The sequence below is a fragment of the Pseudorasbora parva genome, chromosome 23 (genome assembly GCF_024679245.1).
Source record: "Pseudorasbora parva isolate DD20220531a chromosome 23, ASM2467924v1, whole genome shotgun sequence".
NCBI lineage: Eukaryota > Metazoa > Chordata > Actinopteri > Cypriniformes > Gobionidae > Pseudorasbora > Pseudorasbora parva.
Window position 1 is genome coordinate 13,026,489 of NC_090194.1, and position 72,089 is coordinate 13,098,577.

At 38.1% G+C, this 72,089-nt stretch overlaps 1 protein-coding gene across 2 annotated transcripts; it reads right to left on the reverse strand.

Annotated features, from left to right (window-relative positions):
• Positions 1-5,770: 5,770 nt before the first annotated feature.
• Positions 5,771-42,920, reverse strand: phf24 (PHD finger protein 24). 2 transcript variants are annotated; one of them, XM_067433402.1, is made up of 9 exons: positions 42,533-42,920; positions 29,348-29,772; positions 23,474-23,659; positions 16,012-16,090; positions 15,619-15,821; positions 14,294-14,460; positions 12,772-12,807; positions 11,798-11,887; positions 5,771-7,291 (listed from the first exon to the last, which is right to left on the reverse strand). In XM_067433402.1, the coding sequence occupies exons 2-9, from the start codon at positions 29,768-29,770 to the stop codon at positions 7,195-7,197; spliced, it is 1,281 nt and encodes a 426-aa protein (XP_067289503.1). In that variant the 5' UTR covers positions 29,771-29,772; positions 42,533-42,920; the 3' UTR covers positions 5,771-7,194. The 2 variants fall into 2 exon arrangements, with proteins under 2 accessions (XP_067289503.1, XP_067289504.1); XM_067433403.1 differs by lacking the exon at positions 12,772-12,807 and having other exon boundaries at positions 42,533-42,918.
• Between the last annotated feature and the right edge of the window lie 29,169 nt (positions 42,921-72,089).

A 72,089-nucleotide genomic window follows, 5' to 3' on the forward strand; every position in this document is an offset into this window, starting at 1 on the left:
TTTGATCAGCCTGTGAAGGTGAGGAGTATTTTAAGGTTACTGTGTCAATATAAGCATAAGGAGGTCAGGAGAATGCTTTATGGCTGAAACCGCTGAAAGAATTGGTTGAATATTTAATGAAATGTTCTTTTAGAGACAAAGATATGAGGCGAGACCGCTAAGACCAGCTGCATCCCCTGCTCCGTCTGATTAGTGTGTCAATTTAAATGTAGAATTAAAAAGGAAGCTGGGTTTCAAATAGACCTATGCAGTTTTGTATTAAGAACATATCTCATATTTCACCCCAAAATCAAAGACAAAATAGAAATTATGTTTTACAAAAGTATTCTATTACACAATTTATGCAAACTATCAATAAGGCACACTATTTATGATTTTTTTTTTATTAAAATCTCTCTCTCTCTCTCTCTCTCTCTCTCTCTCTCTCTATATATATATATATATATATAGAGAGAGAGAGAGAGAGAGAGAGAGAGAGAGAGAGAGAGAGAGAGAGAAAGAAAGAAAGAAAGAAAGAAAGAAAGAAAGAAAGAAAGAAAGAAAGAAAGAAAGAAAGAAAGAAAGAAAGAAAGAAAGAAAGAAAGAAAGAATACTTTTATCCAGCAAGGATGTGTTAAAGATTTCTATTTTGAATAAACGCTGTTCTTTTTAAACTTTTTATTCATCAATGAATCCTGAAAAAGTATCACAGGATCCAAAATAATATTAAGCAGCACAACTGTTTCCAACATTGACAATAACTGAGCACAAGTCTTGTGACAATTCAGCTTTGCATCACAGAAATAAATTCTATTTTAAAGTACATTAAAATAGAAAACATTGATTTTAAATTGTAATCATTTCACAACATTTTTAATTTTAAAAAATGCAGCCTTGATGAGCAAAAGCGACATCTCTATAATGTGATGTATATATTACAGATATATAATATATATTACGGATGTATATTGTAAATATTACATCTTAATCCTAAATCAATCTTAACTTTATTAATTGTCATATACTGCATGCATGTACTTTGTATATTTATAAGACAGTCGTGTTTTGGTACAAATAATTAGCAAATAGCAGTACAAAAAAAAAACATTTAAACATTAAATAAGGGCAAAATAATGAGCTTAATAGAACAGAAGCCCTTAACCGCAAAGTTAAAAAAAATACCCATTAAACTTTCTATTAGCTAGTTAGAGCATATTCAATGTGCTGAGTGATTTATACAAACATCCAAAACATCATACCTTTTGCTGTTCCATAACTGTAATTGCTTCCTCAGAAATGCCTCGATTTCTCAGGAAATTGAAAACATCTGTATTGTCCTCCATTATGGGTCTAAAGGAGAGAACAAAAGAGCTGTTTTCAAATAGGATAGATTAAATGAAATTGATAAGGCTAGTGGGGAAAATATAGGTGTTCAAATTTTTTTATTTTATTTTTGACCTGTTGTCAAGAAAATGACATGTATTTATTCAAAGTTTGGTCTTAGTATGGCGTAATTCGTTTTTGTAATTACAGTAATTACTCTGTTTTCTCTATATCTGAACATAGTTTAGCATAATGTACAGGTTTCTGCCTTCCTCCCCATCCGGAGGGAGAAGATGAAGCTCCTCGTTTAACAGGCAACAAAGTTCAAATACTGTCTCATCACATGGATACGTCAACATCTGACACTCCTCCTAGCATTCTCAACATCCAAAGAATTGCAGTGGAAAATAGTCGTATGATCCATAAAGATGAGAAGCCATATGCATTATGGATGGATGCTCATGAGGTGCCGTAATGTTCTGTTGCACTCGGATTATGTGCTCGTTCCACATCTGCACAAATTTGTCACATCCATCCTTAAAAGCAACATAAAATCCTTCAATTAAAATAATAATAAAATAATATATATATATATATTATTTATGGACAGAAGGACGGACGGACGGACGGACGGACGGACGGACGGACGGACGGACGGACGGACGGACGGACAGACAGACAGATAGATAGATAGATAGATAGATAGATAGATAGATAGATAAAGTTTACATTTTTAAAAGTTTCGGAAATGCAAGATTAAAATCGAAATATTTCTAGATATAAATCAAAATATAAAATATTTTGAGAAAAGTCGAAATATTAAATACTTCGCGATTAGTCAAAATATTTTGAGATTAAAGTTGAAATATTTCTACATTTTCTCAAAATATTTCGACTTTAATCTTGAAATATTTAATATTTTGACTTTATTCTCAAAATATTTAATATTTTGATTTTATTCTCAAATTGTTTCGATTGTATTCTCAAAGGATTTAATATTTAGACTTTATTTCCAAAATATTTAATATTTTGACTTTATTCTCAAAATATTTCGACTTTATTCTCAAAATATTTAATATTTTGAATTTATGTTTTTTAATGTTTTTTATACATATTATTATAATTATTATTTACTTTGCAGTTCAGGGCTTCCATAGTACGTAATACAGCCATGAAATTGCTAAATATTTTAATGGACCTAAATTAAGTCTAATTTCCTTCTTTTTTTTAAAATACAAAATATAAACTTTTACTATTGTCTGCTGATTTTTAATCCAACAGTGTTTTTTTGACCAACCCTGTTGGTATTTTGTAGTTGATGCTGATGTCAGATCTGCTTCTGGGCCTTGGGCTCTATGGGACTTTTATACTGAAATGTATCTGTGCATCGCTTCTGTGTTCTTTTCTGTGTCCACTGTCCATGCTGTAGTTTTGTTGTCCATTTTCATTAGTCTGCTGCAGGTGTATCAGTTTCCCTTTGTTAATCTTGTTCTACCCCCTGGATCTACCCATCTGTACAAATAGGCCTTGTATTCTCTGGTTCTCTGTCTGTGGTTTTGTGACGTCATGCAGGTGTCTCCTGTTCCCTGTGTGTTCTCAATATTGTTATTCAGTTCCTGATTTGTTATAATTGTTTATTTTCATTAAAATCTCTCTGCATTTGTATCACTCATTTATGTCTGCCGTCTGTGATTTCCCTCGTGTTCCGTGACAGTTTAAAGTTCATGTTTTATTTATTTCTTCACCTTATTCCGTCGGAAATATAAGCATGACAACTGTACTGCTGCTTTAGGCCTACTTATTCTTCTTTGGATTTAGGCTACACTAACAAATTGACTTCTGCCCTTGAATCTAATTCACCTGCTGACATTCCAAGCTACTATGAGAGCGTTGAGTGCTGAGGAGACCGTGATGTCCAACCGTAAAGAGTGATGAGGCTTGACATTCTGCCAGACTGTCTTCCTTCTCATGGTCTGAGGAGCTGATGAGTGATGCCATCCATAGACAGTAAAGATGCCATCTACCGCGCTGTGAAATGTCTTCAATGGATCACTGCTCACGACGCAACTTCCTTTAGAGTCAGAGGAAAGTGCTGTCAGGAACTGCAAGATGAGCGCAAGGTTCCAGACGGAGATAATCATGAGTATGAGTTTATTTAAAGTGATATACTCCATCCAGACTATCTCAAAATTATCATCTCTGCTCATATAGAATAATGCACAAAAAACACTCAAATCATTTATTTATAGTTCTTCAATATACCTTTCCAAATGGCAGTCTGATATTTTCTAATGAATGTCAGATGCAGGACAGACCCCATGGGACAGCTGTGCATTCACAGATGTGTAAAAAGCTCCCTGCCAGGGGCCATGTCTGTCACATCTGCTACTGCAGCTTCCTTCAGTGCTCTTAGTTGTACTTTTATTAGCTTTATTAGGGCCATCACCACTTCCAGCTGTTCCGTTCCAACAAATATTCTGTACACCATGAGGGCCGATATAACACTTCACAGTTTTTAATGAATTTGAATTCCCTGTAGTAAAGAGCATATAGATGGAAGTGAAATTTGCAGAGCAATTTGTGTACAAATTTTTCTACCTAGGGTGCTCTGCTGTTAAGGGCTCGGTGAGTGCAAACAGACTCACAGGCAGACAAACAGAGAGAGAGACTGATAGGCAGACAGATAGAAAGACGGATGGATGGATGGATGGATGGATGGATGGATGGATGGATGGATGGATGGATGGATGGATGGATGGATGGATGGATGGATGGATGGATGTTGGCTATTGAAAATACAGACTCTCTCTGTCCATGTCTCACTTCCTTTTAGACATGCACTACTGGAGCGTCAGTGCTATTTACATTATTTATGTAAATATGGATGGATGGATGGATGGATGGATGGATGGATGGATGGATGGATGGATGGATGGATGGATGGATGGATGGAAGTCTCATTCAAATTCATTCCAAAGGTGGTCTACCGGGTTGAGGTCAGGACTCTGTGCAGGCTAGTCAAGTTCCTTCACACCAAACTCACTCATTCATGCATTTATGGACCTTGCTTTGTGTACTGGTGTGCAAGCGGCTATCCCCAAACTGTTCCCACAGAGTTGGGAGCATTAAGCATTAAGAGTTCCTTTCATTGGAACTAAGGGGTCAAGCCCAACCCATGAAAAACAACCGGGCACCATAACCCCCCCTCCATCAAACTTTACACCTGGCACAATTCAGTCCACCAAGTGCCGTTTTCTTGGAAACCGACAAACCCAGATTACCAGACAGAGAAGTGTGATTGGACACTCCAGAGAACATGTCTCCACTGCTCTAGAGTCCAGTGGTGACTTGTGTTACACCACTACATTTGACGCTTTGCATTGCATTTGGTGATGTAAGGCTTGGACGCAGCTGTGTGGAAGTGATTGGAACAACTGAATTCAAGATAGATAGATAGATAGATGAGCCACACAACTAAAGTGTAATTTTTGGAGTTAACATCATGCATTTATTTCCAGCACTACCAGCAAAACTCAGAGTATTGCACAGTCCCTTGGAATAACTGCACAATCCAATACAAACATTCTATAAGCAAATACAATGGATATGACCAAACAAGGGCGGTTATGTTTCATACCCTTCAAACAGTTCGATATAATGTGTTAACCCAGGTGCCATTTTACAGGAGTGTGCATGATTTACGCCTAAAGATAAAAAAAGGTTTTAGATATTAGAAAGTGTTTTCATCTGCATCAGAACAAATTCAACAACATTTTCAGAACAAATCCAAAGAACAAATTCAACATGATCATACTACAAACAGGAAGGAAGGAAGGAAGGAAGGAAGGAAGGAAGGAAGGAAGGAAGGAAGGAAGGAAGGAAGGAAGGAAGGAAGGAAGGAAGGAAGGAAGGAAGGAAGGAAGGAAGGAAGGAAGGAAGGAAGGAAGGAAGGAAGGATCTCTGAGTCAGTTTTGATTAGGCAGTACATTTTAAATCCTAAATATGAAGATTTTCAGGGCTCTGGACTTTAAATTAGCATTTAATGAGTCTTTTGGAAGATTGTACATTGGCATCATGCTATTTTAGTTACCTCAACAGGTGCTACTTTTTTTACAGATCAAGTAAAATATAATAATTATGAAACTAGTCAGTTAAGAAAACATCAAATGAAAAATAAAACAGCAGGTCATGACGCAAACAATGCAAGGAAGGATTATGGTCTCATGAGGCCCTGTGTTATTGCATTTTCCCCAGGGATTAAACAAATTATAAAATCTTATAATACCTTGTAATTGTGACTTTACATTCCACAATTGCTATTGTAAAATATTTTTCTTTATTTAGACTTTTTATCCACCTAGTGAGCTGCTTTGCTATATATTCGCTACATAAGTAGGGCAAAATCCTTTAATGAAACCTTAAAAGTGACAAATTTGAACTGCTTTTCAAAGCAACTGATAACTGACAGATAACTGATTTCAACAGAGTCTGGCATTAGCACACTCTAATGGGTATAAAAATGTATAACATAAATATTGGGTAAACTAGTTGAGTTTTTAATATACTTAATCTGTATTTTATAATTTAAATAATCATACCTATTAAAAAAAACAATTAAGTAGGAACCTTAGAAAGAAGCATAATTATGCAGATGCTTGACTGATTTCAATGGAGTTTGAAATTAGCATGTTGCTAAGCTAATAACATAATAATATTAAAAATATAAAAATTCACAGATATTTAGTAAAACAAATACATTTTTTAATTTGTGTTCTTTAGTTGGTGAATCATATGATTTGTTTTGTCAAAATGATGTATCTTAGAAAGTTTCTTAATAATGATAAGTTAAACTAACTAAGAAGTACTCTAATAACTATAAATACACACACACACACTCACAAGTACTGGGTAAAATAGTCCTTTTTTAAATTAGATTTAAAATATTTTTATAAACTTTTCAATATTGATTTACTATTTTATGCTGACTGTACACTTTGGAACAGATTTTGCTTCAGGAACATGCCTATGGTGCCTTAAAATACTGCCTAAGTTGGCAGCTCACTAGGTTTTAAAAATGAACCAGATAGACCTTATTTCACAATCCAATCAATTCGCCATAGATAGAAATCAATTTCTGCACTACTTTTTTCACTTGCAAATGCGACTTGTCAAGTGACTGATGTTGATTCTTACAGTAGTATCTTAATTACAAGCAGCGTTTGTCAGTCAATAACAATTTTATGTTTCCTTAGTTTTCACTTGACTCATCTTAAGGCCCCTGGCAGTCTGGAAGCTCCTTGGCCTGGTCCATGATCCATCCCTGAAAGCATGGGAATAAATACAAATACAATATTTCGTATAATGTATATACTGTATAATATCAATATTTAGCATCTCACTTTGATTCATGTGCCCACCACATTCACTGTATATTCATATTTTATGGTGACTGAAATGAATCGGACTACTGCTCACACATTGATCCCACAACTCATTCGGCTAGAGCCACAATTCCAAAATGGTACAACACGTCAACATCAAAAACACTATGCAAACACTGTGGTGCTGTAATTTTGATAATGTGCGACTGTTTTTTTTCACAGCAGGTCCTCTAATCGAAAAAGTTACTTGGTCACAAAAATCAAAACCATAAAAGCTTGAATTCTGAAGTGGTGACGTGCTGTTGTTCAAAAGCGTTGAATTTGTCAGTGTGTCACTAGATTGTGTCGTTACAGGAAAAAATCCATCGATGGCTTGAACAGTCTTTGAGTGTGGTGCCGTACTCATTTGCTTTTGACTCTCGTGTAGCTCTCGGTTTAGTCCTCTGTACCTCCTACTCATGAATCTGGACCCGGGAAGCCCCTCTGGAAGTCTCAGGCTATGTGTCCACGGTTAGAGTGGCAAACGGATGTGCATGGCTGAGCTGTTGGGTCTGGCGGCCAGGATGTAGATAGCGCTTTCCCTCAGGAAGTTGTCCCAGGTAACCGGTCTGGAAAACATTAAGGCACCATTAGTTAAAGGACAACTCTGGTGAAAAATTATCCTAGGGGTAATTAACACATGTTTACCGAGTAGATTGTAGTTTTATCTCTTAAAACAGATGAGCTTATAACGCGAGTGTATGGGGCATAGAATAAGTAAGGAATAATTGACGACAAGCTGTTGAATTATTAGAAAAATAATGCACACCCGAGGTGGTGATGCGGTCACAACGCGAAGCGGAGTGGCCGTTACACCTCGGAGTCAATTATTCCGGAGTCAATTATTCCACGGTCAAATATTCCACTTATAATTCTGGAGTCAATTATTCCACCTACGGTTACCACACCTCAAGACATGGATCCGATTATATATATAAAGCGATTCGTCCGGTTTTTGTACTTAAATCGCTATTGTGAGTAGGACTATTTCTTCCAACGTCTCATCCAACGGTTCTTTTGCTAGTTCCGAAATGTCATTTTAAAGCTGGTAACGGAGACTTGAGCCATCGATATCATTCTACTGAAGTTATTAGAGAGAGAGAGAGAGAGAGAGAGAGAGAGAGAGAGAGAGAGAGAGAGAGAGCTTGTGTGAATTAGGCTACCTCTGTGTGTCTCTAAATGGCGCTGTTATTAACTCGCTAGTGAACAAATATAATTTGTAGCCTGTAAGTTGATTTGTTTTTTTTGTTTTTTGTTTTTTGTCCTGTAAGTTTCAGTTATTACAATTAACTATGCAAAGTGATATGGAACTGCAATGCGGTCAAGAGAGCTGACTGGAACTACGTTCGCTGTGCGTTTCCCAGAAAATAATTGCACACCTCAGAACGTTTATCAGCCAATCAGATTCAAGCATTCAACGGCCCCGTAGTATATGTAAATATTTAATACCACTAACAAGGCTCAAAATAGCCTCACACTAACATGGTAGACTAATGAGGGTCCCTACATGCAAACCGAAGCATTGAGAACTTTGTAAGTGTACAAACAGTTTAATAAGAAGATACTTTATAAAGACAGTCCATAACACATTTACAGGCAGAAGCCATCTTGGAAAAAAGTCTTGATGAGTCGAGCCAAGAACGCTGTGCTAAGTAAGCTGATCGATAGGAATTAAGTTTGTGAAATCAAATAACATGGAAATGCATGAATTATATCTGTTTATTAAGATATATGGTTGACTAACTACAAGGGAAGAAGGTGTCCCCTATGAGATTCCAAGTCACAGTTCATCACTTAGCACAGCGTTCGTGGCTCGACTCTTCGAGACTGTTTTCCAAGATGGCTCCTATCTGTATACATGTAATGTACTGTCTTTATAAAGTATCTTCTTATTAAACTGTTTGTACACTTAGTTTTTTCTCAATGCTCGGTTTGCATGTAGGGACCCTCATTATGCTATCATGTTAGTGTGAGACTATTTTGAGCCTTGTTAGTGATATTAGCGATTTCATTTGACTTACACTAGTGTTATAAGCTCATCTGTTTTTCGAGAAAAAACTCTTTACATTTGATTTCATGAAAACGCATGAGAATGATCTACTCTGTAACCTTGTGTTCATTAACCCTAGGTTCATTTTTCACCGGAGTTGTCCTTTAACTATTAAACCACTTATTAAAGCCCAATATTGACACCTGTGATTCCTTTTTTGTCAAAAATTCTAGGAAACTATTCTCCTTCTGACAGAGACCTGAAGAATTCCAGTCTGAGTTATAGAATGCATTTGCGGCCTCCACCTTTTTCTATTCCATTCATTTTTCCCATAGGGATTTTAAAAGTGGAGTGTCTATTTACACTAAGTGCAAATAGCCCGCCTTGATGGCAGAGGCTATAGAGGGTATGCACGACGTCACCGCTGGCCGGAATGACTGCGGTTATGCCCACTGAGTGGCAAAAAGACGTGGCAGCATTGGTTTTCAGCGTGAATGCCACACACACAAAAAACATTTTAAAAAGGGAAAGAGCTTTGTGATTGACTGTACAAATAGATTTGACAAGAAACCTGAGGTATATTACAAACAGCTGAAAGCTACAGAAAAGAGAAGCAAACGGATTGCTGCAATTTACAGAAACAACTGGACTCCAGGCAGCGAAACATAGATTTGCAGTTATCATTTTGTGTGATTAGGTTGAATTTTGGAGTAAAATCATATCCTATATATTGTAGTGTTATACTGTATTGACAACTCATCATTTAAATATTTACCATCTTATATTATACATAATTTAATGTTTTTAAATAAACACTGATAAAAACCATACAAGTTTTAGGGCTGGACGATATAATTATATATAACATTGATATACAGTAATTCAGGATTTAGACCTACCTAATGTATTTATATGACGCGTTCACAGCCAAACGCTTTGTGTATTTCCCCGACTTCAAAATCAGACACATATAAATGTCAGAAAACATCATTTTTGGCTCCATGTCAATATCTATGGATCACTGGAAAGTCATTGGAAAGTTGTAAGGAAAACTATCAAGTCCAATCTTTAGTTTAAACTCATAATTGTTTGTTTTATTCTCAGTTTTTCCATAATTAAATCCAGTCATGCAGCAGCTCTTTTGCCACTGAGTCCGGCTGAGGGGCCATGTTCTGACGGGAAGGTGACGTCAATGAGTACCTTCTGTTTACATTAACTCTGCCAACTGATGCCTGGTTGGGCCAGACAAACTTACAGAAGATGCTGGGTTGTCAACAGTAGCAATAGTGTAGGGGTAAGGCACGTGGCAGAAAGTTTCGACGAAAATCGGCACGAGTTCCCTCTTGCCTTTTGGAATATATTCAAAAAGTGGAAATAAAGGTGTTTAATAATAAAGTGTTTATCGTTTAGGGACAGGTGTATGGCTTCATTATTCAATAATAGGTATTACCCAATTAGGCGGCCTCCATTTAATAATTGTAATAAATTTTATAACCGATGTTAATATTGCATACTGTTCAATGTACAACAACACTAAGCTGTAAATAGTATTTGCCACATTTTTAAGTACATAGCATCTAATTACTATTAACATTTAGCCTATCGCAGAAAGTTGCTATTTTACATAGTGTAAATAGAATCTATCGCTATTTTCACTTAGAGAAAATTGTGTGTAGAGCAGTAAAGTGTGAATAGAATCTAGTTGCTGTTTACACTGCAAATAGCCGCTGCCTTTTAAAAGTCTTTGTTAAAGCTTTATAATAAGCCATGAACCAAGCCAATCAGCTACGAGGTGAATCACAAAACTACCAACTTTGATTTGAAGCAAGAACAAAAAAAATTGTAATTGGCCAAAAAGACAAAGGTACACCATTATCTCTAATGGCTTAAGGGAGAGAAAGAATTATTAGTAGTTATTATTATTAGAAGATGAAAAACAGCATTATCGAGTTAAAAACGATGGAGGTATACAAAACAGGTAATTTACAAATGTTAATTATATATATAAAATATGTTTTAAGTTTATTTATGCAAACATTTCAGTATTTTGAGAGCATACGTCATTCGCAGTGATTCATGGGAGTGGGCGGGGCTAAAGAGCTTTTTTGGAGGTGTTGCTTTTTTACAACTCTAATTGCTGTATAGTATCTGTACAGCATCATGGGCAATGTAGTTTTTTCACCGGGAATTCTACTGTTAAAAACAATTGTTTTAAAAAATGTGCTGAAATAATGTCGGTTGACAGCTTCAACAGATGAAAAAAAACTGTGATTAATAACCTTGTAGCTCACAGTAGTAGATCTAGGTTTGTTCTAGGTTGTAACTAGAGAGTAATATTTGATTGACATAGCATTGTTAAGTGGTTGCTAGGGTGTTCTGTGTGGAGTCTATGTTGGTGCTAGGCAGTTTCTAAACATGTAGGGTTGCAAGAACATTATATGTGGTGCTGATGTTCTAGGTGGGTACTAGGGTGTTCTGAGTGGTCCTCTAGGTCTAGGTCATTGCTAGGTCTAGGTCATTACAAGCCATTTCTAAACAGTTGTTAGGGTGTTATTTGGTGGTTGCCAAGGAATTTATATAGTGCCTTGTGTATTCTAGGTGGTTTCAAGAACATTGATAGGGGGTTATTAATGAGTTCTGTTTGACTCACTTGGCATTTCCAGGTGGTTGCTAGGGTGTTCTGGCCGGTTTCTATGTTGTTGCTAGGTGGTTGCTAAGCAGTTGATAGGATGCTGCTCTGGATGGTTGGTAGGGCGTTATCAGGTGGGGCCTGAATGTTCTAGATAGTTGCTAGAGCGTTCTGGGTGGTTTCTGTGCAGTCAATAGGCAGTTGCTATGCTGTTGCTTGGAAGTTGATAGGCTGTTTCTAAGTGTTTGCTAGAGTGTTGCTAGGAGGTGCCTAGGATGTGCCTAGATGGCTCAGATTCCTTCTTTATTGTACGTCTATGCCTCTCTTTTTTTTCTTCAATAGATTTATTGCCACCTAGGGTTAACAAAATGGGATTTGATTATTATGGTAGCATAGTTTTGCATGTGTATTGGGTGTTAGACCATCTGCATTGTAAGTGAGCACACTCAGACCAACCTGTTATCATTCTCCATGGCTTTATCTCTGCTTCTCTCGCTGCTGGAACTGGCAGGGCTGCTCTCAGATATTGGACCAACATGGCTGATACTGCAGATGAAGAAAGCAAGTTGAAACACACGCTGTTTGATTCAGTCTCTCCCACACAGACACACACACACACACACACAATACTGGAAAGCTCACAGCAGGCAGCGTTTCTACCGTCTCTGGGTTTTCACACTCTAATTTGTTGTCTGCATGACACCTCAGAGCCCGGGGAGACGATATCCAACCACCCGCAAGACAAACTAGTTCACTCATGTGCAGAAACATGCATTCAGGACTTGAATTGGAATTCAAAATGCATTCTCAATTCAAACTTGAATGGCCCACAATCCTTATACACTCACAAACTGCAGACTTTGCATGCCATTCAGTGCACTAAAATGATCTGACAAACTTCATTGAGTGAAATAAATTCATTTGAAACAAGAACTTCCTGTAATTAAGTTCAATGATGTGTGAAGCAAAACTGAGTGCAACCATGACCAGAGCATTGAACAGCGACCCAAACATCTCCTCCAGAACTGGGACTGCTCAGAGTTGAGAATGTCTACTTTGATCTCAAGCCCTCAGTTGATTTTAATGAGCGTCATTCATGCCATGAACGAGCCAAACACCCACAGCCCCATGCTCCCGCACACTCAGGTGCTCATTTAACCTGCTGTTTCCCTTAAAACTGATGAAAAATATCCTTAAGGGTTTCTTTGAGGGAAACAAAAGCCCCTCTTTTGATCTTGATAATGGGAGGGCAAGATCTCATCTAATATAGCTAAAGCGAACGATCATTACAGATTGATTCCTTGGACTCCATTATGGAATATAGTAATTGAGGTGATAATATATTAGGTGATTATAATGAGAATAATGATGGTGATGGCAGTGAATATAAGATGTTTCCAGGAGAGGCCCATGCAGATCGGGTGACTTACCCCATACTGAACAAAGGGGAACACAATCCTAAGAGTCTGCAGGGCAAATGGACATTCAGCAGTGGTGAAAAGGATGGGATGATTGGTGGAAAACAAAATAAAGCATGGAGGATGATGTCAAAACAGAATGTCCAAATACTGAATTCACAGATATGTTGATAAGTCAATCAAAATTCATGTATAAAAAAATCAAAAGTGACTGTAAAGACATTTATACTGTTACAAAATATTTCTATTTCAAATAAATGCTGTTCTTTTGAACTTTCTTTTCATCAAAGAAACCTGTATAAAATCGTATCACTGTTTCCACAAACATATTAAGCATCACAACTGTTTTCAACATTGATAATATTAATAATGATAATAATAATTATAAAAAAATCCGCCCTGTCTTGAGCTGCAAATCAGCATATTAGAATGATTTCTGAAGGATCATGTCACCCTGAAGACTGGAGTTATGATACTGTAAATTCAGCTTTGCATCATATTGATAAATTACATATAAAAACTACATTAAAATATATATGTATAGAAATATATTATTATTGTTGTTTTGCTGTATTTTTGATCAAATGCAGCCAGGGTAGAATAAGAGACTTCTTTCAAAAACATCTTAATGACTCCAAATGACTGAATGGTTGTGTAGTGGTATATTTCTCAAAGGTTCCTCTTTTATAGCTCATGAACATTAATAAGTACCAACCTTCTTTCAGATACTTCTCCTAAAATTCATCATTCAACTAGACACAAAACTAAACCACAAAAAAATTAAATGAATTAAAAATGATAAATAAACAGAAATGAATGATTTCATTTAACCTCACTGCTGTCTAAGAGAAAGATTTGAGACATTAAAGACGTCACATTTGTGATATTTCTTTCTGGGTGATGGCTTGAGGAATGAAGGATTCAGAAGGACAAAATATCCATTTGAGGTACCTGGCTCGATTTCCCCCTACAAATCTCTGCAAAAATGCATCATTCTGACGTTTGGGCTCTTAGAGCGAGGTTTAAATTATGATATGACTAGCAAAGTGTGCTCTGTCAAAGTTAGACCTTGTCCTTGATATTAGCCTGTAATCGAGAAACTTTTTTCCTTTCCACAGATGATTTAACCCACTGCTTATATTATCTAATTTACGTTATGCATTCATCCCAAAGTCAGAACTGTCATCAAATGTGCTGCTTAAATGATTAATATATCCTTGGTAGAGTTCCTGAATGAAAAGTTAGCCAGTAATTTATGAGAAGAGATGGGGGATACATGCTAATAAAGTGAGAGCAGTTAGCATTGGCTAGCAGCTCGTGGAGCTTGGCAGATTGACATGGCTATAAAAACTGCCAAGCTTGATCTGATTTGTTGCTCCCAGAGGCCAGGCTAATTGGACGAGTCCCTTAAGATGATTTTGAAGTGTTTGTCTGAAGTTTATTGTTGATTATGTCAGTGGCTATGAATGAGAACCATTCAGAAATGTCCCGCTAACAATGATTAGCCTCCATTACTCTAATTTAATTGGCTCACCTGACATTGCAGGACTGTGATTCTTTGTTAATCTTGTGAAACCAGGAAGTTTGGGCTCTTCTGGCTTCTCCGGCAGTAATGATCCCATCTTTGTCCTGGTCTAAACTCTGGAAAACAGCTCGTGCCCGATCCCTCTCCTTTGCTGTGAGGATTCTCACCAGTGAATTCTTGATTGAAAAGAAAAACATGCTTTTGATTGATTGTTTGATTGTGTGTTATAATCTAGCATTTTGAAAGTATTGAACATTAAAATTGATTATAAAACAGATAGTTACGTTCGTAAATTCTTATTGGTTTAGCCACGTGAAAGGGATAGTTCACCCAAAAATGAAAATGTTATGTTTATCTGCTAATCCCCAGGGCATCCAAGATGTAGGTTTGTTTGTTTCTTCAGCAAACACACCAAAAATGAACGGTTGGAGTTAAAAATATTAATTTGTGTTCTACTGAAAAAACAAACACACCTACATCTTGGGGGTAAGCACTATCCTTTTAATGCAGTTTATTTATATAAACGCACACCCTACATGTTAGGTTGCTGTCTTGTAATATGTAATGTCTATATGAATAAACATTGCAACAGCTAGTGGGATCATATAGGCTAACAAAAACACTGGTTAAACCCAGCCCGATCTGCCGGCCATTTGATTTCGCCCTGAAGCTCAGGCTGGAAACCTGTACATATTTCTATCCTGCTTCTGTTACAATTTTGTGGGGGCCAATCACAAACAGGCTTATCTACCTGCCGCACTATTGTCGGGTTTATCACAATGGCAGCTTAGATAAGCGATGGATCATTGGTCTGATTGGTTGAAGGAAAATCAATTGCGTACAGAGTCATTTGAACTATACCCGTTGATCACACCTCTTGTGCAGTAAAAATACAGAGCAGACTCCCCAGACTAATGTTTATTCTAAATAAAGACAAATTATTTAGCCATTAAATAATGGAGAAAATACCAGTAAATTGACAAGCACAAAAATCACTTTGCATGATTCATTTAAATACTCTACTCTCATGAATTTTGTGTCTGAAAGGGAAACTCCTAAATGCATATGTGATAAGGTCTACGCCTATTAAGTGCTAATTTATCACTGCGTGCATTTAGTAAATCCTGACAGTAGTTTTTTACAGCCAGGAGGGTTTGCACTGGTGCAAGCTGTTAATAAATCTGGCAGAATTTTACTCATTGCACACCCTTGTGGCCTCAGGAGAAAGATAAAGACTTTTTTTTCTCTAGCTGAAATTATGCTTTTTAATATAATTTAAATATTAGTCATATTTAAGTAAAAAAATCTAAAAAATTCCATTTTGACAGCCCTACCTCAGTCCGGAACTTCTGCAGCACTGAGAGTGACTCATGGTAGAGGAAGTCAGACCACTCAATCTGACCCTTCTTCTCTGGATCCAGAGCTGCAAACTGGGCCAGAACCTCTTCTTCTTCCTCATCGGTCAAGTCTCTTTCAAAGAGCTGCTTGGTCACAAAGTGCCTGTACTGCAGGAGTTCATCTGACACCAGGCACGACTCTGAACAGAAAGTAGGTGAGAGAGAAGTAACAGCATTATTAATCGATGGAAACAGGTCAGGCCTAATTACAGAACTGATGTGATAAATTACCAGTAATCCTTTAATTTGCTTCCTTAGCTTACTCCACAAAGTCACATATTTAAAGAACGACTCTGGAAGAGGCTGTTAAAATGGGAATGGGAGAAACACCTGGAATGATCTTGCACTGCTTGAAAGTCTCCATCAGACTGTACATCTCTTCTTCAGTAAGCAGCAGGTTCACATTATCCTGAGGGATGAAGAGGAAGAGTCTTTAAATTCTGGTAGAGCAGGCATTTCACTTTAAAGAGAATATTACATTACACTGCTTCCTGTGTGTAGACTAACTGTTGAAACAGCTGTATATAATATGGTCAGAAACAATGCTCAGGTAGGCCATGGCATTTAAACGATGCCCAATTGGCACTAATGGGCCTAAAGTGTGCCAAGAAAACATCCCCCACACCATTACACCACCACCACCAGCCTGCACAGCGGTAACAAGGCATGATGGATCCATGTTCTCATTCTGTTTACACCAAATTCTGACTCTATTATCTTCAACTGTTCCATTTTGGTAAGCTTGTGCAAATTGTATCCTCTTTTTTCTATTTGTAGTGAAGCTGAGTGGTACCCGGTGGGGTCTTCTGATGTTGTAGCCCATCTGCCTCAAGATTATGTCTTGTTGTGGCTTCACAAATGCTTTGCTGCATACCTCGGATGTAACGAGTGGTTATTTCAGTCAAAGTTGCTCTTCTATCAGCTTGAATCAGTCGGCCCATTCTCCTCTGACCTCTAGCATCAACAAGACATTTTTGCCCACAGGACTGCCGCATACTGGATGTTTTTCCCTTTTCACACCATTCTTTGTAAACCCTTGTGTTTGAAAATCCCAGTAACTGAGCAGATTGTGAAATACTCAGACCGGCCCGTCTGGCACCAACAACCATGCCATGCTCAAAATTATATTAATCACCTTTCTTTCCCATTCTAAGATTCAGTTTGGAGTTCAGGAGATTGTCTTGACCAGCACCACACACCTAAATGCATTGAAGCAACTGCCATGTGATTGGTTGATTAGATAATTGCATTTATAAGAAATTGAACAGGTGTTCCTTAGGTGAGTGTATATGTATGTGGAATCTCGATTATGCTAATATAACTACACAATATTTACAGATTAATAATACCAAATCACATACTTACTATTTGCTACATGTAATACATTAATATTTGCTGCAAAAAGCCCATTATGAAGCAGATTAGTATATCAAAAAGTTGTTTATTTTTTGATTATTTTTCTATATTTATGTAGTTTACATAATACTTATGTATTTTAAATTAACTCATTAAATTGACAACCTAAAAAACATCCTGCACAAAGCCTTCGGGCCATTTCAGACTGAGCCTTAAAACACTGTTACATTAGTTATCTTCAGCAGCAGGAGTTTCAATCTATTTCTCTCCCTTTATCTTTCTAAAAAGGCTAACAATTTCTGAACTAAGGGTAATGAACGGCCTGGCTAACTTGGCTCTTAAGGAAATCTAATGAGTTTGAGGTGTAAGAGGTGTAGGAAGAAGCTATCAGTAATGAAAGGACAAGCTGTCATTTGATATCATATTCAGAGCGAAATTTCTTTCCTGGCTCAAGCTCTGCCTTCAAACAAATGCTGTCAGAGTCCAGTAGCTCTGGGAGTAGCTGTATTTTCAATCATCTTTTCTCAGCCTGATGAGAACTCATCTGAACAATGGCACTAGAGCAGATGGGGAGGGTAAATCTCAGAGGTTCCTCTATTTCCTGTCAGCTGTGACTGTGGAATACACTCCCCTTCTAAAGATGATCATTGAAATGAGGTTGGATTTCATGTCCGTTGTGTTATCTATGACCCATTTTCAACAGACACTGACCCGAGACCCCAAAGTGAAGAACAGATGTTCCAAACAATGCTTAGCGAGAGGTGGGATTTCCTGTGGTTTTAAAGGCCACAAACAGTCTGTGCAAGTAACACAAATGCAAATGTTTGGTAGTTTGTTGTTCATATCTCAGTGGAAGTTTTTCTGACCCTCTGAAAGATCGTGATTTGAAATTTCTCCATTAGTTATGGGCACTTTGTGCTTATGTATCCACAGGAAATTCATGACATCATGACAACACTGATTGGCTGATGGCAATCCAAGAACATGCAGTTCCAAGTCACCAGTGACTACCCAGCGGCCAAATTCTTAACAGCAAACACACACACACACACACACACACACACACACACACACACACACACACACACACACACACACACACACACACACACACACCCCTCCTTCTCTTTGCTCTTACAGACATAAGTCTCCAAACTCATCTTTTCCATCCTTCATCTCAGCCTGCCTGACAGACATTTCTTGATGGATGAAGAAACATCACCTTCAACTAAACCTTGTGAAAATAGAACTGCTTGTAGTCTCAGCCAACCTAACACTTCATTACAACTTCTTCATTCAGCTAGGATCATCAACCAGTCACTGCCCAGCACAGCAGATTTGCCCTTCCTATTGAAGCTATACACAACTCCTTGTCCAAGCTCTTGTTCTATCTAGACTGGATCATCGTAATACTCTCTTGGCAGGCATTCCAGTAGTCAGACCTCTCCATAAACATTGCATTGTTTGCCAATTGCCACTCATATCAAATTCAAGGTATTGCTGATGATTGCCTACAGAATAACCACTGGCTCAGCACCCCTATACCTAAACTCACTACTTTGTACAACTATCAGAAGCTTGTGATTTGTCAACCAGAAGCTTGTGTTCTGCAAGTAAATGGCTTGTGGTACCATCCCAAAGAGGCACAAAATCACTTTCACAGACCTTCTTCCAAGTCATTTTCAAGACACAGCTAAAGATGCATCTTTTTGTCAACACTTGGCCCACTAAACTTTACTAACACTTACTATTCTATATATATTAAATAAACAAACAAACAAAAAAACACCTTGCTACATATACTGTGTTAGACTAACTTGGACTGGTCACAGCACTTGCATATTGTTGCCCGATTGTTGGTTTGATTGCTTATATTGTCCTTCTCATTTGTAAGTCACTTTGGGTGAAAGTTTCTGCTAAATGTAAATTCTTGTAACATTCTTGTAAAAAAAGATTCCACTACACAGATATCTGCAAAAATAATTTCTGCAAAAAAGGGCCATTATCAATTGTCAATAGTGTAGTGATTTATGAAGCACGCCAATCAGCTTTCTGTTTTAAGTCTAATAATAAGCCTTGCACAGTCACAGAATATAGCTTACTTCCACGTAGCAAAGTAATTAAGATAAAATATATAGTTTGCTCTATATTGCCCCTTGTGGCAAGGTTGAAAATTCAACACACATTTTGAAACAAAACAACATCAATTCAAGCTTGCATTTTCCACAGAAGAAAATCATATGCGTTTGAAACGAGATCAGGGTGAGTAAATTATGGCTGAATGTTCATTTGTAAGTGAACTATCCCTTTTAACCTTAATGTTTGCAAAAGTTTCAACACTGTAAAAAAATGGCAAAAAAAAGTTACCTGCTTAAAATTTTGAGTTCATTGAAATTAAAATTGTGAGTTAATACAATGAAAAATTTTTGAGATAAGACAACCTTTATTAAAAGATTATTAAAAGATTTTGTAAGCATATTGGGTAATTGTGTTTGTTTTATTTCTGATGGCACAGTGCCAAATAGTGCTATTTTCATGATTAATCATTTTTTTATGTGATTCAGATACAATAATATTTTGAGTTTCTATTTATTAAACAAATGTCCTTCATTGTATCAACTAAAAAAATTTAATTTCAATAAACTCAAAACTTAAAGGCAACCAGGTTACTTACTTTTTAAGCTAAACTAACAAAAAACAAACACAAAAAATGTACAGTGAAGAGATTTAAATTCCACTGTAAGTCCAAAAGATGATACCAGTGCATGTAAAAGTATACAAGGACATTTGGACTAGTCACAAAACAGAAAAAGAAAAAAATACAGCAGTTACAATGCACCACTAATCAGTGACATTTTCGAACCAAAAACCTCAAAAGATGCCAGAACAAGAAGAAAAAAAAAACATCACCTAATTATGTCCTCACAAATACCAGTTATCAAGCAAGATAATACACAGCTTCTTCCTGACTTTGTATGTATGTTGCTTCATCTCTAAGTTTTCATTGTTGATGTTCCCTATCATCAATGACTTTTGATTTGTTTAAGCATATCTCCACACCAGGTGCATGTCATATCAGCTTGAGCTTTTATTGTTGTTTTTGAGCAGGGAAGTCTGCAATTATCTAAATTTTCACTCGACATGATTGCACAGTGCTGATTCTATTGAATAGCAAATCCCGCATTTGACGCCAAGTGGCAAAATCAGTTTGACAACCTAGCCTGAACTCTTAATTAATTTTCCACCATGGTCTTCTTGGTAACACTTACTGACACCAAATTTCATGCTAAGAGATCCCCATGCTGTTATCATTTTACATTAATCCCTAGTTTGTCGCAGTGCACTGAAATACATTTGAAGACAGACTTTGAGACGGTGGACCAAGTGACATTCCTAGTCCAGTTTATACATTACTTTATGGTAGCGGTTTTTTGATTCTTTTTACACTAACTTAAAATAGCATATTTTCTTAGCAATAATTGCTAATTATACTAAGTGAAAATAGTGTTATATTCTATTTTCACCATGTAAAAGTAGCAGTTCTTAGTCTCAGTAATTAGATGCTATATATACTTTATTTTGACAGATACATACTATTTACACCCCAGTGTTGTTGTACATTAATAGTATGCAATAAAAACCTAGAGTGTAAAGTATTATATTTATTTAAATTATTAAATGGATGCCACCTTTATGGGACTATAAAAGTCCTCACCACACCTACCCATAACCCTACCAAATACTTTTATCATTATTAAATATTTCATTAGGCACTCTATTTCCACTTTTTCTGAATTTTTCTTTAAAATGTAAATGCCTTTCAGATGTGATATGTGATTGGAGAAGAGCGAGCTTGGCAAAAGAAAGATTCAAACCTGGGTCAATCACATTAAAGCCTTGATCCTTGAGCCTTATGCTTTACTGACTACGCCACTCAAGATGTTGAATAATATGAGTCTTCTTTTAATCTTGTTTGGCACAACCAGATATTGTTAGGCGGAGCTAGTGCAAATAACACTTGCCAACAAGGCATGCTATTTGCACTTGGTGTAAATAGACAGTATTTTAATAAATAATGTTAAATAAAGACAAGTAACCAGTCAGTAATAAAATAAGAAAAAAAATAACAAATTACAAGCAATGGAGAACAGTTTTGGAGAATATGTTGTTTCCCCATTCAAAGAGATATAAGCTGCACTTGCTTGCCCAAGAGGTATTTCAAAGATGGCCACAGAGTGGTCTTACAGGGACTTGGATACAAATTAAATAAACAGAATTCAGGTAGGTCTACCATTATCCAAATACAAAATACTATCATCTATAAATTAAATATATTTTAATCCTATGAAAGCTAAATAAGTAATTCAGTCAACAGCAGATTTGAACAGGGTTTTTTTACTTTAAAGGGTTACTTCAGTGCTTATCATATGGCTTTCTATCAGTAGAAACCCTGGAGTATATTCGAATGATCATGCTCACCGAGTATTCAGCGAATATTGCTCAAATATTGTCAATTTGCATCATTAGAGCAATTTTTAGGTATTTCCGCATTTTTTCATCCCGCACATGGGGGGTGGGAGATCGCACTCACAGCTCAGCTCGCAGCTGCAGGCATTCATGTAAATGCCTGGCGGAGCAAAGTAAGTGTTTCAACTTCTCAAATTAATTCCTATTAAAAGTTTATCTTCCAAAGGCATGAACTGAAAACGCGCCAGACTGAACACCTCAGCTCTCATCACGAGAGCTCATTCAACGCATTCATCACGATGAATGTTATCTGACTCCTGCTGCGTTTGTGCTGTGACACTCACTCAGCGGCTAAATCACATATTGAACAGACACGTTCAGTTTTTAATTGTAGTGTCTGTTCTCCAACTCAGTCACAGTAATTCAGTTGCGGTGGCTTTGGGAATGGCCTCACAGGGCAGTGAAGCATTCTGGGAATTGTTGTCTTTCATCCACATGAGACAAAAATACATTTTCTGTCTTATCTCAGTCTAGAAAGCACCAAATTCAAAAATAATTTCACAAAAAACATTTCTACTACATTAATGACCCAGTTTAAATACAGATTCATCTTCCCAGCGCTGAAGTACCCCTTTAGACCAAATGCATGGATCTGACACTTCAGATTTTCTCCCAACTGTTTACTTTCATTAAGACTTTTTATTTTAACTCAATTTCTCTCTGTGCGCAGTTTGTATGTATGCACAAAGAAAACAAATTTAGTTTATTTTGCGTCTTCTTGCGTTTGAACGGTTTAAAATTGTGAGAAAGACAGTAGTCACATACTGCTTTCTAGTTTAAGGAGATGTCTGATACCAAGTGGCAGAAAAGCATGATCTCACTCAAAATCTGAAGGAGAACTGAACATTGCAACAATTTTGTAATTGGGTAATTGTAACATGGGGTCAGGGTGGGTCAAGCTCCTGATTGGGTGGGCCAGGCCTACCCGGACCCCCCTAGTGGACCAGTCCTGCTTGAAAATATCGAATGGTATTACATGAAACAAAACATCTGTGTCCCTTGAAACTTATATGACAGCGTAATCCCCAGTCTCAACATCTCTAGTCCTCGACTCGAACACGTGGATTAGGTTATAGTGAGGGCATAGTGAGAAAACCAGACACATAAACTGTGAATTCGCCCTCTAAAGGAAATGCATGCCAGACATTTTGCCATCAACAAGCCGCTTCACATATTGTTTTGAGGGATGTGTCCATAGCTGTTAATGTTTGCAATACAGCATGGGATACGACCCATTTGATGGTGTGAATCTTGCTGGAAAGCAGCAAGTGCATCTGGAGTGTGTAGCAGCAGCTTCAGAGTGCTGTAAAAATGTCTTACTTGCCCAACAAATGATTTAAGCATCAGCAGCCTGTGCAACTAAGATAAGCGTTCTACTTCACTTTGAAGGACGCTTGCCCGCTTTGACGGTTCACTTTGTAATTTTAGTGCCAGACTCCTCTGACGGTGGGAGAAAGGGCACTTTGAACAGAGCCCAGACTCTCTAGCATAACACAATCATCTTGACATGCTCATCTCCACGCTGACCTTTGGGAGGAGCTGTACAGAGTAAGGATCTGTGAATATATGCTGGGCAATAGGTGGTCTATCTATCTATCTGTCTGTCTATCTGTCTGTCTGTCTGTCTGTCTGTCTGTCTGTCTGTTTGTAAGTCAGTTAGTCAATCAATCAATAATGTTGTAATTTCTGAGTAAACTGTTCCTTTAAGATAGCCGCACAGATAAATATAGATTAAATATGCTACTGATCCCTGCGGAACGGATCACTGTTACAGACTGAAGGCCATATACTGTTCAGTAATAGCTCAGAAACTGCTTCAAAAAGCCAGTGACTGGAAATGTTGCTTGTAAATATGCTTGTATGTGGTTTTGTGTGTATGTATTCATGAGAGAGTGTTGAGAGAACTCACGCAGTAATAGCAGCTCCAGCCGGTGGTGGTATGGGCTGTCTCTCTCATTTCCTGTAAGGCTTCAGTGCTCAGGTAGCCCATCTCCCGCAGACAGCCGTCGTGGAAGACCCGCGTGCACGTCCCGCAGGGGAATAGATCATCTGCCGTCCAAACCTCACACACCTCACACATCTCATCATTGACGGGCTGACCGCAAAACAACAGGAGAGAAAATAGATAAATCATTCCCTACTTAGCAACGAGACTGTTATTGATTCGCTGAGAAAATGACGTTAAAGCGCATTGAAAACGCATTATTACACATGACAGGAAGTGTAGTGACTCATCAATAAGCAAACACTCCTATAATCAAACTTCTATACCTCCCTGCATTAGTCGCTTTTCATTAAAGGTCACAAAATATAGAAATAATCTCACTTGACATTCACTGCTCATTTAAAGTCTCCCAGGGTGCAAAGGGCTGGAGCATCTGAATCTGCATGTGGTTTACTTTCATGTCATGATATAAGGACATCATGCTGCTCATATATGCAGCACAAGATAAAATTGTACGGATCCCAGGAATTTTAATTATTTAAAGTGTTATGATAGAATAGGATCCAATAACCCAACCTAACAGTCTACTAATACTCTAATGAATGGTTAGTTTACATGTAGTTGCAAAGCTACATAATGTAGACTATCAAATTAAAGTGTAACTTATAGTTACATAGAAACAGTGGCACAAGGGGGCCCCTTTTAAATCGAAAAAAGGGGATTTGATTTGAAAGTGCCCTTTTAAATCGCACCACAGTGCCCCCCGCAAACGCGATTTCTACCGAGGTATAAGACTTGCGTAATAAACACCTGTCAATTTTTTGATTGGGTTACACATTTTCTCAGTCGCTTTGGTACATTTCTCAGATCAGAATTGAAATTCTCAAAACTACCTGTTCAGTCTTCACATCATTGTGTCACTTGTGCACATCAAAAAAGCAGTTTCTCATTTCTAGTTGCAAATGCTTTTGTACATCCTTGCAAGTGATTATGTACAATTCTCTGCTGTTTCCTACATTATCATTTGCTTATGTCATGTTGATCAAAATGTATAAAAATGGTGTTTGGGGGGTGAAATGTGTGTTATTTTTGCAAGGTTGCCTGCTAAAATTCGCACTCATGGGTCTATATATCACATAATAGTCGCTTCAACACGTGGACATAAAACAACCAGCGGAAAAAAAAGCAGACTTGGCAACACAGTGCAGTTGAGCTCTGTTGACATTTGACAACTAGGGTAATGCGTTGCTTGGTTGTTGGTCTATCCAATTGAGGTCTTTCCTGGTTCGGTTGAAACACGCCCCATAATCACAGCCCAATGGAGCAGTTTCAGACTCATATTCTGACTAGAATTGACCATGTCAGGCTAGCATGCTGTTGCACTATTTCCAAAACAGCCCTTAGATTAGTAGCATTGTTACTTTTAATCAGTTACTTTCCAACAGGTATAATGAGTTCTTGATGTTAAATCACTGACGGAATCTACATCTAATGAACTACATCTTGCATCGTCTTATTTCATGCTGCTCGTCCTTGCTGTATAGTGCTGCATCTAGAGACAGACAGACATTATTGACTACATGTCACATTAATGCAACTCAGGGTCAGATATATTAAAGCCTCGGAAACATGTGGAGACAACTGTAGTTCAAAGTGTATATAATTTTTTTAAGGAAATCTGTTGCAGACCCAAGTGTCTCTGCAGGAGTTTAGTTGGTTTGAGAACTGTTGTCATGATGAGTCACTACCCGGTTACACAGCACTACCGCTGCTAGTTCTGTGGTTGGTATGACGCAAAACAGCCAGAGCTAAATATTACAAAGTGAAAAGAGACCTGGAAGGGGGGGAACTGAAGGAACTGATCTCTTGTTTGTACAAAGCAATATAAAACCAAACCAAGCATAAACACACACACACACACACACACACACACACACACACACACAAAATTAGCTTTGCTAGAACCATTTCTCAAGAACCATGGCAAACTAACTGGCTTAAGAATTGGCACTATAGGAAACCAGGGATCAAATACTTGTCAGATATTTCAGATGCAAACTTTCCTAGTTCCAGATCCTATTCTTGTGTAGGCACCAGACACACTTGCTCTTGAGATTGTGACATGTGTCTCTGAGGAGAGTGAGGACTGTGATATGAGCGCGGAGGAGAGGTGCTGTATTTAGAACCGGGTGATCAGAAGAGCCAAGGACGTCACCTTGCCAGTGTGTCTCTGATTCTGACTCAAGCTCTGCATCATTATTCTGAGCATCTGAATGGTGTTTTACTGAGTAGTGGACCACCATGAACGATCAAATCTGGACATTTTGTAGGATTATTATCTTTACTCTGGATATTTATAGGCAGAGGTATAATCATGGTAAGTAAAACTATTGAAAACATTTTTGTTAATTAAAAACAAAATAGATTTTTCAAAAAACGATACCTAACGATATCTAAACTAAAATGAGAAATGTTGCATTGGCAACTTACTGAAATAAATTCAAGTTGAAGCAACAACTGGAAATAAATAAATATAAAAATAAAAATAACAAAAACTAAAAAAAATTATAAAAGCAAATAACAAACTTAATAGAAAGGTAATATTATATCTTGCTTTATTGATTGATTAATTAATTAATTCTTATAGTAAATCTTACAGTCTTACATTGAATGAGTGTCATAAAATGTTTAGAAATTCTTCAACCATCAAACTATTTAAATATAAACATACATGAGAATACATTTGTTCTGCTATTGTAACTACCTATCAAAGCCATAGCAACCACACAGAAAACTCTAGCAACACCATTGCATCCATTCAAAACAACCACACTAACGCCCTTAAAGGAATAGTTCACCCAAAAATAAAAATGTAGCCCATGATTTACTCATCCTCAAGTCATGCTAGGTGTATATGACATTCTTATTTCATACAAATAAAAGCAAAGTTATATTTAAAAAGTCCTGGCTAATCCCGAGCTTTTTAAAGTAAAGTAAAGTTCTGGCTGATCGCCTTCCGTGGAAAAGTGTTGAAAGTGCCTTCTCGGTTCAAGATGCAGATAATGCAAGATTTTCCATAAACTGAATACGGAAGGCGTTCAGCCTAAACTTTACTTTGTAAAATTTTAAATATGGATATGTTTCTTACACAAACAAATCAATTCACTTCAGAAGGCATTTATTAACCTTCCGGAGCCGTGTGGATCTGATCATTATATTATCACTCTCATTATAAACCTTGGATTAGAAGCCCTTAAATATCAGATAACAATACTCCAGCAACCACTCCAGTACACCAACAAATGGCTATCAACATCATAGCAACCACACAGAACACCCTGACTATCTCCCAGAACACCCTAGCAACACCATAGCAACCATTCAGAAAAACCCCTCTGAAGCCCTTAAATGTCAGATAGCAACACTCCAGCAACCACTCCAAAACTCTTACCAAATGCCTAGTAACGCCTTAGTAACCACCTAGAGCATCCTATAGCAATGGCATATTTAACCAAGGCCATGAGCAACCAGTTAGTGACACCCTAGCAACCAATTCAAAACTCTTAGCAACTGCATGCTTAAATCTCCTGCTACTCAGACTTCTGACAAAAAGACCCCTGTAATCTCACAAGTACCACCGCAGAGATCTCAACATTGTTTCAAACTGTGCTCAGATTTTCCATTATATAAAATCTGTAGTCAAACGTTAGAAATCAGATAAAATAATCAAATAAAGATGCAAAGTATTTTAGTTCATTCTTAGTATAGGACAAATACGGACTTGTTTTGCCGATTTTTATTGCTCCCAAGGTCATCTAGGATCATTTTTATTCCCCTTTGCCAAAGTAAAAGCAAAAAGTTTTTCCTTTATCACAGTTATATTCACCAGCTGCTCTGTTTTTCTTTCATTGCAGTTCTTTCTGTTTGTTTACTCATTTTCCTGAACCATATTTCAACATCAGCAAATGCATCTAGATGTAACTCACAAAGACAAAGCCAAATTGCATCTCATTCTGTCTGCTCTTATGTCTTTTATATGTGCTGAGAGAGAGAGAACGGAGGTAATCAAAAGCGTTCTGTTGAGTGGAGTTGTGTGAAGTGGCTCTTCTCTGGCTCGCTGTGAGGCCTGGCCCCATTGCCACAAGCTTCAGTGACCCCAATTAATTTTCGGACTGATCCCAGACACCACTGCAACTCGCCCAGCCAGGTTTTTCCTGCACAGCCTTTACCCGCTGCCCACGTACTGTCAATGTCAACAAAACTGAGCTGCCATTTAGGCTGAGCTGGGATCAGTTTACCAGACTCACAATCTTGACATTTTCTGTTTTCTGTCTGTGAGAAGAGCAGGTTTGAGCTCAGAATGAAAGGAAAACCTCGAACAACACTCCTCCTCTATTTTAGTTGTGTTATTCATTTTCATGCAGTTGTAGTTATGGAACTTTCATGGAGTAAATAGCCAATAGGTCAAAAGAGATTGTTGCTATTTTGCCTCATTTTTTAAAGGTCCCGTTCTTCGCGATTCCATCTTTCAAACTTTAGTTAGTGTGTAATGTTGCTGTTAGAGCATAAATAATACCTGTAAAATGATAAAGCTCAAAGTTCAATGCCAAGCGAGATATTTTATTTAACAGAAGTTCCCTTTCAAAGCCTACAGCGAACGGCCGGTTTGGACTACAGCAGGAAGTGCAGGGATGTAATGACGTCACTAGAACCATTTGTTGACTAACCCTCCGCCCACAAGAACACGCAAAAAAGGGGGCGTGGTTTTGTTGCTCTCCCACGTGGAGAAGAGCGCGCATTCAGCGCTTGCATCTCCCCGTTATGGTAAGAGGCGGGACCTTTCCAGGCAAAGTGCGCTAAGCTGCTGTCCAATCACAACACAGGAAGCGCTGGCCCAATCAGAACTCATTACGTGTTTCTGAAGGAGGGACTTCATAGAACAAGGAAATCATCAGGCCGTTTTTAGGACAGAGGAAACAGCGCTGTACAGATAAGTCAATTGTGTGAAAAATACTGTGTTTTTTTACACGTGAAACATGAACTCATGTTATAATGCACACTGTAAACATAATCAAAGCGTCGAAAACGCGCGAAGAACAGGACCTTTAAGGAATGATATCCACTAGTCGACAGATAATATATATATATATATATATATATATATATATATATATATATATATATATATATATATATATATATATAAAATATAAACAGAGCCTAAATTAATTTTCCATTAAATATATGAAAAACAACACAAAAATGTATGCAAAATAAATAAAAGTCAATGTAATAAAATATTTCTACCTATAGTATAATGAATATAATTATAAAAGCAACACTTTTGTTTTTGCCCTCATTTTTTATGAGCTGAGCTTAAAGATCTAGGACTTTTTCTATGTACACAAAAGGCCTATTTCTCTCAAATATTGTTCATAAATCCATATCTTGTCTAAATCTGTGTTAGTGAGCACTTCTCCTTTGCCGAGATAATCCATCACCTAACAGGTGTGGCATATCAAAATGCTGATTAGACAGCATGGTTATTTCTCTAGTTAATGTTAGTTTTCTTAATACATTATTTCTTATACATTATTAAAATCAAAAGTTCTAAGTACTCACGTAATCTAAAAACGAACAGCTGTCTTTTTATTACCTAACATTGACAAATATGAATAAATACAATAACAAATGTATTGCCAAGGATGCTTATATGTATTTAAACAAAAGAGCACAAATGTTTACAGTATTGCACTTATAAGGACAGATAAACGGGAAAGCGGGCAGCACCACAAAGAAACCAAATATAATTTTTTGTAAATTTTCTGCCATTTTTACCTGCTCAGTTTGCCCAAGCGAGACATCTACTGGTTGGTCATCGTTGACCTCTCTCTTTGGCCGCACAAACGTTGGAGGAGTGAGCTGATGTGCCTTCTTTAGATCCTCAGGCTCCACCCCCTTCCCATCACGGAGACGCCCCCAAGCCTCCTGATTGGCCTTATGTTCCTCTATGGACGAAGCTGAGGCCTGCTGATTTGGTAATGACCCTGGTTTACTGTCTTTTTCTTTCTGTTCAGTGTGGTCTTTGTTAGCCTGGTGGGTTCCTTCAGCAGATTCATCCCCGTTCTCTATGACCTCTTCAGTGTGGGCCACAGCTGCCGGGGCCGGCCGATCCTTCAGACCCTCTTTAAATGCTGACACCACCACACTGCACTTCTGCACCTTCTCCACCTGCTGCTTCCTGGACATCAGCACACCCATGGCTGCAATGTAGTGACACAACAAAATGCATTATTATATCATTTCAGGCTATCCAATCAACTATGTTGATCTTTTCAGCAGGGTAAGCTTCAAATCATTATATTAATGTAGTAAAGAGAGCCAGTGCTTGCTGCGTTGGTGTTAGCACCCTGTTGCATAACAAATATTAAGGTTGAAACAAGACATGTTCTATCGACTTTGTCTCTAAATCACTGCCGTGGCAAAATACACCCACATGCTGGATCAAGCTGATTTTATGAACCACAGCCGGTGTGTTGCAAACCACATCTCTAGCGCTTTCCTCACACAGATCTCTCATATGATTGATCACTGGAAAAATGTTTGTGTTGATGTGCTGCCATCCGACTTTACTAATGGCGACCTGTGGGGACTTGTGATTGCAGTGTGAACAGCAAAACCAAAGCGGAGCTGTTCAAGCGCAAGATTTCTGATTCAGAATCAGGAGCTGAGAAAGCCTTTCAAAATAAAATGGAAGTATTCATAAGAATTTTTAAATGAATTCACAAACAATACAGAATTTGAGTTCGATTTTAAGAAAGCAAAATAAAATAGAATGACATTTTAGTTTATTTAATAGCTATAATATATAAATATAAAATACATTTTCAATACACAAAAACAAATGGTGCTATATAGTACTAAAAGTGGTTATTTTGCTCATAATCATCAAGGAACCACTTTAAAGTCCCTGTAAAGGCAATTCTGAGATTTTTTTCTAAACACATTAAATGTTAGAAATGTATTGCTGAAACACGTTACAGACTGTGAACTGTGTAATACTGAATTGTGCTGGAGTTCGACCGTTTAACGTTTTTCACCATTTATGTGTTCAGGATTTTTTGGGGCGGGACTAAAACGATGGCTCGATGAAGCCCCCCTAACACTATAATAACTACACTCGCAACAGTTCGCTCAATCGCTAGTTACTGTCAGTAGTACCGTTATTTATCATCGTAACAAAAATGGTAATATCAAGAAGAGATGGATTCATTTTGTGAACAGCTACCTTGACAAAGAGCTGAGGATCACATTGACAGAGTTTTACAAAATTTCATCAGAGACAGGGACTTTAAGCTCTGAATAGCACCAAATTGTGGCGCTTCAGAGGTTCTTCAGCATTTTCTTCTGAGGTGCTATAGCTATGTTAAGCCTATGGTTCTACAGCGGTTCTTTAGTGGTTCTTTGGGGTGGTTAAGGTGCTCCGTACAAAGAATCTGTTAAGCCCCTTTAAAGGTTCTTTATGAACCAAAGAACCACTGTTGATGCTATATAGCACCATTTTTGTTGAAGAAATAAAATGTAATATGACAACTCTTATTGGGTTCTACCAAGCACCATTTGACAAAGGTCATGTAGAGCACCTTTAAAAGATATGGTGCTATACAGCAACAAAAGTGTATTTTTAGTGTGTATGAATGAACTACATGAACATATGTGTATAATAATATATAAATTCAATATTAATAATTATAATAAATAAATACAATTATATTAATTACAGTCAAAAGAAACTATATTATGCTCACCAAGGCTGCATGGTTTGAGCAAAAATGCAGGAAATATTGTAATATTTAAAAATATATTATTACAAATTAAAATAACCATTTCTTATTTGAATATATTTGAATATATAATGTATTCCTGTGAAGAAAAGCTGAATTTTCAGCACCATTGCTCCAGTCTTCAGTCACATGATCTTTCAGAAATTATTTGCTCATCTGATGCTGAAGAACCTTTTATTATTATTATCAATGTGAAAAATAGTTGTGCTGCTTAATATTTTTGTGGAAATCGTGATACATTTCTTTTTAGGATTCTTTGATGAATAGAACATTCAAAAGAACAGCATTTATTTGAAATACAGTGTTTTGCATACAATGTCAAATTTAGCGTCCTGTGTCTATTTCAACTCAAATTTACACTCACCTCACCAATTCTCAAGTTCAGAACCCTCTTCAAAACAAATGAATAATGCCGTAAAATGAGTTTCGATTAAAGTGTTTGGGTTGGTCCATTCCATAGGACAGATTGAGCTGAGATTTAGCTCTTCCAAAGCAGACATCACATAATCTTGAATGCTAGCTCCATCTATTCAGCCTTTAATCAGGGTAATGGTGTGAAACTGCTTCAGTTGGCATTCCCTTGCCTTCTAAACGCAAAGCTCACACAGCATGCTTGTGAATTTCAATAGATATTTCCTTCTCTCATTTATCCTTAACTATCAACCCAAGCGTTGAACCATCACATTCTACTCTCTCTGTACACACCAAAATAAGACACAATGTAATATTGCTGTTGTCCCTATAGGCACCATTCGGAGAATGAACTTTAATTATGAGTCAAATCAAGGAGGCGTTCCTGAGCCTCATCTCATCAAAGGCCTGGGAGTGACAGAGAGATATTTTGCAATAATTACCCACAGTTACATGATGTATTTTACTGTGTTACAGCTCAGTGTGTTCTGGTACTCCAGCTGATAGATGCCACATCAGCTGTGTGGTTTAATGTCTTGTCACTGAATTAATTTATGTGAATCTTTTAGGCACAGTTTCAAAGCTGCCAACAAACAGCATATATTACTGTCTAAGAATAACAATATTTTTCTCTTAAGTCAATAAAAATTGCAATCTATCTGCCCATGCTGAGGAAGCTTCTTTAAAACTCTATCTAGTCAAACAAACAATTATTTTTCAGTAAACCACCAGTAAGGCAACCATTCAGAAAACAATCAAGATTCCCAATTAGGCTGATTGAATTACAGTAAACATCTTTTAAATATATTTTTACATTAAATTCTACCAGTAAAACTAAGGCAGTAATTTGGTTGGCATTTAACTTATTTATTAAATTTGTTTTGTAAAATTGAGGATTAGATTTCTTATTAGGTTGTATACTCTTAACACAGAAAATGTAATCAACTTCAAATGAATCAGTAATTTAAAACATTTTACATTAAAGTTTTTATTATATATAGATTTTTTCATACATTTTTTGTTTGTTTGTTTAGTAATATTTGTGAATTGATTTATTTGGAACTAGTACGGTCTAGACAAATGACTAGAATCAGACTTCACAGAGCTTCATACGTGGGCGTTTTAGAAAGTCTGTGCATTCAAATGAAGAGTTCAGATGCAAAAATCTCTGTCTGACATGGTTTCTTTTATATGAGCAGTTTTTATTTAGCCTGGATGCCAGCCGCACTTACCCCTGCCCACAAAAATTTTAGGTTTGGCGGTTCGGTCTGGCCTCGATCCATAGAGGAGTAATTATCTCAGAACAGAAACTGTTCGGACCAATGAAATCATCAGGACGGGCTTTAGACGATGACGGACAGATGATCAACAGTAATGTAATCATGCACGTCATCAAAGGGGCTTGGATTATATTTGTTTGAATCCTAAACGGAGAGCTTGTTTGTATATGCATTCACCATCACAATTTCTCTCAGAAATGATCATGTTGGGTAAGTACTCTGTGTATCATTAAATTCTTTTATTTTTTTACAATATAGGCTAAGATCGTTTATTCCAGCGCGCGTGGAGACAGGGTTGCCAAGTTTTTACAACAAAATCCGCCAACCACTAGCCCTAAACAATAGTTTCTCGGGGGGGTTCTCCGGGAAAAAATGGTGTTTGGGGGGTAAAATGTCTGTTATTTTGGCAAGGTTGCCTGCTAATATTCGCACTCATTGGTCTATATATCACATAGTAGTCGCTTCAACCCGCGGAACATTAAAAAACAACCCGCGGAAAAAAAACGCGGACTTGGCAACACAGTGCAGTTGAGCTCTTTTGACATTTGACAATGTGTCGCTTCATTGCTCTGATTGGTTGTTGGTCTATCCATTTGAGGTCTTTCCTGGTTCGGTTAAAAAACACACCCCATAATTACAGCCCAATGGAGTAATTTCATTTGAATGACTTTGAAAATATTATTAGCCAGTTATTTAAATGCCTTATTAAAAATGTCACTTCATAGGCAAATCATTGGTATTTAACATATATAACTTGTGCTGCAAAACCACCCACCAGCTATGTCCATGTGTGAGCTTTTTTCTTTTCTTTTTTCTTTTTTTTTTTGCAAAAGTCTACCTCTTTGGACAAGTGACAGTAAACAGTAAAACAGTAAACAGTTGCAAAATCACCAAAGGTGCAACTAGAATTTTTTTTTTAACAATGCGCGAGTTGTGATGCAAGTGGCCCATCCGTTTTGGTCAGCAGATTCAGTTTTACAGCAGCACATGGAACACTGTCGTGTTTACTTGCTACTCACAAAAACCTGCTGTAAGGCTGGAAAAACCTAGTAGATGCCGAAATGTCTAATGGCTCTGAGAAAACAAAGCAAATTAGCATCTGAACTAATTCATACAGTTAGCGTGTCTTTCCGAGACGACATCACACTGAGTGAACCATCTATGAATGACTCTAATTTACATGCCTTTCTTTTCACATGAAACTTCCCCCAAACTCCTGCTGCCCCTCATATTGAGATCACCTGAAATGCACCAGAAATCTCTGTTACAATGTCAATCCTCACGATACAGTATTATATGTGTTTGATATCATTTGAAATGTCTCAGTGCGACTGGTACAAATATCTCTACTCCACAGAAGTAAACTAGAACATCCTAAATGTTTTAAGAGTTTAAAGATATCTTTCCTTGGTGTATGGTGGGTGTGGCTTTCAGCCATTTGGCCTTTCTTTCTTTGAAAAGAGTTTCAAATGGTTCTGGGTATGTATCTGGTTCTGGGTATTTAAGGAAATGTTGCAAAGAGCTCAGGGCTCGATACTGTAGTCAGGTCAGCCCGTAATGCTGGACGTTTTAACCCATGCAGCATTATGTAACCTTGATAAGTCAGGTATACATCTCATTCTTTACTTCAGAGTATTTGATTTGAAGTATACCTTTGAATTGATTATGTAATTGGCATTATACATTTACCTGACTGTTAATAAATTGTTACACTTTGATTGATTCTGACTTGGTCTGAAATTATTTAGGTTACGAACGGACATAATTTCAACAAAGGGTTAAACGGAATAATTAAATGTGTACGTAAACTATTAAATATAAATGACCAAATAACCAATTGGCATTCTAACCTATATTCTAAATTATGATTAAATGGAGTCAGATAAAGAGAATTTGAATAAATTCCCGTTTGCCCCGCTGAAAAGACCGAACGCGCAGCAACCTTCACCCGCCGATCGTTAGCCTCCATTGGGACGATTTGGGCGGCCTTACACTGCCATCCTGTAACTCTTGACACAACATGATCAAATCTCGCAGTGCTCGAATTAAAAGCTGGCTCATACGCACAACTTGAAATCATATGGTTCGAGTCGCGTCTTCTGATTGGTTTCTTAGAGGATTTTGCTGACAAAGATAAGTGGCGTTTTGAGGTTTTTAACATAAATGGGCTGACGCTGGGATTTGATGAACGTATACTTTGTGCGGAGAGCATTCAATCAATGTTTTGTGTGTTTTTGATGTTACAAAATATAGTGACGGTCGAATTTGTGTAATGCATTGCAAGGGTGGAGTCGGGGTAATATAACGTAATCGAATTGCTTTTTTCAAGTAACCTAGTAATGCATTAAATGTACACCAAAATATGTTAGTTACTTTTGTTTTAACATTTATTATCTGACAGCTATGTCCCTATGTTGAGTGAAACACATTTGTTTCTTTTCTTTTATAAGTAAGTGTTGAACTTTCTTCTCCTATCCTATGTTCAATCCAGAATGGCAGCTCGGCTGAAAGGCTTGTTTGAGCTGCACCTTCTACTGTACAAGCATGGATTTGCAATTCCTTCAGCCTGAGGCATATTCATTTAACTTTTGGTGTGAAAGGGTCTTTGTTATGTCTATTGAAAAAAAAACAAGCAAGCAAGCAAGCCCAGGTCATGAAAAAATAACGCAAAACAAACGTAATGCTTTCCATAAAAAGTAACTTTTTTTAGAGTAACGCAATATTGCACCGCATTACTTTTAAAAGTAACTTTCCACAACGCTACCGTGTGAAGCCTGGTCCATTTTGGCAGCTTATGTAATGAAACCAACAGCAGCTTATTTTTGGTGGCGCTCATAGGTGCATACATCTGAAATCATAAGTTCCTTTTCAGAAGCACTCATTGTATCAGCCTGGGAAAGTGTAAATGCAATTTTGTTTCCCGGCAGACCCGCACAGCCTAACGGGCGGATATTGCATAGAAGCCTGACAATCAGTTAATGGCACTGGTGATTTCAGCCGGGCAATATGCAACAGACAGTGCATGAATGGCCTGCAGCTAACAAAAACTGTGATTTAGATGTACTCTATGAATGTACAGTGACAGAAGAAGAGTCCTCAGAGACAGTAGGCAGAGGAAGAAAGAGGTCACTGCAGGTCGCCTCTATAGGAGAATAAAAGATGAGAATCTCTCGAGCTACAGAGGCCCTGTAATAACGTCTGAGTCAATCCCTTTGTTGAACCCCTTATGAAAATGACTTCTGGCTAGAAATCTTACTGCATCCAAAATCTCAGCACAGATTATAACATGTTCATTTCAGTGACGACTGGTGCTTTCAGACGCAGGGGAAGCAATTACTGCTAAAATTTCTGATTGAAACTCAGAACAGGATTTTTACAATATTTAAAAATGTTCTTCTTAAACTGTCTTTTTAATTTCTTTTTAAATTGAGTTTAAAATGGATTTTTACATTTTTTGTTTAGTCTCTCTCTTTAACCGTATGTTACACACTCACAACAAACAAAAAATCAAAATAAATGCAAAGCTTTTTATTATAATCAAAATAATGCTATTGTACCTCTTTAATATGTTACTTGTGCATGTTTCATAAGTGCATGTTATTTAAAAGAAAATGTCCTTCAGAATCTTCGGAAAAGTAATAATTTGTTCTGCATCTTTCCTTTTTGACCAATGTCACGTCCACTTTTCACAATCCAATCATTTCCAGATGGATATATTTAATCACATTAAATATTGTTTCGCCTTAAAATCACATCAGATTATAGAAATAAAATGGTTTAGGAAGCAAAAAGACCAGTAAATATAACGTGTTCTGTTTTGGTGAATTTTTCACTGATTCCTGTCTGGTTTGCCTTTGTTCATTGTTCACTTTGCTAATTCGTTTCCTATGTGTATTAATTTCACACTAGTTTCTGTCTAAAATCACCCCTATGTCCTTAAATAGGGCACTATTTGAAGGGACAGCCATTTGTAATGGTGTCCGAAATGACAGTGGACGTTATTGAGAGCACTCATGAAATCCCACAATGCACCGCAATAACGAGTATACAATCGATGTATGCCACAGTATTTTGTCTTGCGTTAACATTGTATGTTTGGTTAGTGGTTTTCATTTTTGCTCCTGTATTCTCCTGAGTGTTGGTATATTAAAGAATATATATTGAATTCTCCGTCATGTTTACTGACCAGCATATTATGACAGTAAACAAGATTCCTAAATCTCCTGGATTTTGCCTGTGGAAATGGAAAAGAAAAGACACCATTTGATTTCTGAGACACATTTCTGTGAATTTTAAAGGAAAGATTTACTAATGTTCCATTTTGTGGGGAATTGACACTAGAGCTGTAACCACTTATTCAGGATTGGGGAGGATGAAATGTAATAATTAGAGAATCTGCCATTGGAAAACCATATTGGTCAGCCTCTCATTTAAATATGGAGGTTTTTCCTTCAATGTCTATGTTGATTGACACCTGAGAAATTGCTTTTATCTGTAACAGACGGGCTTCCATATGTGATTCGGCAAATGGATTTCATTACATAAATAGACCTTAATGTTGTCCTACATCCAATATTAAGGCTGTGGTGTAATTTTGGGCAACAGCTGTCTCACCAACACTGTTCACTAACAGCTAGACTTCCCTGAAAAATTTAGATGACTACTGAAAAAGAAATGAAGTTGGAAGCAGGGTGGAGATATGAAAACTCACAAAAACAAAGCCATATGTTAGCTCTGCTATGTCTCTCTTTATATGACATTTGACACAGACTCAATGCTGTCGCTCACATTATGGTCCAGAACTTAAACTGGGATTGTGACACTTCAGGACTGACATGACTGGTTGAGTATTTATATTTATCTATATTAGATATTACAGTTATTCTCAATCACTTTGGCTCAATTCTCGAATTAGGTTTTTTTTTTTCCTTAAAACAATAAGTTTAGATCGCTAAACAGTTTGTTACTTGTTCACATCAGTATTTTAATTCTTATTGATTTAAGCAAATTACATATTTTGGCATGTGTGTTAAAAAGTATAACTGTTTGTGCAATAAAAAGCACAACTTGTTGACCAAAACCGATGTGTTGATTCTCAGGGAAATTCTCAAACTCTTCACAACCTATAAACATTCTTTCATAGTGTGTGCCTTGACTGCCTTCACATGCAAAACAATCCATTAAATTATAAAAATCTGTCAGACATGGAATCTGTGTAATGTATGCTACATTTGTATTAATACAGTACGTTTATTTTTGTAGAAATGTGTTACATGTAAACTGAAAATCCATAAGATATGTATAACATAATAGAGTGTGCAAAAATAAACAAGCAACTGTACATTTTTCAGTTTGCATGTAACACATTTCTGCTCAAATATATGTACAATATTAAAAATAAAAATAAAATTTGTGCATTGCAGTATTGACTTTCCCCCATAAAAGCTGATTCACAATAGCAAGATTAAAAAAGAAAAATTATTGACACACCAAATTTAAAGTATGAATGTTTTGGGGGAGTAACGATTTAACATGTAAAGAGTAACGTGAGTAACATTTTTTAGACAGACAGACAGAAAAAGAGACAAATACATAGATAGATAGATAGATAGATAGATAGATAGATAGATAGATAGATAGATAGATAGATAGATAGATAGACAGACAGACAGACAGACAGACAGACAGACAGACAGACAGACAGACAGACAGACAGACAGACAGACAGACAGACAGACAGACAGACAGACAGACAGACAGACAGATAGATAGATAGATAGATAGATAGATAGATAGATAGATAGATAGATAGATAGATAGATAGATAGATAGATAGATAGATAGATAGATAGATAGATAGATAGATAGACAGATAGATCATAATATCATGTTGGCATACGTGTACTGTGTAAAATCGGATCTCATAAAGTGAGGATGTGAATATGAGTTTATAGTCAATTTATCTGAGGGCACCGGGGACACCTTGACTTCTAATTATTATTCTGTGTAAGGCATCAGTCTGCACACATGTTCAGCAGAATAACGCTTATGGTTTGGGACATTTAATTCATACAGAGGCAACCCTTGCTTCTTCTAAGTGTTTATTTCAACTACAGTTTTATGCATACTTATTCTCTCTCTCTCTCTCTCTCTCTCTCTCTCTCTCTCTCTCTCTCTCTCTCTCTCTCTCTCTCTCTCTCTCTCTCTCTCTCTCTCTCTCTCTCTCTCTCTCATGAGAGAGACACTTAAGTGTGGCTTTACAGTCAAGTGAACTGAAGCAAAAATCTAAGATCTCCCTCTTTTATATAAAGTTGATTAATTTTAGTGAATCAGGCAGTTCATAAATGAAGCAGTTCGGGATTAAAAAGATCCACTGATTCCCTGGACAGACAGCTGCATGGCATTGTACAAATGCTTTTCTTTTTCTTTTTCAAAATTGTAGCGAGTTAAGTACAAATGCTGATTTGTGAAAAAATTATTATTTTGAGTTGGTTCTTTTTAGTTTGGTTTAGAAAGACTAAATAAAACATTCATGAATCGGACTGGGCAGTGCGTTGTTATCTGGGTCCTCTCATGATCCAAAAATGAAAAATGGTGGTGGTGGTGGGGGGGGGGCTTAATAATAACTTCCATGGGGGGGGGGGGGGGGACGACTATGTACATTCTTGAAAACATGCCTATTTTCTTACTGTTAAAACTTCTGAGTTTGTCTGAATGTTACTGTTTCAGATGGATTGTTCATCAGCCTTTGTTTTTCCCTCTAATATTATTGTAATACCATGTTTCACGAATCGGCTTCGCACTGTCAAGCTGTCGCTGACTTGAATTCCAACAATCCCTGCCTTTCATGCGCTACTCCTTTGGGGAACCGTTCTATGAATAGGACGGCGACAAAGCTTTCTCTTTTTTTTCCATGGGAATGTTTCCCATTGATGTGAATATCCCATCCTCAAATGCCTGGAACTAATCACACTAACGAGTTCACTAAGGCCACCTTCTGCCAGTGATTGGAATCACAAACACCCCCCCACACACACACACACACACACACACACAATAAAAGCAGCCAAAATTCAAAAATTAAATTTCCAACACAAAGGCTAATGAGTAATAAAGTGATAAAACACTTAATCACGTCTATCTGCAATGTGGGCTTGTGAAAATGAGCGCATGTTCGCTCTTGCATCCCATAATGCCTGGACACTCAGTGGCCCAAAAGCAAAGCATGCTGGCCAAACTTTGAGTACAGGGAGTTGAAATTCCACTCGCACGCTGGCCTATGGGCATGGAGGCGTCACAATGTGGAGGAATTTGAATGTAAATGCCTCTAGAGAGAGGAGCCCCCACGTTGGCATTCAGTCGCTGTCAGGCGCAGAGTCTGTGCCAGGCAATCTTCTGAGAGGAGTTGACAATAAGCACTGTGAGAGAGACGAGGGAACCTAGAGTGTCTGCAGGGCTCCAAAGCTGACACTCATGGTGCATTGTGGGTAGAAGGGCAGACAGAAGAGATGTGAGTACAGAAAGGTGGAGGACTTCCTGAAGTGCTAACAGGGGGTGTTTATAGCAAATAGATCAGGTGAACCAGTGCTAATGCTAAAACATAATAGTAATTACATAACTAGAAAGTCCAGAAATAGAATGCAATGAAACATATCAAAGATAAAAGATAACATTTAGTCATGAACATGGACAGGAACAGGTGTTCAGGGTTATCAAGAGTCTGATTTGGAAAATGTGTACAAGTTAAAATGTACACGATAATCCAAATTCACCACACTTCTATTAGAACTTCATCTTTTTTATGGTCCATGTTGTTATTGTTGTTCATAATAATAACAACATTAATGTTATACATTTTAAATAGTATGATCAATTATATATATATATATATATATATATATATATATATATATATATATATATATATATATACTGATAGCAATAATATTCCATAGCAATAATAAACTATTTTTGCGTTACTAATGATACAAAATTATTATTTTTATTGTTAGAAGGAGAAATATTATCATCAGTAAAGTTGATTTAAATATATACATATATTTAATCAATCTAAAAGTTGATACACATACATACATACGTATATTATATATTAAATAATATTAATTTATATATTAAATATTAAATAATTCAGCAACACAAGGTTGATTAAATAAAGACTTATTTATTGGGGGAACTCCTTCTTGGGGAGTTGAACTATCAATAATAGCAATAATGAACTATTATAATTGTGTTACTATGAGTCTAATGGTCATTTTATTGATAGCAGAAGGAGTAATAACAATACCAAATAATATTATTGTATCATTATTATATGTTTACAATATGTATTAGATGATATTACATTATTCAAATAAAATATATCAAATATTATTACTAAATATTAATACTAATTCTTAAAAACGGTGTTATTTAAAACAAATAAACAGCATTAAAAATATATTAATTAGACTTTCAGTTGAAAGTAAGATATGATCTGCCTAGACTGGTTAAACCCAGCCCAATCTGATTTGATTTCAGCCTGCAACTCAGTCTGGAAACCTGTACATATTTCTATCCTGCTTCTGTTACAATTTTGCGGTGAACAATCACAAACGGGCTTATCCACCTGATGCACTATTGGCGGGTTTAACACATTGACGGATAGAAAAGCGATGGGTCGTTGGTCTTATTGGTTGAAGGACTATCCAATTGTGTAGAGTCATTTGAACTATACCCATTGATCATGCCTTTTGTGCAGTAAAAATACATTGCAGACACACCAGACCAATGTTCAGTCTTAAAAGATTGAGCTTTGCCTGGTGATGGCCAAAAAATCATATGCCCTAAATTTGAGACTTTTGAGAACATAACCTGAATGCACGCTCCTCAGTCCATCACCTCAGTGACTACATAACACCCTGCTCACTCCTGGACTGTGACGTCAGAGGTGATGCACAGAGGTGATGCACAAGGGACTGCAAATGATCCAACTAAACTTACCTCTGCAGTGCTGCTCAAAGAAGCATATATACTTCGTCACGCACAAGTTACCATGTGCATTGAAATTTTAGGAAAATGTCACTGCATCCATCACAGTACAGCATATGTAACATGTCAGTGTACCAAAAGTTATTGCGTAAAGTCTAGCTATAAAAGCAGCCTCATCCTACATTTCACAGTGGGAAATGATGCAATATAATGCATGGCTCTCTCATCCACACCCGTCTAACAGCACTGACCTAGATCGGGTGGTATACACTGGGTATTTTTCTACACCCACACAAAACTGATGAATGAATGATCCGTCTCGTCATATTTACGTCCGTGCACATTAAGTTACGTACGTGTATATGCAGCAATTAGAACGCGTGTTAATATTAACACTGCGTTCTGCAAGATTTACTAATTGGCGTTAAATGTGGACTGTGAAAATCATAATAGTCATGATTTTGTAAGTAGCCTATCTAAGTCTAAGAACTGAGACTAACCTGAAGGAAATTGGATGGTGCTCCGGTACTTGGGACTCGATTTCTTCTGCTCCTCTCACGCGCATCCAGCAGTCATTTCAAGCGTTGCTTTCGTCAGTGGAGGCTATGCGTGTGTAATCGCGGCGGTCACTGTACCACAGCCTACTGTTGTGTGTAACCCAGTCAAACAATATCCCGCAGCCGAGGAAACAGCGTCGTTTGTGAAGCGCGAGCTGAAGGCGCGGAAGCTGGACAGCTCCAGTGCTGAATTCTGATGTGGAACTTTGCTCTGGAGACCGTGCAGCTCGTGTAAATAAACACAGCCCTGGTAAAAGTTGTCTGCTGCCCCAGCTGACTAACCCTCTAGATTTGCGAAGGGAATGTTCTTCGAGCCTCTTCGTGGAACTTGTTTTCAGCCCGCGAAAGGAGACGTTTCATTGGTCTGCTCAAATGACGTTGGCACTGCATGAGATGAGCCAATACACGGAATAATGGATGCAGAAACTGTTTTAATTAGAGATAAACATATATTATCCGACGATTTTGTGGTGGTAATCATTACATTACTATATTCAAATAATCAATACCAAATACAACAGGGTGTACAAGATATTCACTTAATGATTATGTTCGGTTAATTTAACACACTTAGTGCCCATCAATTTGTCTTAAAGGGATAGTTCACCCAAAAATGAAAATTAGACCATAATTTACTCACCCTCGTATATGACATTCTTCTTTCAGACGAATACAATCAGAGTTTTATATATATATTTTTTTATTCTGGCTCCAAGGTTTATAATGGTAGTGAATGGATGTTTTGAAACCCATTCAAGTGCATCCATCCAACATAAAAGTACTCTGCATAGCTCAGAGGCGTAATAAAGGCCTTCTGAAGCAAAGCGTTTGTGTAAGAAAAAATATCCATATTTAAAACTTTACAAACTGTCTCTAAATTCCACTAACTGTCGTATGCTCGTTCACGAGAGACTGCTGTTCCAGCGTATAACGTAAGGCGCTCAGTGAGAATATGAAGTTTTGTTCTGCTGTATCCTTCTGCCTATCCTCCAACTTATGCTACACCTAACGTTTAACGTTTTAAATGAGGGTGAGATGAGTAAATCATGGGCTAATTAAAATTTTTGGGTGAACTATCCCTTTAAATACCATAATAGACTATCCATCAAAATGTAGACAGTAAAATAATTATGTAAAACAAAATTCATGACTTAAAACAAAAAGTTAAAAGGTAACATCAAAATATTGTTTTGGTGAATGGGTGTTGTAAAATATGAAATAAATAAATAAAGATGTGACAACTCTCCCCAATCTTACAAATATAAAAAAAAACAGTTCATTTAACTTTTCAGTCAGATTTACCTATTCCAAAGAGCTCAAACTTAATAAAAAAATCATAATATTTTATTTGATTAAATTAGTATTTTACAAAACATTTATTAAATTCATTGTCGGATCTTTACATTTTTGGTTATGGGCCAGTGAGGCATTAATGCTGATGGTGAGGATAATTAAAAATATATATATATATATATATATACAAATGTACATATAATGTGTAAAGCAAGTGTATAATTAGAAGCTTTTTATTTTTAATTGCCTTTTATCTTTTTGCAGTTAAATAGTCCTGCGGCATTCTTGTTATTAATATGAGGTCATACAATCTACATGTATATACTTATCTTGAACAAAATTAGGTTGAGGGTTATCACATACAATTTGAAGAATGACCCTAACACCTCTAATTTGTCGTTTGTTCTTGTTTGTAGAGGTAATAATTATGACCACCAAAAGTTATTTTTGAATCATGTTTCCATCCACCTTCATCAAGATCTCAAATACCTATGGGCGTCTCATTTTAATCCTGCGCTGGCAGTTATATTCAAAACTTCCCAGTATGTGTTCCCAGTGCATGCTGGGTCAAATGGAAACACATATATATAATTAATGATGAGGTAAATGCACATTGAGCAATGGATGCCCAAGGGACCACTATACCTTACTGTCAAAAAGGAAATCAAAGAGAAGATTGCGAGCTCCTAAATTAGACCCTGTAAAAGGCCCAAACTAATCTTTAAATGAATATTACTTTATTGATACAAAAGGCAACATAGTGAGGAGCTAATGATGCTAATGAGGGTTTGTGTGGGGGCATTTTAGCCAATAATTACATGCCATGTGAGGTCATTTGGTGTCAACAATTGTTGTTTTTAAATGAATATTCTGGATAAAATTAAGCTTGCAGCATTTTTGGCATAATGTTGTGGCTTAAAAAATTGAGCTCATCCCTCTTTTTTTAAAGTAATAACTGAGGTCACTCAGAATGGAAGTTAAAGGGGCTAATTTTTTAAGTATCTAAAAACCGAAAGCTGAAGTTTATATAAATTATTCTCATAAAATGTGTATTAATCAAGATATAACGTTGTTTTTGTCAATGTTATTGTTGATCGTTTTACGGGTAAAATGTCATGGCAACAGAATTGTAAAATTAGATTAGAATTTACACTGAGAATGTGAGCAAGCAATTTTTTACTAAAATAATGGTTACACTTTATTTTACAATATGCATACTTGCAATTAGACAAGAAAGCACTCATAATATGAGGTTAGCTTTAGGGATATGTTCAGTTATAACCCAGTTATTGTAATTGCTATATAGTGCTACCAAAATCATCTTAACTAGTGTTGAAGTTACAAGTAACACATTACAAGTAACTTAAGTTACATAATCATATTACTTTTTTTCAAGTAACTAGTAAAATAACACATTACTTTTTTAAATAAGTAATCCAAGTTACTTTTTAAAAACATGATGGTAATTCTAGTTCTAGACTAAATGTGAGCATGGCTTATTTATTTTTACTTTAGTGAGAAAGGGCATTTACATTTGGCCAAAATAGAACCTTTTGATGTAAAAAAAAAAAAAAAAAAAAAAAAAAAAAATTATATGCAAGCCCAGTTGAGTAAAGTAAAAAGTTACTTAAAAGTAATGTAATGCATTACTTTTCATAAAAAGTAAGTAATGTAATTAGTTACTTTTTTAGGGAGTACTACATTACTTTTAAAAGTAACGTTCCCCAACACTGATCTTAACACTTTTTTTAAACTTTTTTTTGCTTATTTTAATGTTTACAAATTGGCCCCATTTACTTCCATTGTGAGTGCCTTACTTTAACCCAGATTTGAGCGTTTGACAAAGTGGATTATGAAATCCTGATCTCTTGTTTGGAGCGGTGGGTTGGCTTTAAGGGCACTCAAATGGTTCAGGTCCTACTTTGAAGGTCAGACTTTCTGTTTCAGCTGTGGTGACTGTGGTCCCACTGGGCTCAGTTTTAGGCCCTTTTTCTCTCTTGGTTCCATAATTAGGAAGCATGACATGTAATTCCATTGTTACGCAGACAATATCCAGATTTATGTGTCTCTTAAAAAGAATGACACTGTCAGGCCGCTACTCGAGTGTCTTGATGACATAAATGCCAGGATGGATCTTAACTTTTTAAGTTTCAATGCAAAAAAGACAGAAGTGATATTTTTTGGTGGCACCATTGAGACCCCTCCTGTTGATTTGGGTGCCTCGGCCCAGAACATCAAGGCAACCATCAATAACCTAGGAGTTAAAATTGAGCTTGACAATCAGATCAAGCAACTGGCCAAAATAAATCAATTTCTTCCGAGGGAAAATTTCGAGACAGTTATCCACACCTTTGTTACCACTCGGCTGGATTACTGTAATGCACTGTATGTGGGGGATAATGGGTCTTCTGTCACCCGTCTCCAGATGGTACAAAACGCTGTAGCGCGTCTTTTAACTGGAACACGTAAACATAAGCACATTTCCTCCACATTAGCCTTACTCCACTGGCTGCCCATACATTTTAGGATTCACTTTAAAATTCACTCTAAATGGACCCCACCCTTCTTAAAACCTGCCTTTTCCCCTGGCCTTTGACAGCTGAAATTGACATTTTGTTTTATTTGATTGTTTTTATGGTATGGCTGTTTTTCTTATGTTTTATGTCCCCTAATTTGTTTTATTTATGCCTCGTATGGGGTATGTATTTAGTTTTATTTTATTTTATTAATATTATTCTGCATACAGCACTTTGGTTGTTTTAAAGTGCTCTATAAATTAAGTTTGATTGATTGATTGATTGAAAGTCGCTGTGTGTTTTCATAGTACTGCAAGTGTGTAAATTTGATAACTTTGTCTTTGTATTTGCTTCATTTTAAAACATGACACGCGATCAATAGCTGGTTATAGTTCAGGTTGTGTTTTTGCTTTGTCTGGTGGCAAAATGCTACATCTTTGTCAAATTCAGATTGGATGAAAAGATGCCATAAATGCTGCAAGGACAGCCAACCTTCTTTCAGTCTTTCAACAAGTGCTTCATGGGCCCTTTAATATAGACAAATGTTCCTGACAAAAACACAGGCACACTGGAGCCAGACGCGGTGCTTTCACAACAAATCGCAGGAAAGACAGCAGTTGCACTAGCTCCATCACCATTAGTAGCCCATCCACAGCGTGATCTCTCGGCCATTAGTGTTCATTTGGCGGGACTCTGGGGAGGAGCTCGCCATCAGGCTCTCTACTAACAATCAGATGAATGAAAATGCAGTGCAGACAGACACAAGTAATGGAGATTTCTCTTTTGTTGCCATTTGTTGTGGACTGTATTTGCCATAGCTCTGACCCACAAGATAAATATGACACACTGTGGTGTTCAAGCAACTGTTATAACCATTAATTTGCATCACTATGAAATTATGGCTGAAAAAGCTCTCTCTCTCTCTCTCTCTCTCTCTCTCTCTCTCTCTCTCTCTCTCTCTCTCTCTCTCTCTCTCTCTCTCTCTCTCTCTCTCTCTCTCTCTCTCTCTCTCTCTCTCTCTCTCTCTCTCTCTCTCTCTCTCTCTCTCAAGCAAGATGTGGTCCAAAATGATTCTCATTTTTCTCTATTTACGGATATGACTAGGCACTCATTGGTGAGTGACATATATGCAATTTCCCGCAAAAGCCATCCTGTCCAGTGTGAAATATAAACACTTATAATAGGGTTAGTGGATCACGGTAAGGTGAAAACATGTTTGGAAGAAGGAACTCATTGTTTAATTAAAGGACAACTATGGAAATTTTTTTAGTTTATCTTGATCGTTATATTTTTGTGAGTACAGTCTATAGAAGAAGAAGAAAACGAACCGGCTTGGTGCTTGCAACATAGAGCTATTACAGTTAATGCCCAGAACCCCCACTTAGCTAAAACAGCAGCTATGGGGGCATAAACATAAAGAGTGTCTTTGTGTCTCTTAACAGACACAAAATTCAATCAAAATGTCGGTCCAACAAGAACAGGGCCCTTACATGAAAACGAGATGCGTTTAGCCGCTTAGCCAATGTTTAAATTCACCTGTTTTAGACAGCTAGCTGTAGTCTCGCTGAAGTCCAGTGGGAACTCCGTTGTAGCCAGAAATAAGACAAATATTCCAGTTGGGAAGAGTGTTGTGTGTATGAAGAGGCTCTGCTCATTGGCTCATCGGTTCTCAGTATCGAACGTGCCCGAAAGAAACGGTTTTCGATTCTGTACTGCTGATCCGAGAACCGCTGCACGTTCGTATTAGATACACGCGCATGCTCAGTATCAGCTGCTCGTGAGTTCATCAGTTCTCTCAGCAAAACATGACTCAGTTCAGTGAACTGTTGGAGTTACAACATATAATTCAAGACATTCGTTTATTTATTCGGAGGGACTTTCACTCATGTCAGAAAGTGAGCAACTAAATTAACTTGTGTGATCAGCGCTGATCGCTGACGCAAACCATTTAGAACGATCCAGTCCGATTTGGTGAGCTGGTTCACCCGGTTCACTTAAAAGAACCGGTTAAAAAGTATGATTAGTTCGTGAACCGGACATCACTAGAGTGATGATCCAATCGGGCTCACAAGTGAAGAAGAAATGGTTGACGTTTGGGCCTTTCCGAATTGTGGCAACAGAATGTGAAAATTTGCAGCAAACACTTGACTAACTTACACAGACACAACACAGCCGTGCCGGTTGAAGAAAAAAGCCATTCCGTGGTCGAAGATGGGTGCAACCACTGTGGAGGTAATGTCAACTTTATTTATCCTTCCATTTGGGCACACACAGCTTGAGGAAAGATGTGCGGTAATAAAATAATCATGCTTACACACACAACGCTCCTCCCGACTATTTGCCCTTTTTTCCGGCTACAACTGAGTTCCCACAGGACTTCAGCGCGAGATACAGCTAGCTGTCTAAAGCCTTATTTAGGGGAATTTAAACAATGGCTAAGTATCTTAACACATCTCGTTGTCATGTTAGACAGACATTTTAATTGCATTTTGTGTCTGTTAAAAGGCACAAAGACACCCTTTACGTTTATGCTCCGGTTTTAGCTGAGTGGGGGCTCTGGGCACTATCTGTAATAGCTCTGTGTTGCAAGCACCAATTCGGTTAGTTTTTTTTCTATGAACTGTACTCACAAAGGTATTACGATCAAGATAAACTTTAAAATTCCCTAGCGTTGTCCTTTAACCCTTTAACCCTTTGATGCATATGATCACACTGGTGTGATCTCTCTAGGCTGGTTCCTGTAGTGTACAATCACACTCATCAAGCATCATCAACAACCGAAAGCTACCAACAACATAGCTAGGCCCTTTGGATTTACTAAAGAGCTGCATGGGCAGAAGTGGACTGGGACTATGGCATGCCCGGAAGTATTTATTAACCAACATCTCAGTGACACATAGAGTGACAGGAGGGAGGAATAGCTGACCCACTGGAAAGAGTTCATTACACCACCTGAACCCTCCACCCTGTTTAACATCAAGTACCCCTTTTCCACCGAAATGAAACGGGTGCTAGTTCAGAGCCAGTGCTAGTGCCAGTTCGGAGCTGGTTTGACTGACGAGCCTTCTAAGAACCGGTTTGCCTTTCTACAGGCTAGAGAGTCACCGTCACTGTATACGTCTCATCTTTCTGGGGACACTTTTTGGGGACACTTAAATTTCAACTATATTTGCGACCTGCCCGCATTGACATTATGACAATTGAAATTAGCTGGATGACATCACCGTTTTCACCAGAGTGCCCGTTTTCCTGTTAACACAAAGAAACTGCTTGGAAACACAAACACTGAAACACACCAGGCTTGTTCGAGATGCATCAACGCTGGGCAGACGATCCGTGTATGATATCAGAACACCTCATGAGCGATTCATAAAGCATAATGGGTCTTATGTTCTCTTTGTACTTTGATGTCATCACCGATCCGTCTGCACAGCACAGATGCATCTCGAACAACCCTTCCATCAACAATGGTGAATGTTGAGTTATTATTGATGCTCATGGCTTTACGATCCTACATCAGCATCAAGACAGCGAATCCAATGCATTTGTGCAGCTCACCTTGATTTGTATAGACAGAGATTACAACCGAGCAGCTATTAGCTCAATTAGCTGCTATTTCAAAAATGGCGGTCACAAGTTTATGTTTGTCTTGTTGGTCACGGTAACCCAGCCGTTGATGCAAGCGGTTCTTAATTTGAGACCAGTAATGTTTTGGTACTACTTAAGAAACACTTTTCCTGGTGCGGAGCTGGTGCTTAGGGTGTGGGAAAAAAAAAAAAAACTATTTGAAACTAGGCTCTGGCTCTAAACCAGCACCAGCACTGCCTTGGTGGAAAAGGGGTAAAGGAGCCCACCCTGGTAGAAGTCAGGGATACAGTCAGAGCAGCATGGACTAGCTCAGCTCCAGGGCCGAGTGGAGTGCCATACAAAGTGTATAAGCATTGCCTGAGATTGTGGAGACTTGTCAGGGTAGTATGGCGGAGGGAAGAGGCAGCCAAGCAATAGAGACACACAGAAGGTGTCTGGATACCAAAGGGGAAAACGAGTGACCCCACAATCTCTCTGCTCAGTGTGGGTTTTTCGATATCCTTGCTAATCGCTTGACTTTATCTCCAGAGGAATTACCACATTGATGTGCAGAAAGGAGGAGTCCCGGGTAAGCCAAACTGTAGCACATGAGTGGTTACCCAGTTGATCCAAGACCTTGCCAATACCTATGGATCTATTCCACATAAATTTGTGGCAACAGCAGTTGAGCAAGCAGAAGCAAAGCTCTGTAGCAGCCAGACAAGCAGGAATTGGTAGCTACACAAACCACGCTACAACAAAGCCTGGGGGAGAGAGCGACATTAGCTAATCCAAGGAGAGATCTGAGGAGAAACCTGGAGTAGGACAGTGGCTATGTGCAAGCAGAGAGCTGGGACTAATTGGAACTACACAACAGCACATAAAATCACCCGGGGAAAACTTTGGAAGTCAAAACCAGTTAGACTCAAGTTTCCAGTCAGTGTTTGATATCCTTCGATGACCATTCAATCCGCATTGTTGTGGTTTAGCTAATACCCCAGCGTGCCCCATGTGCCTGGCAAGAGCACATCTTGAGCTGCTGCCCAAAAGCCTTGGGGGAGGGAAGGTACCGGTGACGCCATGACCAGGTGCTGACCACTAGCTGACAGTAGCAAATTTACATAATAAATTTGAAGGATGACACAGGCCAGATTCAGTCTTATCACCTAACTGTTCCAAGCAAGAGGTCATGTTGTAACTTACTATTCCTTGGGAAGACCGGAGGCCCACAAGTTCAAGAGGGCCAAGTATCTGGAACTGGCAGAGGAATGGACATGGGTGGTCTGCAGTTTAAGGTGGGCTGCAGGTGCTTTTCAGGACTCTACATCGGACAATCAGTCTCCTTGGTATTAGAGGGTACAAAAACATACTGATAACATGTGCTTTCTCTCAGTGAGAGGTACAGACAATAGTACAGGCAATATGCATCTTGACTCTTGACTTTTGAATAAAGCAAAATCATAAAAATCCTTATGTAATAATATAGGAAGATAAATATTGATTAAGGCTTTGATTATTAAAGACAGACTATTAGGCTTGGACTTCTGCGCCGACCCCGGTGTGTCCACAGAAGTGCCCGGAAAATTGTATCTGCCTCCTGCATGGTGCTGCGGCGATCCCCATCGTTTGAATCGTCATGAGACCCATCATCTGGTCTTCAGCTGTCATGCCTCGACGATGTCATCAGGACACACTGCCGCTGGGAGAAATTTAAAACATGGAGTGTACCACAGTGTGCTGCGGAGCTAACAGACTTCCACCATCAGCTGTTTTCTGTTCACCATCAGCTCTGTTTCTGTTCACCTTCAGCTCTGTTTCTGTTCACCATCAGCTCTGTTTCTGTTCACCATCAGCTCTGTTTCTGTTCACCATCAGCTCTGTTTCTGTTCACCTTCAGCTCTGTTTCTGTTCACCATCAGCTCTGTTTCTGTTCACCATCAGCTCTGTTTCTGTTCACCTTCAGCTCTGTTTCTGTTCACCATCAGCTCTGTTTCTGTTCACCATCAGCTCTGTTTCTGTTCACCTTCAGCTCTGTTTCTGTTCACCTTCAGCTCTGTTTCTGTTCACCTTCAGCTCTGTTTCTGTTCACCATCAGCTCTGTTTCTGTTCACCTTCAGCTCTGTTTCTGTTCACCATCAGCTCTGTTTCTGTTCACCATCAGCTCTGTTTCTGTTCACCTTCAGCTCTGTTTCTGTTCACCATCAGCTCTGTTTCTGTTCACCTTCAGCTCTGTTTCTGTTCGCCATCAGCTCTGTTTCTGTTCACCTTCAGTTCTGTTTCTGTTCACCTTCAGCTCTGTTTCTGTTCACCATCAGCTCTGTTTCTGTTCACCATCAGCTCTGTTTTCTGTTCACCATCAGCTCTGTTTCTGTTCACCATCAGCTCTGTTTCTGTTCACCATCAGCTCTGTTTCTGTTCACCATCAGCTCTGTTTCTGTTCACCATCAGCTCTGTTTCTGTTCACCATCAGCTCTGTTTCTGTTCACCTTCAGCTCTGTTTCTGTTCACCATCAGCTCTGTTTCTGTTCACCATCAAATCTGTTTCTGTTCACCATCAGCTCTGTTTCTGTTCACCATCAGCTCTGTTTCTGTTCACCTTCAGCTCTGTTTCTGTTCACCATCAGCTCTGTTTCTGTTCACCATCAGCTCTGTTTCTGTTCACCATCAGCTCTGTTTCTGTTCACCATCAGCTCTGTTTCTGTTCACCATCAGCTTTGTTTCTGTTCACCTTCAGCTCTGTTTTCTGTTCACCATCAGCTCTGTTTCTGTTCACCTTCAGCTCTGTTTCTGTTCACCTTCAGCTCTGTTTCTGTTCACCATCAGCTCTGTTTCTGTTCACCATCAGCTCTGTTTCTGTTCACCTTCAGCTCTGTTTCTGTTCACCTTCAGCTCTGTTTCTGTTCACCTTCAGCTCTGTTTCTGTTCACCATCAGCTCTGTTTCTGTTCACCATCAGCTCTGTTTCTGTTCACCTTCAGCTCTGTTTCTGTTCACCATCAGCTCTGTTTCTGTTCACCATCAAATCTGTTTCTGTTCACCATCAGCTCTGTTTCTGTTCACCTTCAGCTCTGTTTCTGTTCACCATCAGCTCTGATTCTGTTCATCATCAGCTCTGTTTCTGTTCACCTTCAGTTCTGTTTCTGTTCACCATCAGCTCTGTTTCTGTTCACCTTCAGCTCTGTTTCTGTTCACCATCAGCTCTGTTTCTGTTCACCATCAGCTCTGTTTCTGTTCACCATCAGCTCTGTTTCTGTTCACCTTCAGCTCTGTTTCTGTTCACCTTCAGCTCTGTTTCTGTTCACCATCAGCTCTGATTCTGTTCATCATCAGCTCTGTTTCTGTTCACCTTCAGCTCTGTTTCTGTTCACCATCAGCTCTGTTTCTGTTCACCTTCAGCTCTGTTTCTGTTTACCATCAGCTCTGTTTCTGTTCACCATCAGCTCTGTTTCTGTTCACCTTCAGCTCTGTTTCTGTTCACCATCAGCTCTGTTTCTGTTCACCATCAAATCTGTTTCTGTTCATCATCAGCTCTGTTTCTGTTCACCTTCAGTTCTGTTTCTGTTCACCATCAGCTCTGTTTCTGTTCTGTTTTCTGTGTTGGTTGATTGTTTGTAGTATTCTATATTTTTACTTGTTATTCATTTTTTGTTGTTATCCCCCCCCCCCCTTGTTGCACTTTGAGATTCTTCGGAATGAAAATAAAATCTATTATTATTATTATTATTATTATTATTATTATTATTATTATTAATCTAATTAGGATATATATATATATATATATATATATATATATATATATATATATATATATATATATATATATATATATATATATATATATATATATATATATATATATATATATATATATAGGTATGTACAGGTATATACAGGTTTATATACAGGTATATTGAAGTGGCAGTGGATTTCAGAAATGCCCTTTCAAGTGACGTTCAGTTTTCATATGGCTAATTCTACATGCATAATTATGATATTGATGTGTAATTCTGCCCTACACATTCCCACGAAACATCAATACGATTTTGAGAAAAAAAATAGCACATTATGCCTTCATCATCTTGTATATTATATTTGATCACTTCTAGACCCTCAGGCTCTACGAACAGGTCTGGTCCAACCTGAAATACTAGATGAGGGAATTTGTGCAAGGTTTAGAGTTTTAAATAGTGAAATTACAGATCAGAGCCTTTTTCTTAACACCTAACAGCAAGCAAGTGAATGGATTAAAGGCTATTTCAGTTCACTGCTCCGTGTATCTATCGATTTCACAAAGTGACGTCATGGATGCTGTCTGTGATTATGGTGAATTGTGGCTAGCACAAAGCTTTGGCAGAGTTGAAGTAACAGAACAGCACAGTTTTGAGGAACATCCAAAACAAAATACAATCTTATGTGCACCCCCTCTATGTTCCTCTAAATATTTGTATCCATTGCCTGTGTGGTCGCAGTGTATACAAAGGCTACTATTTTTATTTTTTAGGTGGTCAGCTTAAATCTGCCTTGCATTAATTTATCTGCTGTTGTAATGGTTTTAGTCTACCACCATAGAGCAGAGCAGGGCAAAACTGTAACAAAAAATGAATGAATTTAGATCTGGCAATATGTGAGGCACTGCTGAAAAAGAAATGATTTGATGCCAAGTTTGTTGCTTAGCAACTCTCTCTCTCTCTCTCTCTCTCTCTCTCTCTCTCTCTCTCTCTCTCTCTCTCTCTCTCTCTCTCTCTCTCTCTCTCTCTCTCTCTCTCTCTCTCTCTCTCTCTCCTAGTTGTCCCATTTTTGAAAATAAAATTAAAAAATCAGTTTTACCTATAAAAATTCCCTTCTAAAACGTACACATAAATGATTTATTAAAAACAGGCATTTTTCATATACCGACAACAACATTGTCCAAATGACCCCCCGATCACACAAATCTGCAAAAATGACTAAAAGCATATCATTCATGCCAGACAAAACATGCATATCTCATCCTTAAGCTGCTAAATTTGCGTCTTTGTAGTTTTATTGTTTTCAAAAACTTGCACTTTGAAACCCATTTTCAAAAGTTACCATTTTCAGGCCTCCAAACGCCATTGTTGTGTAAATAAACAGACAGAACGCATTAAAATTTCTCAATTTTTAACATACTAAAACTGATTTCTCATGCTACCCTTACTACACGATCCAAGTTAAAATGGCAACTGGTTTTCTGCTGATTAGCTGGCTGACCAGCCACCATCTTTCCAAAACTAGCCCAACCACTATGACAAGCTGATAAGTGATTTGAGTTGGTTTGTAACCAGCTAAATACCAGTTACCATCCAGATTTAATGCCACATATTAATATTCAACTCATTGCATCCTTAATGTTGGCAAAATAAAATGCTCAAATGCCATTTGTTTTATGTAGCGGGTAGTGCAGTTTCCCTGCATTTTTAGAAACAGGATCTGTCTTCCTGCTTGGCATAATCGAATGGCTTCGTAATTGTATTACAGCAGCAATGCTGAAATTTGATAGAGAAAATGGCAATATTTCCTCCTTATCCTCTTCATCATGATTCTTGCCGCAGCAGTCCAGTAGAAGAACCTCTTGTGCTGAGACACTTTGGTAAGGCCACATCATTTCTATGAATAATTTAGTCAGAGGTACATTGTTTTGATTACGTCACCAGAGACATTAAGACATAATGAGATGAATATTAGATCATGATTATGCCCATATTTCAGTAGCTATTTCCACTAGGCAGGGTAAGAAAACATTTGTTTTAATAACCACAGACATAGGAGATACACTATTTTGCCAAACATTTTGGGACACCTGCCTTTACATGCACATGAAGTTTAATTACATCCCATTCCTAATCCGTAGGGTTTAATATAGTTGGCCCAGCCTCTGCAGCTATCAGCAGCTTCAACTCTTCTGGGAAAGCTTTCCACAAGGTTTAGGAGTTTGTTTATGGAACAGTCTGTTTTGGAACAGGAAGAGATCCTCTCTAAAACTGTTCCCACAAAGTAGGGAGCATGAAATTGTCCAAAATGTGTTGGTATGCTGAAACATTAAGCGTTTCTTTCGCTGGAACTAAGGGGCCCAACTTCTGAAAAACAACCCCACACCATAATCTCCCCTCCACCAAACTTTACACTTGACACAATGCAGTCAGGCAAGTCCCGTTCTCCTGGCAACTTGTCCATCAGATTAACAGACAAAGAAACGTGATTCGTCACTCCAGTAGGGGTGCGTTGTATACCAGGACTGGGAAAATACCGGCATATATTTTATTTCAAACAGTACAATATCATGATTTTGCACATTTCGGTATGTGCTGCAGTTTCTCTACCCAAACTGAGGCAAAACCGGCAAATGTGACGACAACAACATAGAAAAACAAAATGGATAAAACAGTTGAATCTCACTCAAGATGCCCAAAACAAATTAATAAAGAGAGGAGTAAAAGTGACATTTGTAATTAATTTGCTTATAAAATTGATGAAGAACCATCAAACCTAGCCAAGCATCTGTCACTCTCCTGACTTTAAGACTTCTTAAGAGATCTTGAGGTGAGTGCATCATTCAAACCATCTAATTTAGACATTTATTTACTTTTAACACTGATTAAAATACATAAGATCGAATATCACAAAATCTCCAGCATTCGTTTCAACCAATGACATTTAGATCTCATAATATTTGCCTCTGTACTGTTGCACTATTTACATTACCGTTAGACATAACCGCTGTGTTTATGTGAATATTCAATAAAAACTGACATTTTTACATCATTTTGTGTATTTGACTGTTTAAGGAAACTTAATTTGGAATGTACAAGCTTTAAGTTACAGGCTTGTGTGTGCGTCATTGGTATGAGCTCCGATCCATGTAACCTTAACAGATTTTACGAAATGCTATAAAATCGCTTGCATGTTCAAATGATTTCCGTTAGCCATGTCAAAACGAACATGAAGATGTTGAATTGGAGCATGCAGATTGCTTTAGGTGCGATGTCTTTTGAAGCCAGAAGCAATTTGCTCATTTTAAAAGATTTTTGCTGAAATTATTTCTCACAAGAAAGTTTTCAAATGACTGATTTGATGTGATAATCTTTGTTGATTAATTTACTAATAAACATTTGCGGTATTTTCCCACTTTATAAACTTAAAACTTGCATATTTGTATTCATTCTCGCTCAATATACCCACGCCAATATCAGACCATGTGGTATCGATTTAATATCGTACTTCGGTATTGAATTGTGGTACCTTACCGAAGCCAAAATTGTGGTATCGAGTCAACCCTACACTCCAGAAAACACGTCTCCAATGCTCTAGAGTCTAGTGGCGGTGTGCTTTACACCACTGCTTCCGACGCTTTGCATTGCATTGGTGATGCACAGCTTTGATGCAGCTGCTTGCTTTTTTACACACTGTGCTTGAGCTAAACTGAAGACCACACAAAGTTTGGAGGTCTGTAGCTATTGATTTGCGCTGACCCCGCTCTGTGATTTTACGTGGCCTACCACTTCGTGGCTGAGTTGCTGTTGTTCTCGATTGCTTCCACTTTATACCACAAATAGGGGTGTCACAATCATTTTGGATATATAGTTATGTGAAAACAACACGTAATCAATATGATTTAGAATTTAAGTATAAAAAAAATTATGAATAATATGATTTAGTGACATTTATGATGATTGATTCCAAAGCCAAAAACTAATATTAAAAATGCAATGTTTCAATTATAAGATGCTATTTTGTCTGAGAAAACCTTTGTTGTCGCTTGCCACCAACACTTTTCAGCCTGTAATATCATGGCAACACATTATACTATTATGTTTCTCAAGGAAGATTTACAACAGATAATTCAAAGACCGTATTGGGAATGAAAACACAAAGTTGTTCTGTGAGTGGGCGTTTGCCAGTGACTCATTGCACAGATAACGACCAGAAAAAAACTTTAACATTTATTCATTTATTTATTTATTTATTTAAATATGCTGTTGAGCATGTGTTTACGAGCCATTTCGTGGCACATTATTTTCCTCCGAGTAATTGGGGGCAGATGGTCATATGTCGGTTATGAGTCCAGTCTCTAATTAAGACCTTCCCATAAGTTTTATAATACGTTTTAAGACTTCAGACATGGTATTGATTCATTCAAAAAGGCGGAAATGACAACAAATATCATCGCTGACCCATTTCCGTGAGCTGCTATGTTTGTTTCCCTTCGGTTCAATCTGGCAAAGTGTTTTATTTGCACCTCTGGAGGTGGAAAGCTGTTTATAAACTCTCAGCACAACTGCCTCCATCTGCCACTCCCCATCCAACCACTATAGATCAAACCCAATGGATCTGTCAGCAGTGATTTGATTGGAATGGTGACATAAGCTGGGATTTGGGAATGTATGACCTTGACAGAATTGTATGCAGAGCTTAAATGCAAGACAGTTTGGCAAGATGACCTGACATTCAGCCAGCGTGGAGCACAGATATCCATTAGAGGTGTTAGAAAGGACGGCAGGCTGAGTCTCTGACAGCAGTTCCTTCCTTTAATTAAATGTCTGTGATGGCCTTACAGTCAAACCGCTAGAACACATAGCAGCATAATTCTTTTATTTTAAATCAGACAGACTCGATTAACCATACGCAAGGTAGTAAATACACATAGCTATATAATGAATTTAATTAGGATTCAAAACTAAATAACTGGGTATTATTAGTTATTATATAAAATAAAGGACATATTTACAGCTTTACATTAAATATTTTACATTACTAAGCCTCTCCGAAGCATCTGCAAGGCTATTTATAATAGAATCAATAAAAGCTATTAAATTTCAGTATTCTCTGCAAATTGATTCTAAGAATTAGAGACTGCAAATTTGAAAGCAGAGCAGATAGACCGTTTTATTAAAGATTGACTCAAACGGATTTAATTGATAATAATGCAGATTTGATATGTGGCTATATGTGGAATATATTACAGCATATATACTATATACACGAAAAATAATGAATGGTCCAAACATGTCTCAGATGTCTCCACATTTTCACAGATGATGGTCATGGTGGTGTTGGGGGGTTATCAAAGCATTTCTGCAGGATTTTAGATTACTGCCTCAGGCTCACACTACTTCAAAAATAGTCATGCTCTGGATATTTTCAAAATCCATACCTAGAGGCAGATATGTGGTTTTCAGCTCATATTTAAATCCATGTGCTTATTAATGTATTTTTGGTTTCACTCACTGGCTCTGAAATCCGATATGGGAGAGTGTGCAGTGGGTAAGATGTGCCAGCTGTACCGCCCTCTTAATATAGAAAACTGCATAATTTTTGTCACATCACCATACATTTAGAAAGGGATCATTATATACAGCTGCCTGTGATCGACAGATGCACATGAGTGATACACATTTCTATTCTAAATAGTTTTTTGGGGGGGTTTTCACATAATAAGAAAGCCATGTTAAGCCATGAATTACATAGCTGCAGATTAGCCATGAGATATTAAAGCATATGGGATCAATCAAGTCAGATGATTTTGGGTGAACTGTATCATTGGCTCAACTAGCTAATTTGTCCAAAGAAAATTCTGATTTTGTAAATCAGACCATGTCAACTAAATTAAAATATTAAAGGGTTACTTCAGCGATTAGCATATGGCTTTGTATCAGTAGAAACCCTAGAGTATATTCGAATGATTGTGCTTCCCCCCTCATATCGCCCTGAGACAAGAGATTTATGCATTTTATTTCTGGAAAAATTCCTCCTATGATGCAAATTGACGATATTTGCATCATAGGAGGAATGTTTGGCTAAAGGCTAAAGACTACAGCCAGCAGAGGGAGCCATTTCCGCATGTTTTACACTCGCGCATGAGGGATGGAGATCACACTCACAGCTCAGCTCAGCTGCAGGCACTCATTTAAACGGAGCTATGGTGAGCAAGGCAAGTCTTTTAACTTCTCAAATTAATTTCTATGAAAGTTAAGCTTGCAAAGGCATGAACTGAAACGCGGCAGACTGAACTCGCAATGTGAATGTATGCCGCGAGTGTAGTCGCGATTACCTCAGCTCTCATCACGAGAGCTCATTCAGCTCATTTATCTCACTCCTGCAGTTAGTGCTCAGTGCTGTGATACTCGCGCGGTGACTCACTCATTATATTGAACACACACGTTCAGTTTTTAATTGTAGTGTCTTCTCCAACTCAGTCTCTGTAATCAAGTTGGTGGCTTTGGGAATGGCCTCACAGGGCAGCGAAGCATTCTGGGAATTGTAGTCTTTCATCCCCATGAGACAAAAATACATTTTCTGTCTTTTCTCAGTCTAGAAAGCACCAAATTCAAAAATAATTTCACATTTCTACTACATTGATGACCCAGTTTAAATACAGATTCATCTTCCCTGCGCAGAAGTACCCCTTTAAATCATTGAAAGAATTAAAAAATGTATTATATAAACATTTTACAACATTTACTGTTTAGCCTTCTTCGCTTAATAGCAGATTTATAATCAGAAATTACCCCCCCAAAAAAAAATTCCTTAGGTAAAAGTGGCACAGCTTACCCCACTCCGCCCTATAGAAGAAACTTTTAAGCCTCTTTTGCGATCATGTGTTAACATGCCATTTGAGCTTTTGTAAAAACAAAAAGTTCTTTTTTTTTATTCTGAACTGTGTTAAAGTGCCTCTGTTATGCTTTTCTAAAGATTACCTTTCATGTAGTGAAATCTACCTGTTTACCTGTGCATGTAGTAGGTCTGCAGAGTTTTTAAGATTAAAGTTCTGAACTGCACGGCATCAGCGATTCTAATCTGACTTATTTTTACATAACAATGGAACAAATTTGCATAAGGCCAACATATGGTCCTCATTGGTTGCATGTGAATGACCCTCAAACACTACTGTTGTAGCTGAGACCTGGAAGAGTTTGGCTAGCTTTGTCAACATGTTGGGAAGATGCTGTTTTCTGTGCTGAGAAAGCAAATCCACTTTACGTGCCCTTTAAAAGGATGAGGACTCAAATTGGAATTGATACGAAAAAAACGACAACATCATGACTGTTCGTTTCACTGTGTATCAAGTGCTGAGATAGCTCTGGGGTTGAAATTCAGATATGATAATGGGTGTCTCGTTTCTGACACGAGCTATATACGGAAGACCAATCACAACAGACTGGGCCATCTGACCAATCAGAGCAGAGTAAACCAATCACAACAGACTGGACTCTCTGACCAATCAGAGCAGAGTAAACCAATCACAACAGACTGGACTCTCTGACCAATCAGAGCAGAGTAGATCAATCCCAACAGACCGGGCCATTTGACCAATCAGACCAGAGTAGACCATTCACAACAGACTGGGCCATCTGACCAATCACAACAGACTGGGCCATCTGACCAATCAGAGCAGAGTAGACCAATCACAACTGACTGGGCCATCTGACCAATCAGAGCAGAGTACACCAATCACAACAGACTGAACTGTCTGACCAATCAGAGCAGAGTAGATCAATCCCAACAGACTGGGCCATCTGACCAATCAGAGCAGAGTACACCAATCACAACAGACTGAACTGTCTGACCAATCAGAGCAGAGTAGATCAATCCCAACAGACTGGGCCATCTGACCAATCAGAGCAGAGTAAACCAATCACAACAGACTGGACTCTCTGACCAATCAGAGCAGAGTAGATCAATCCCAACAGACCGGGCCATTTGACCAATCAGACCAGAGTAGACCATTCACAACTGACTGGGCCATCTGACCAATCAGAGCAGAGTACACCAATCACAACTGACTGGGCCATCTGACCAATCAGAGCAGAGTACACCAATCACAACAGACTGGGCCATCCGACCAATCAGAGCAGAGAAGACCAATCACAACAGACTGGGCCATCTGACCAATCAAAGCAAAGTAGACCAATCACGATAAACTGGGCCATCTGACCAATCAGAGCAGAGTAGACCAATCACAACAGACTGGGCCATCTGACCAATCAGAGCAGAGGCGACCAATCACAACAGACTGGGCCATCTGACCAATCAGAGCAGAGGCGACCAATCACAACAGACTGGGCCATCTGACCAATCAGAGCAGAGTAGATCAATCCCAACAGACTGGGCCATCTGACCAATCAGAGCAGAGTAAGGAGTTTAGAGACCTTCGAACAAATTGTTTTCAGACACTTTGAGAAATGAGGGGATGTGCACTGTATCTTATGAGAAAATGTAAGTGTTTTTTTGACCTTGGATGCATGTAAACCCATCATAGGAGATAGCATAATAAGGTCACTTTAAAGCGAGCTGAAGGTGGTATTTCATCCAGCATGCTCCGAAAGGTGCAGCACAGGATAAGGAGACTGCAAACCAGACACTGTCATAACCTACTTGTGCAGCCCAGGCCTCTGAAGACATGCATGAGCTGATTAATTAGAAATGAACTGACAAGGAAAACAAATCCACTCTCGTGTGTGTGGGCCTGAGGAAGAGCGCTTGCTTTGTCTGTGGCTGTAAGTGAAGCTTGAACATCAATCAAAACTCAATCAACATTTTTAATCTCAGCGAAATATGAATTGTAAAGCACCTTTTAATAACGCTAAGGTGCCTTTCTCATCCTTTCAGGTATTTTGCATAAAAATTATGCCGTCTACATCTTTAATTTATCATGACAGCACTTCACAAAGCTTACAGTTTAAAAACAGGAGGTGCTCTTAAAACTTTAAGTGCATAATGGAGTGAAATATAAGAGGGGAGGTAAGGAGAAGGGAGAGATAAATAAGGACAGACATCAACAATCCTTAACTGACGTCAATATATCAGACAGTTTACTGTAAGACACATCCCTATCATAGTTCGGCTAAAAGCATATCTGTAATATTCATATTAAGAGCTTCCTTTCAATCCTATTAGCTACTTACCTAACACAGAGCATAGCCATACAGTATACTGAGAGGCCACCGCTATCCAACTATGCTGAGTCTTAAAGGGTTAGTTCACCCCAAAATGAAAATTATTTCATTAATTACTCATATCAATCTCATATCGTTGGACACCCGTAACACCTTCGCTCATCTGCAGAACACAGATGAAGATATTTTTGTTGAAAGCTGATGGCTGAGGCCCCGATCACACAGAGCGCGTTTTTCAGGTTCGAAAACGTGAGGCGCACTGCACTCCCTTTTTTGGTTGGCGTTTTTTTCATTCAGAAAAGAGCAGTGCGCTGTTTTTTTTTTTTTTTTTTCATGTTTCTAGGCAACCCCCGAATCACCTGTACTGTCAGTCAAATCGATGTAACGGTCAACACAACGGAAGGCCCGCCTCTCCATTTATTCGATTGGACAACAGAAAATAAACTCGATGTCGTCGCGCGCTTTTCCGCTCAGAGTTTACTTTTTTTCAACTTCATGCGCTCGGAGCGCTCCTTCAAAAACGCGAGGCGCAGCAAGCGGTTTAAACCGCCCAGGGCGCATAAGCACCGCACATAACGCTCTCTGCCAACCGAAATCCATTCAAAAAAGGCACCTCTCGCTGCAAAAACGTGTTCTGTGTGATCGGGGCCTGAGAAAGGCTTCAGAAAGGCCTCCATTGGCATTCAGTACATTCCCACTGACCCACTCACAAAACCCATAAAGGCACTAAAGACTTCATTACAAAGTCCATCTCACTACAGTGGCTGTACAATCATTTTACAATGCGACGAAATTAGTTATCAAATTAAGTCAAAAATCAAAATAACGACTTTATCCACCAAGTTATTGATGTGAACTCGACGCATGCGCGAGAATATGATGCAGATCCGCCATTCGAATCGGTTCGAATACATGACCCGGAAGAGGAGGAGCGCCGCTATCGTGTGAGTTCACGTCTGAGACCTACACGGAAGACAATAACTTGGTGGATATTAATTATTTAGATTTTTTTTGCGCACAAAAACTATTCTCTTGACTTCGTAACATTATTGTACAGCCACTGTAGTGAGATGGAGTTTGTAACGAAGTGTTTAGTTCCTTTATGGGTCTTGTGAATGGGAATGTACTGAATGCCAATGGAGGCCTTTCTGAAGCCTTTCTCAGCCATCAGCTTTCAACAAAAATATCTTCATTTGTGTTCTGAAGATGAACGAAGGTCTTACGGGGTGTCCAAAGACATGAGGGTGAGTAATTAATGAAATAAGTGTCGTTTTTGGGTGAACTAACACTATAAACATCTTAAAGGGTTAGTTCACCCCAAATTGAAAATTTTGTCAATAATTACATACCCTAATGTCGTTCGACACCCGTTCATCTTCGGAAAACAAATGAAGATATTTTTGTTGAAATCTGATGGCTCAGAAAGGCCTTCATTGACACCAATGTCATTTCCTCTCTCAAGACCCATAAAGGCACTAAAGACGTCGTCACAAACCCCATATAGTGGCTCTATAATCATTTTATAAAGCGACGAGAATAGTTTTTATGCACAAGAAAAAAAAAACGAAATAACGACTTATATAGGGATGGGCCGAATTCAAAACAAACTTTATGAATCAATTTATCGGTTCATGATTTGGATCAAAAATGGCATGTTATTGCAGCAGTTTGGCGGTTTGACACGCGATCCGAATAATGAATCGATACACTGATTCATAACCGTTCGAAACTTGAAATCAGCCCATCACTATATAAGTCGTTATTTCGTTTTTTGCGCAATGAAAATTGCCTAAAATTATTGTAGAGCCACTATAGTGAGATGGGCTTTGTAACGTCGTCTTTAGCACCTTTTATGGGTCTTGAGAGAGGAAATGACATTGGTGTCAATGAAGGCTTTTCTGAACCGTCGGATTTAAACAAAAATATCTTCATTTGTGTTCCAAAGATGAACGGAGGTCTTACGGGTGTCAAACCACATTAGGGTAAGTAATTATTGACTGAATTTTCATTTTTGGGTGAACTAACCATTTAACGACTGATGAATTTGTATACGCCTGCATATCACTTTATGAACTATAAAGATGTATTATTGTATATCCATACTATAATAAATAATGCATTTCAAAAAGTTACTAAGAAAACTTCCTAAGTTTTCCATATAAAAGTGGAAAATACCTGACGTTGGTGAAAACTGAAGCTACACTACTGGACCATACGAGCGGAAAATACACAATTAAGCTAATCTGATTTCCACCTCTGCACATCCTCAACAATTAGGCTACACAGCGGAGATGACTCGACGCTATTGCAGTCATCATATACTTCGCTGTGGCAAACTGACAGGAAGCTGGAAAAATACTGAGCGGATTGAGGTTTAACGGCACATTGCAACAGTACTGGATGCAGATATGTTGCGATGGAGGTAATCAGACACGCTTGGTGCTGAACGTGCTGAAACAACAGATATAATAGTGAGACATCAGCTGGAAACCAGAGGAATGTGCTGCACTTTAGCTGGCTATTCATTTGTTTTATTCATAAAGGAGATTTGGGTGCATTTCTATTGAGTTTAGCCAATTATGGCAGCCCATTATGAGTGCAAATAGGTTACTGCCCTGACAAATAAAAACATATGGAAGGGAATGACTTTGAGGGGAAGCTCAAGATAAACTGGAAGAGTACATTTGGTGGAACAGTTGTTCCAATCTTGAAGACCCTGTGAAATCACTTTGTGTGCTGTTTTTCCTGTGTTGACTTATTTACTAGAGAGTGCAATAGTGCTTGTACACTTTTTCAGCACCCTTAGTTCCACAAATATTTTTCCCATTCATTTTCGTAATAGGGACTTTAGAGTCTTTGTCAAACACGAGGTGAATTATAACATTACTAATTTATTTTATTAGATGTGAAAAAGTATTTAAAAATTCTTTAAAAAGGTGTATACAGATATTTATGAATTTTTGTATTTTTTTATACTGTTGTCTTAGGTCAAATAATGACGTTTGTGTGTTTTTTACATTCAAAAACATCATAATGAATAATCAATAGGCTATTTCTACACTGGTTTTGAGGCTCTCTCCTGATAGCTGGGTTTTGATGGGCGTGACGCACTGAAGACTTGGATTGGATAATATTTGCATATTTAATGAGCTTCAGCTCCCCTGTCAGCTCAGTTCACATGAGGGAGGGATTGTTTTGAAAGCGGCAACCGGAATGATTCTCTCGATCACAGGGCTGATAAACGTCTTTATCAAACAAACACAATGATTTATTTCTCATCCACCGTGATTGATTGGAATATTATTTTTGTATTACTTGGCCCGCCCGATTGGGGGATATAAGCGTGAACCGTGCACACACACAAACACACACACGCATGTGCCCAGATCAAGAAAGGACTATTATTTCACTATTTAAGAGTCACCGGCCTGTCAACGGGATTATGTTTTGGAAGCCCGTCTACAAAACACATAGCCCAGGGACTACTATTACATATTAAAAAAGACATTTCACTCACATAAGTGTGTTGCACCATTCCTGTCGGATCCAAAGAAGCCACAGCATTGTGTTTTAATCTCAGTTTGTCTGTAAATCCAGCATCGACCTGAGACTTGTTTACAAATGATTCCGCAATTAAATGAAGCGAACACATGAGCTTCCCACACGAGCTGGAACTTGTTAAAAAATAAATTAAGTATCACACATTCCTAATATTATGATCCAAAGGAAGTTTATGCAGCAACTGTGCTCTTCCACAACCAGGAAAAACGCAATATCTTGCTATCTTCTTCGGCATGTTTATTGTTGTTGGCTAGCATGAGCCGAACAGCTCCATGATTCGGTGGGCGGGGCTACTGAATTACACGTGCTTATTATTCTGTAGAGGAAGTATTATTCTGTAGAGAAGGCATCTTCACGTTGACGTCAAGATGCGCACACGATCATTTTCTGGGTCTGGTGTCTATAAAAGCTTTTCTTTGACTAACAAGGAAGCTCTGAAACGTACAGGATATTCTTATATTACCATGACCTTTTATATAGCAAAAGCTCAAGGGAAAGTTGATTTCTTAATTCATCACCCCTTTAAGTAGTTTTAGAGTGTAGGGAGACTGAATCAACATCATTTGCGCTGGTGCTAAAGAATTCTTTTGGTGCAATTTGTTTGCCAGAATTCTGTTTGGTGGAGATTTCTTTGCAGAATCATGTGTAACCGGTCCTATTCGACCCGTTCCGAATGGGATTTGAACTGGGGTCTCCTGTGTGGGAGGCAGGAATGTTACCAAGGACACTAAAGACTGCTAACACACCTCTTAAGGCCAGGGGAGTTAAGTTTACACGCACAGCTCTTACTAGCCCACGTCTGTTACACTCACCCCCTAAACATCACTCCCTTCTGGGTCACGGCACCAAATATTAACAGTCCCACACGATCAGCAGGATTCGAACCAGGGTCTCCGGTGAGGGAGGCGGGCGTGCTAACAAGTATGGTAAAGACAGCTAGCACGCCTCTTACGGCCAGGGGAGTGAGGTTTACACGCACAGCTCTTACTGGCCTACGTCCATACACTCACCTTCATAAACTTCACTCCCATCCGGGTCATGGCACCAAATGTCACCAGTCCTTCTTGACCTGCTCCGAGCGGGATTCAAACCATAGTCTTCGGTGTGGGTGGTGGGCATGCTAACAAGGATGCTAAAGACCGTAGTTTGTCACCAGGAATTCTGCTGTTAAACATTATTATTTAACAAATTAGTTTAAAATAATAGGGTCTGGTGGCTTCAACAAAAGCATAAGCCATTGCTTAACAGCCGCTTATCTCAAAGGTCTGTCTTTTATAAAGTTTATGTTGTAATTGAATATTAATGTAAATATGAATTAGTCATTCATATTTTTGGTCCATTATAAAAAGAGGAAGTCTGTTCATTTTAAATTTGTATGGCTACTAAAGGTAAATATCGGTATGTCAAAATGAAAAACATGAAATGTTCTCAAAATGAATACATATAGATGACCTCTAAACTAACACGCATTAAAAGCCACAAAATGAGCAGTGTCAGGGACCTTCAATCACAGGATTATGAAAACAGTGCTTGCGCAAAATAATCCTATTCTTGTTAGGGAAAATCCATAGAAGACGGAATATAATGATCTTTTTCCAGGCCGTGACAAAATGACTATTATGTTTTGCTTTGTTTTTTTGTTTGTTTTTTCATGGCTGTTTCTTGATAAAGATCTCTTTCTTCATCGATCTTGAATGAACCTTGCAACAAAAAACTGAAAATCAACCAGGAAATAATTTCCGAGATAAAGGCTATTAGCACTATAAATGAGATTTTTTTATTTACTTACAAAAATACATCTATTGCAATAATATGAATTTTAGAAATCTGTTCATGATTTTTCACAGAATCAAAGAAAAAGTATTTTTAGGAAGGCTGCTATTGTTTTACACTGGCCTATAGTAATAAAAACAACACTTAAAAACAATACTTTCAAAGAAGTAAAATTTTATATCAAAAGTTGATATTGTATTTGATATTTGCTATAATACATAAACAGCCGTAAGCACATATCCAGACAAGCTTGGCTGGGATCACCAGCACAATATTTGACAAGAGCAGAGGAATCTGAGCTTTGAAGGAATAACATTCCTAGAGGCATTTCCTCTACAGACGAAAGAAAAATGCCCCCGATCCATTATCCAACTTGAGTCAATGCCCAAGATGTTTCGTAAAGCCTGCATGCATACTGTCTAAAGACAGAGCCAGATCGGGCCCAATGAATGCCACAGCACACCCAAAGGATATGTCTAAAATAAAACAAACCACAACTCTATAAATATTTTACTTGAATAAAACTTTTATAATGGCTTTTTTATTCATGCTACAGTGCTTTCGAATAAAGGTAAAACAACTGCCGGCTTGCCCGTGATGATCAGGGATCTTTGCATTGTTCATGTTATATTCTCTAATGCATATTGTTTATGTTTCTGGGAAATCGAGCCATAACAGAAGCCGTTGAGACCTCTAATGTGGTTTGCAAGTTCACACCCTATTTCTTCAATTGAACGTTTGCTTTACGGCCATATCTTTTATTCAGTAAATCTTTAGAGTGTTTATTGATCAACGCCCTCTTGTCCATTGCCCTAGAACAGACTGACCTTTTCTCTCAAACATCTCTGTCTCCATCTATGACTTTCTGCTGTGTTAAACTAAGCATATTTATTTGCACAAAATTGAAATATTGCATAAAACATTTGCAAATAAAGCACCCTGGCGAAACTGCCGCAAAAATCTCTAATGAAAATGCAAGTTGCTGCAATCGAGAAAGCCACTGTGACATAAGATAACATAACCGCTGTCATGCTATTTTGCGTTTTTACTGTTCATTAAGATTTGTTTTAGTCCATTTATAAAACAATATTTTGTTGCAAATTGAGAGATTTATTCAGTAAAATATTTCAGTCGTAGTTTAAGCTTCTGATTGGATAAAAAAAAACTGTATCTATGGTAAGCACTAGGGAAAGAAGTCTGCCTGCCTTGCAATTAAGTCATTGTGCACATCTTTAAAGGTCCCATGACATGACATTTTTATTTTATGAGGTTTTTCAACATTAATATGAGTTCCCCTAACCTGAATGTTGTCCCCAAGTGGCTAGAAATTTTGATTCTTGCTGTCTTTCTCTGCCTTTGAGAGAATGACAGCCCAGACGAGCTGATCCTGAATTCTCCTGTTAGGACGTCATACCAGGAAAGGTTACCGCCCCGTCCTCTGCTCTGCCCGCCCAGAGAGTTAGTAGAGAATGGCTTCAGTTTATCAGTTGCGATGTCAGCAGCTCAGGCTTTACCTTATGGCTTTACCGCCACAAACAGTGAGTAACAGTGTTCATTATGCCTGATCTGGGATCAGAGAGTTCTGACGTGTAGCTAATCATTCAAGTTCACACAGACTTACTTTCTAAATCGTTTAATACCGTCAGTCCCGCCGCTGGCCGCCTTAATGCACTGTGAATCAAGCCAGTGACTAAAACGATGAACTTCACGTCATTTCTGTTTGCAACATGAAACAAATCTGTTATTTAAATTATTAAACTACAGAGAGCGATCAAAGAACACTCTTTATAATGTTCGGATCTGTCAATCACACATATATCTGCAGCTGCCCAAACTGCCGTTTGAAAGACGCTACTCTAGTAATTATGCTCAACAGAAGCTCTTACTGTATATGTTGTTTGTTTGCTGTTAGCTGTGGTGAAAGCATTTTGTGAGAGAAATAACGTTGCAAAGTTCACTCGTGTTTATTCAGAGCTCTCAGATAAACAAAATAAACTCACGCTCTCAAAAACTCGGTACAATAACACTTCCTCAGCAATCTTTCCCCAGCTCCGTCTCTCCATGACTGGCAGTGAGTGCTCCTGCTGCTGCTCCAGCCTGACTAAACCACGCCCCCTCTGCACCTAATCTCATTTTAAATGCAAAGATGTCAGCCAATCACAACAGTGGGTGTTTTCACTGAAGACTCACAGTAGACATGCCCCTCGAAACAGAGCATTCCAGCCAGAGGGCTAATATCCATAGGCAGTAAAAGAAATGGACGGAGCGTTCCCATAGACGTCAGCGGCGGAAAATGAGGCCAATCAGAGGCACTCACTTCCTGATGGCTGAGCGAACTGCACAGGCTCAGACTGAGCATGACGACGTAGATGTGACGTAAGCAACCTGTCTGACAGTTGTAGGTCTTCTAGTAGTTGTGGAAAGAGAAATTTGAATCACGTTGTTTAAATATTTTCTCCCGTTGCTTTTGGCTCACTATGGGCTTCTCTCCATTCTTCTCCCTTGACTTTATCAGACTTTATGTTTCCACGTCCCCCCGACTGCCTCATAGACAGTAAAAGATTATTTCTGAGCGTCTCCTCCTGTCTATACGGTAATTTCCATTTCTCAACTGTGCGACGCGTTGGCTATGACGCAATAGTTAGCCTATTTTTACAAAAAACAGATTCTACGGGGCGATAGTATAAGATACAAGGTAATGGAGCCTTTTATGCATTGTCGTGTTTCTTTAAAAATAAACAATGAACAAATGGTGTCTTTAAACGCCTCAGATGTAAAGTTATTCACTGTCAAAGTGACTCAAAAATGAATGGGAGTCAATGGGATGCTAACATGGCTTGGTTAGCAATGGCCGCCCCTATGGGTGGAACACTTTCCGAGCGCTAGATTACCCCCTTGCTTATATCAGTATAGAAAAAAAATGGCTTTTATTTTTAAATTATGACATTTTTTGTAAAAACCATACTAACAATATAAGTACACCTGAGGAAACATTCTAAAATATTTTTAAAAAATCCATGCCATGGGACCTTTAAGATGACTGCTAGCAAAACCAGGTCACTGTGCTATTAGCATCTCAAGCGACCTTGCTTTGACTGTCCTACAGCTGCAGCCACCGGTCAAGTCAGTAAATATGAAGATAAAACATCTCTCAGTGTAATTATTGTAATTTCTTACTGATAATAACATGAGGTGAAAACACCATATGGCCAGGCACTTTAGTTTTGCTCTTTGTCTGTGGAAAGGTCTCAGTGAGGCTTGAAAGCAGTTGTATAGCACAGGGTTTATTTTGGGCTTCTGGATTTAGGTCTCAAAGCCTGATATGTTGCCTAAAGACCCCTTTCATCTAGAAGTTTGAGAGGAAGTTAACCACAAAGCTTCATATGAGATTAGGCTATCGAGTGTTGCGTCATCTCTTTCTGCAGGGATGTGCAAATTCATTTTTAATGGTTGAATTATCCTGTCCTGACCAGGAACTATCCACAAATTATTGTCAAACTGAAATAGATGCAATACAGGAAGATGTGTGATGCAATACAGGAAGATGTGTGATGCAATACAGGAAGATGTGTGATGCAATACAGGAAGATTTCACTGTCTCAGATTTCATGAATGGGGTCATGCCTGAGGTCAATTTATGACATTTGTGTGGTTTTTACATTCAAATATATTATAATGAATAAGTAATAGGTTATTTTCTACCCTGGTTTTGAGGCTCTCTCCTACAATGCTTGTTTTTATTAGCGTGCTGCACTTTAGACCTGGAAGTAAATGCCCACTGCTATGATAGGATAAGCTTTACATATTGTCACCTTCCTAAAATATTCATTTTTTCAGGTTTCTCAAAAAACACAAAAAACTGTTAAGTAAAAGAAAGTAG

Bases quoted from the DNA above. Each gene is read 5' to 3' on its own strand.
- phf24 (XM_067433402.1), bottom strand. From the start codon at position 29,770: ATGGGTGTGCTGATGTCCAGGAAGCAGCAGGTGGAGAAGGTGCAGAAG. The intron at 23,660-29,347 runs GTAAAAATGGCA...TTTTGCGGTCAG, and splicing joins CGCTTGGGCAAACTGAGCAG to CCCGTCAATGATGAGATGTG. The intron at 14,461-15,618 runs GTAGGGCTGTCA...TTTTCAATCAAG, and splicing joins TGCAGAAGTTCCGGACTGAG to AATTCACTGGTGAGAATCCT.